Source organism: Pinus tabuliformis, chromosome 9 (assembly GCF_031772625.1).
Source record: "Pinus tabuliformis cultivar Carrire ecotype Pingquan chromosome 9, CPIR1, whole genome shotgun sequence".
NCBI lineage: Eukaryota > Viridiplantae > Streptophyta > Pinopsida > Pinales > Pinaceae > Pinus > Pinus tabuliformis.
In genome coordinates, this window is record NC_142307.1 from 290,967,191 (window position 1) to 291,039,279 (window position 72,089).

Genomic DNA, 72,089 nt, shown 5'->3' on the forward strand with positions numbered 1-72,089 from the left:
AAGAAGTTGATCTAGGAACACCCCCTTCAGTACTTTGAAGCTTGCATGCCTCAATGGCAAGTTTCTCACTTCCGGCGACAGGTATACGTCAATGACCTTCGACCGAAAGATTTTGCGTGGTGTTCGACGCCAAGTCCTCTATTCACACCACGTGAATTGTACTGCAGTACCTTGAGGGTCATCATCATTATCGGTGATTCCGCTCGCGCTTGTTAACAGTTTACATCATTGACTGGTAATCAAGCGATGTCTTTCCATGTTCGACTTCAGAGCAATTCTCACATGGATCGACTTGTACTTAGAGTGAAGATCGGACGAGATTGAAGACCCCGGATCTAGTTTCATCCATCCGGGCTGCGATATATATTCAAAAAATAAAGACATGGAAATGTACAGCTTTGCAGCACAGATAATCATCCTACCAAAAGGATGATGGCTCTATCAGAATCATCAGTCTATCATCAGACGATTGTCTGTCCTATGTACATGAAAATGAATTTATAAAGCTGAGCATGGGAATGCCCGCCTCAGCTAGATCATGAAAACAGTATGAAAATAATGTATTGTATTGTATTGTATTACAGGTCTCCTCCCAGCATTGAAAGAACTTCGGATCCTCCTAGATAAAGAATTTCACCCGATAAACGGCCTCATACTTTAGGGGGCAACTGTTATAGACATTTTTGTGCCTTACAGCTCTAAGCATGAAATGTCCATAATCCAAGGGATCCAAAGTCCCTAAACATGTTGTTCCTACCCCTAGAGGAACAAGGCCAGCAAACCACAGCAATTCACAGAAGTTCTCCACCAGAAACTGCTCAAAAACAAGTCAAATCAGGATCATTTCAGTGGCTCCGCTGGCCACCTGCGTTGCAAAGCGCCCCAGTACACTAGCTAGGTGCGTTGCAACGCACCCAAATGCACTACCAGGGTGCGTTGAGTGGGAAATGACAAATGGCAGGGTCCTTTGTGCGAGGTGTAAAGACTGTGGAAGCTTCCATAATCTTCCTCCATGACACTTGCCTTGCTGAGTTCGACTAAGTGATGAGTAAGAGGCTCTTAGTCTCCAAGTGGAAGCAAGAACTGACAGAGAGAGAGGACACTAGTCAGATCTCAAGCTGACTCATCCTCTCTCCAAACATCTATATATGGATCTCTCCTCCATGAGATCTGGAGGCTGGAATTTGGATATTGCAAAGAATTGTTGTTGGTTTGAGATTGGAATCATTGGGTGCTTTATGCTTTGAAGGGAGGTGAAGAAAGGATTTCATTCGCTGGGAGGTAGATGCTGGATTGGAACTCTCTTGGTTGTATCTCCTCCTGAACCTTGTTATTTCATCAATAAAGCTATTTTGGTTTCTCCTACATGCTGATGTGTCTTTGATGTATGATTGCATTAGTATGTTTAGTTTATTTCTAATCCTGAACTAGTTATGAATATGAATCTATGTCTTTGTGTAGTGTTCCCTTTTTGTGATCTTGCAGGAACTTGGTGAAGCTGGGCGAGCGAGAAGGCAAGTAGCTGGGAGCTCTCAAAGAGAAGAGAAACCGGATCGAGGGAGAAACGGAAGACACCGGTTAGTCCATCCATCTCTCTTCATTCTTAATTCATAAAGGAAGAATACTAGAATAGTTGTTTTTGTTTGTTGCTAAGGCACTGTCACACCTTAGGTGGATAGGATCGTCCTGCATAGGCATTTTTCCCCACAACACACACCAAGGTCTCCCTTGGATTTTGTCTTTGGTAAAGACATAGCAGTTGATGGACATAGTGATGTGGACAAGGCAACCAAGTTCATTGAACAAATCCAAGAGATTCACCAAGCAGTACAGGAACAGTTGGAAAAGAGCCAAGCCAAGTACAAGGCAAGGCATGATAAGCATCGGATGGAGCATAGTTTCCAAGTTGGTGATCAAGTCTAGCTGTATAACAGCAAAGACAAAATTCAAGGTGAAGGTAAGAGTTGAAGCCAATAAGGTATGGACCTTTCAAGATACTTGAGAAAATTGGTGAGAATGCTTTTCGCTTTAATCTACCAACTTACATGCACATCTACTTAGTTGTTAATGCAGACAACTTGAGACTATTTGAACCTTCATTAATTGAAGATCCCGAAGAGCAGAGTCAATTGCCTTCTATTGATGATCTGTTACTTGAATATCTTAATGAGTTGCAAGAAGTTACAGTTCTGGAAAAGAAGGTAAGAACTACACGCAGAGGGAATGTTGAGTACCTCAGGATCAGACTCAAAGGTTCAAAGCCAAGCAGTGCAAAATGGATAGAAATTGAGCAAGCGAGGAAGCAATACCCTCACTTGATTGATGCTTGAAAGAAAACCAACTTTTGGTGGTCCAAAAGCTTTTTCAGTGGGAAGGCCATGATTCGAATTGGATTCTAAAAACTCTCTAAGTTTTCATGACTATTTCAAATTATGCTAAAAGATTCAAGTCTTAGAAAAGTCAAAGCTATCAGAAGGAATCCATGTAACAGTGCAGTTGTGGCCAGAGCGGAGCAACGAGGACCCTCGATCAAGCGCGCAGACCGTTGGCCCATGGTAAAGCGCAATGGCACAAAATTGGCAAAACCGAAGGCTAATTTGGGAAATAGAGGTGGATTCTGATACGTGAGTGTCCCCCTCAGTGAAGGAAAGCCTCGAAGCGCCCGAACCTAAAATCGCTATAAAATTCGGAAAAAGTAACTGTTTCGGTTCCGTAGCGCGGGATTCCCCAAATCGATAGGATATCAGAAGGCTTCAAGGCGGTAAGCAGTTTTGATTGAGTCCCGCCTAATGCCACACATCGAGCGACACGCGTTCGGTGGATGAGAGAGAAAACCGCTCACATCGGACGGGTAAACACCGTGCGACTTGTCCGCCCGATATGAAGGACGACCGTAGGATCTGGGGGGCCCAGATCAACGACAGAGATGTGTCCCGATGACTGACCAGATTTGATAGGTCAAAAAGCAAGATGACAAGGGATTTGAAGTCTGACGTGGATGATGAGTTGGAAAACGATTCATGATTCGCGGGTGATCTTGAAGCAAAAGTAATTAACGACCATTCAAAAATGATTCAAGGAAATTGACACCTAGTTCGTTGGGAAACAAGTGGCGACCTCCCTGCGAGGCGTTAACCAATGATGATGACGCAGAGCAGAGGAATTCAAACGAACAAAGGTAAGGAGACCAGAAGGCTGGGAAGCGGAAACCAATGATGATGACGCAGAGCAGAGGAATTCAAACGAACAAAGGTAAGGAGACCAGAAGGCTGGGAAGCGGAAACGAGCAGTCAAAGAACAGACTGGATTTAAAGCCAAGAACTGACAGAAGCAGAGGACAGACAACACAGAGGGGCACATACAGAGACGCAAGAAGCTAATAACAGAGAACAGAGAGTAGAAGTTGAGCTGACCTGAAGGCAGCATCGAGCCAGACAGAGCCAGAGAGAGTCAGAGAGTCTGTTTACTCCATTGAAGGCTTGAGAGGTTCAAGCAAACTCCTCGGCATAGGCCTGTCATACTGCTGTGACCCTCAAAGGTCGAGTTTCAGTAAGGAGAGTCTGTGCACTCCATTCCTACTGACTTCATTCTATTTAAGTGAGTCTCGATTCGAGCTCACTGTTGTAAAAAATCTGCTTGAAAACATAATAGAGAGGCCACCACTAAAAGGCTGGACCAGGAGACATAGCCCAAGAGCATTGGGTGAACTACTTATTAAACTTTTTTTGTTTACATGTTTGACTGTTATGTTTTCTCTGATTGCCTTAGTGTCTATGTATTCTAGCAATCTTATCGATCCATTGCATAAGTAACATAGGCACATCCATGCACATGAGTCTATAATACCTTTAATTCTTTTTCTTGGATAAATTCCAGATCATCCTCACTTCTTTCTGTATTCTGCCCGAACTCGACCTGCATACATATACTGTGTAGAACCTCTAATTCACACATAATTTATCATTCAATACTCAAACCACACACTTACACAGTTTAGGAATCTCTCTCTCTCTCTCTCTCTCTCTCTCTCTCTCTCTCTCTCTATATATATATATATATATATATATATATATATATATATATATATATATGATTACATAATGAGACTCTCCGTCTCTCTGGTTTGATTTTCTAATCAGTGACCTCTGTTTTCCTACTTGCCGTAGGCTTACAATCAAATCTATCTAACTCTCGACCTGACCGACTAACTAGCTAACCCCTGACTATGCCTTTTAGGCTTACATTTATACAAAATGATTCTACAACCAATCCTTGGTTTAGATCCATAGTCTTCTCACCAAAATCCTAAAGTCTCTTCCTTATCTCTAAGGATCCTTTTTAATCCAAAAAACCATGAACTAACTCCTAATCTAAGTTTTACAATTAATTCTCAAATCTCTCAATCTCTCAACTATCCTGATTCTGTCATGTTCTCCTACATTCGAGAATATTTACTAATATGCCTCACTATACTTAATTAAATCCCTATTCTAGCTTCTCTCATTAAAAACACTCAAAACCTTAATAATTACATTAATTCAAAACATAGGAAACCAACTTCCTTGAAAACACAAGACCCCCTAAGTCTACTAAGATACAATGATATTATTGAGTTGAATGCTCCTGCATCAAACTCTCAAGGTTGAAAATAATCATGATCTCCTGATCATGTGCTTCTGATCTGTGTCCTCCTGGATCCCATACTTTGTTCTGTAGTGTGTCCTTGGTTGTTGTTGTTGTTTTTTGTTGCTCTCCAGGTCTCCACACTTTATGCTGCATTGCCCCACTAGCTATGCTTTCACAATCTGTTGTTGTCTTTTTCTTGTTGCCGCTTTGCTTTCTTTCTGTTGTCTCCTCCCTTTAAGACTCTTTTCTCATCAAATCCATCATCAATTCGATTTCTATGTCCAACTCACTTCCTTGTTGGACTCTTTCCTCTTCCTCTCTTGCATATCCTTTGCAATATTTATCAGGTTCTTTCTTCCCTACTCGCGCTTTCAGCAATTTCTCTAGTAGCTCCAATTCTTTCTCCCATTCACTGATCCTTTGATGAGAGTTTAGTCCTTCTTCTTTATTGACTGCCTCAATAGCTTCCCTAGTTATCTCCACTGTGCCTATCATCATGACGGAATGATGATCCTTTACTATGTTTTCAGCTAACATAGTCTCTTCTTTAAATTTGCCTTTAATCTTCTACTGGTTATCTTCACTTTGTAGTTGCTGGTTCCTTACGATCACCCTTACATCCTTACCCTCTTGTTGCTTCCAAACTTCCATTTCATCCTCAAATAACTTCTGTTCAATTTCTTCGATCACAACATCACACGGATTCATTCTATGCATTGTTCTTGCAAACAAACTATTGGTTTGTGAACCAAAACACTCTTCTGTCTCCATGTCTTTTAAAGACCCTCTGCTACTGTTAAGTACTGTTGTAACCACTTCTTTTCTATTTCCATTTCCTCCTAGAAACCTCTCCAACAATTCAATTTCCTCCTTACATTTAGCAAGTGTCTTATCACAATGCTCTTCATTTCCAGCTTCATCCTTTACATGGTCACTATTGCCCAACGATTCAATCGGACTGCCTTCCATAGACAATTCTGTCTCATTCATCTCCACAGAAATAAGTTCATGTTCAACACTTATAATCCCTGTATTCACACAACAAATGTCAGTTTGAAAATTGTATGGCTCAACAGCCTCATCTAACGTTTCACATATCAACTTTTTAGGTTGATCTTCATCTCCTTTTTCCACAAGGAATTGTCCTTGTTTTATAACAGTCCCAAATATCAATTCATCAATAATTCCTTTCTGCTGCAACAATTCAATATTTTCCTCATTCAAGAGGCATTCTTCATCATACTCTGCTCTATAATACTTATCCTTTGAAAAGGTACTCTTCATCCTCTATCAGTACATCAGTATGCTGATCCAAGTTCTCCCGTGAACTCTGGTAATTTTTATCAAGTTTTATGACAACTTCATATGGCTGCCAATCCTCTGCAAAACCCGCACTCACAAAATAATCATTATAATTAAAAACATAAGACCTCAGTGTCTCTTCTTCCTTTGGCAACATTTCAGTATGTTGCTCTGAACTATCCCAATAGTTCACTGATCTCCATTCTTCATCTTCACCCAGAATTTCACCCTGTTCTAGTTTACAAATGGAAACTTCCATTTCCAACTCAACTTCTCTGAGTTTTTCCATCAACCACTTTACTTGCTTTTGTTGTAGCCTTCTCTGTAGCTTATGCAACTTTAGTGCTTTTTTCCTCAAGACCCAACCCTGTCTTTGGTTTTCCTCTAGTATACTCCTTAATGCATCGAGTTGTTCTTTTATCTCTGCAATTTCCTTGTCAAGCTCCTCTTGACTCATTCTCTTGTCATTTGCCTTGGCATCCTCCTATTTCACTTTTCTTCTGCTGTGGTCTTCCTCAGAACCTATGTTATGACTATCAGTAGTCATTTTCTTCTCCATCTCTATGAGTTCCTCACTCACTCACTATGAGTTGCATTAATGCCTCTGCAACAACAAGTCCTCCCTGCTGCCACTTACCTCACCAAGCTTTCTTCTATACTTGGTATTTTTGGCAAGCCTTTACTTCTCTACCTTTGGAGCCTCTTTTGAGCACTTCTCTCTGCTCCTTTAGGCTTCAACTCATATGCATCTTCTAAGAACACAACTGTCCTCTTGTATTTCAATCACAATGAAATACTTGGTTTTGACCACCTCTTCTTTCACTTAGAAAGTCTTATAAGCTTCCTTCATTACTTAGAAATTCTACCCACATCCTCTGTGGAATTGCCCTTATGATCTTCTTGTGAGTTGCAACAATACCTTTGCAGTAACAAGTCTCCTTATTGCTACATATGCCTCACTAAGCTTCTCTCCCTTGAGCTCAGTGTTTTAGCGTCTTCTCTGGTTCTTTCCTCTGGAACCAATTGAGCACTCCTTGCTCTAGGTTGTTGCAATCTTCTCACCTTCTTTTGTTGTTACCTGTGCATCAATATAAAGACCACACACTCCAATCTTCAAATCAAATTAAAATAAAAACATACCATCTCACCTTCAAGATCTCTGCATGATCTTGTTCTACCATTCACCTGTATACACACTTTCAAAACATAACTCTGTTTTATATTCTTTTGAAAGAAATTTTCACACATAATTTCTTTTTGCTGCTTTAATATCAAATGTTTCAGCCACAATTCTGCTCTGATACCAAAATGACGTAGGAAAAAACTGCAATACCCACAGTGTGCATATAAAATGTAGAATCTCATCTATCCCAGGAATTTCAATGACCTGCCTAGTCAAGCCTTCATAAGTTAAGGTTTAAGGCCCCTTAATTAAATCTCATGTGGAATGATTTAACAACTAACCCAGTCTGATCCTTAGTTAATCCTTTTTGCGGAACCTTATAACTCAACCCTTCATCCTTTATAATAACTTTGGTTAATTCTATAACCGTGCATATTAACCAAACCCCACTCTACGTGCCAACTCATCATATATTACAATCGCAGAGTTTCAAAGGAATAAAAAGAATATGCATTCAGAACTCCTGATTTGTGATATGCGATTGCCCTTTTCCACCGTTGATTTTGTCCATCAGATCAACGACTGTCGCAATATCGCATCACATCAACATGTGACTCCATCGCATTCCTAAGACTTCTCCTCTCGCATGCGATATGCGATAACACAACCAGACTCCAAATAAAATAAAATCGCGCCTATAACCTTCTCGGGTCCACTTTGGCCCAAGCCTTATCGGCTTCAATCTCCACCGTCGATCTTGCCTTTAATCCGACGGTTGATGTCTTTCCAGATCAACAGAGCTGCTTGGTGATCCTACACCGTAGAACAAAACCCATTTGATCCGACGGTCCACAATGATATCGCACAACCACTTGCACGACGTTTAACCAGCCTTACGGAGTCGATAAGGATTATAAAACCTTAATCTATAAATGTTCGGGTCCGCCCTTGAAGTTAAAGTTCGATCTCTATATGGCTCGATATCCATTGGATGACAAAGGCAATTAAATCCTATGGTTTGCGGCGCTTCAACTAGCATGTGGGTTATCAACCAACTTAACCCCGCAGTTGACTGTGACGTAAGCATTGACTGTGAGATCGACGACTAGGATTTGGTACAGGACTTTAGCCACGATCAAGGGAATTTGTTCTCTCCTACCCTCGTTGTGGTTGCTGATCACCGCCGATTTGATGATCTAGATCAATTCCCGTGATTCACCTTCCGCAAGTACTTGGATTTAATCTTCGTCGTTCATTTCTTTCTCTTATGTTGTATGACTTAATCTTGGTCGCCCATCGCCTTCAACCTTGTTCATCGATCTTTAGATCCAACGACTCATGTGCATCGTTACCTCACTTCTTCTTCCTTCTCTTTACTTTGTTTTTATGCCGTTCCTTCAATGTTCTTCTGTGATTTTGGCTTTCTTCAGGGTTATGGTCCTTTGTTGTTCTGCCACATAACTCTCTCTTGAGCTTAACTCCATGTATTCCTTAACCACTGTCACTCCCAAACTTTACTTTGATCCTTCAATCAGATTCAATGACATGATCCTTCATCCTCACTTCTTTCTGTATTCTACTCGAACTCCACTTGCATACATATGCTGTGAAAAACCTCTAATTCACACACAATTTATCATTCAATACTCAAACCACACACTTACACAGTTTAGGAATTGAATCTATATATATATATATATATATATATAAACAAATTATTACATAATGAGACTCTCCGTCTCTCTGGCTTGATTTTCTAATCAGTGGCCTCTGTTTTCCTACTTGCCGTAGGCTTACAATCAAATCTATCTAACTCTTGACCTGACCAACTAATTAGCTAACCCCTAACTATGCCTTTTAGGCTTACATTTATACAAAAGGATTCTACAACCAATCCCTGGTTTAGATCCATAATCTTCTCAACAAAATCCTAAAGTCTCTTTCTTATCTCTAAGGATCCTCTCTAATCCACAAAATCATGAACTAACTCCTAATCTAAGTTTTACAATTAATTCTCAAATCTCTCAATCTCTCAACTATCTTGATTCTCTCATGTTCTCCTACATTCGAGAATATTTACTAATATGCCTCACTATACTCAATTAAATCCCTATTCTAGCTTCTCTCATTAAAATCACTCAAAAGATTACTAATTGCATTAATTCAAAACATAGTAAACCAACTTCCTTGGAAACACAAGACCCCTTATGTCTACTAAGATACAATGATTCTCTCATGTTCTCCTACATTCGAGAATATTTACTAATATGCCTCACTATACTTAATTAAATCCCTATTCTAGCTTCTCTCATTAAAATCACTCAAAAGCTTACTAATTGCATTAATTCAAAACATAGTAAACCAACTTCCTTGGAAACACAAGACCCCCTATGTCTACTAAGATACAATGATATTATTGCGCTGAATGCTCCTGCATCATTAAAATTTATTTGATAAGTAGTTATATCTTTTTCTCCGTTTTAATTGAATTGATTAATTAAAAAAATATCATATAAATATGAATTATGGTTTGTAGAGCATGTGGTATTAGTAAGCCATGGTATTGGCACATAGTATTATAGCATAATCTATTTATAAGTTAAAAATATCCGTGATTAAGAATCTTGTTACATGGTTATACATATGTTTTTTTCTTTTATTATTATTATTATTTAGTAATAATGAAAATAATTTAAAACAAAATTATAATTTAGTTATTTTTATGGTTTTTCTTTTTTTAGTAATTTAAAATGTATGATAAAATAAGTATTTTAATTTCCATAAAATAAGTGTTTTGATGTTTATTAATGTTTAGCAAATATTTAATTTATATAATTATTTGAATATATTATATTATAAAAAATTATAATAAATAATTAAATAAAATTTGGTAAAGAGTCATAATAAGATTTATGTAAATTCCATTTCTTATAGATTACTTTAAACAAGGAGTTTTGAGATTTATGTAAATTCAATGAATAATCCGTCTCCATTACTCTGCCCTTACACGGTAGCATTAAATAATTTAGGAGAGGCCTTGAAATTCTGAAGTCTATGATTCTTTATTTGTTTATTGTGGTGATAGATGCAAGATTAGAACCCTAGAGCTATTTGGCCCTTGAGTTCTTCACGATAAGACAATTATTTAAAGTCCATCATGATGTAAACTATCAAACACCTATCACAAACGATTTTAATTTAATGCGGGGAACGACGATTCCATTGAATGTGATGCGTGACTATTATTGGGATGCGCGTGCACTGCATGTGGAAGCCTTTTTTGCCATTTTTCACAGTTTCTCTATCCATAGCTATGACACTAATGCATCTACCAATTCCAATGTGTATCACTGTTACACTTAATGTATATATTGTCAAATTTTAATGCATATATGTGCAGTGTGTAGTGTTTATTGATATATGATGCATATGCCAATTTGTCCAATCTTAGAGATCAACAACGAATGCCCTCGGATTTTATTCGATTAAATGATTATAATTTTATTATTTGGTTTAACCGGGTCACATTCAAAATATGACAAATAATTAATAAAATATAATTAATAGCGAAGTACATCTGTCATTATTACACGATAAGAGGTGCCATTATTACATAATAAAAAGTGAAAAAATTGAACCAATAATATTTTAGATTTTTTTTTATAATATTAAATTTTGAAATTTTTTTATAAATTTTTGAATAATTTAAATTTAATATCAATATCAATTTTTTTAATACCTACTACGACAAGAATAATAATACCACCCAAAATATAAATCACAAAAATCTCAATCAATAATTTCTATATACATATTTTTAATTTGATTTCATTTAAACCATCCCAAATTTTCAGGGTCCATGAAGCCAAACCAACCGATTGCCAAACTCCGCGATTAGTACGGGACTAATAATCACTCTGGGAAGATTAAAAATGGGGCATAATTACGGAACATTGCGGAATTCCAAAACTTTTTATCGATGTTATACCGTGAAAGACACAAAATATATAATGAATTGTGTTGCAATAACATCTGGCGGGAAGCAGGGGTTTTGCCTTAAATATCCTCAGTTTTAACACGACAGAATACAGAAAAGGGTTTACATCTGTCGGGGCTGAGGGAGGACAATTCCGAAGCCTGTCTTGTGCAATAATCTTCCATTTTCCAAATGCGATTGGCTTTCGCTGCTTTTACAGGTGCGGTCTCCATCCATTTATTCGTAGGTATTTTATTCATACACCCCAATGCTGTCATTGTATTCGTAGGTCTGTTATTCATAGACCTGATCGTTTTTTATTATTCTGTACATTTTGCCTGTTACCCTTTGTTTTTCTCATTCATTATTTTCATAATCTTGGGTGCAATTGTGCTCTATTTTAGCTCGCTCATAAGCCACATTCGGGTTTAGTGGATCCCCGAGTTTGTCACGCGAGAAAATATTTGAATGACCTGTATGCCTTATCATGTGCTTTAAGGCACGGCTAATGAGGTCGAAAGTGAGCCAGAATGACAGGCAGTTTCAGAGGTGGATTCATACATAAAAAAATCCCCGAAAATGGATTGCGATATGTTAACCTAATTCCCGTTTCTATTTGTTAAAAACTAAATTTGTTTGAAATAAGAAAGGAAGAAAGAAATTGAATCAATGCCCACAAATGACGAAATTAGCCCAACTCGACTCAAATTATAAAGCGACAACGGCGAATGCAGAGTGCGGAAGTATCTCTTGAAAGATTATAATCCGACCGGCATATGGGACGTGTTGATAAGACAACCAATCATTATTGGAAGTCTCATATAACTGATCCAAAACGAAACAAAATAAATTAGCATAATGAATTATACCAGAAGGGTGAGACCCGGGGAAGGTGTGGTCCAAGATCATGGTGCAAATAAATAATGAACTCATCAAGGCATTGCGCCCCTAGCAGCTATCTATCTTTTTGTTGCTGATTTCTGGATTCTGTCTCTAGTCCAGATCATTCATGGAATTAATAATCGAGACTATGAAATGGACAATTCACAAATCAATAAGACCAAGGAGTAAACTTGAAAAGGTAAAGCAAACCTGAGTAGGTAAATCTAGACACTGAACTAGATAAGACAAGATAATTTTATTTATGTCCAAATAAATGACCACAGAAGTAGATCAATGGAACTGCTGGATACATAAATGTCATTACAAAGTGGGAGCATCAAAATGGCTATTACAAAAAGCATGGAGCAGAAAAACCCTTGAATTTGAAAGCACGTTGTCGCTTTGGGAGAAAAACAATGGGGATGGATCTAGGAATTGGACTACAAATAACAATGCAAGTGTGTCATGGTTTGTGAGATCCGTCTTTTCTAACATCCAAGGCTGAATGGCAAAAACTCAATTTAGAAGGATGTTTGGAGGAGGATGCCTGTCGCTGAGGTCTAGATGATCTTGTCTACTTGCTGGTATTAGATTTGGAGTGGCAATGCTACCAAGGTCTCTAAAATGTAGGGATGACCCCTTGTGTGCACACTGATCTTTGTGCTCCTAGTTGAAAAGAGCATTGTAAAGAAGGAAGTAATACTTTGTGTTGGAGCTGGTCTAGGAGGAGGTTGTAGCCTATAGGGCATGGGAGTGGAGCTTGAGGGCGTTTTGCATATACAAGACTAGGCATCTCTAGTCATGATACCTGAAGAAGCTGGAGAGGGCCTATGGTCCTTGGAAGGACAATGGAATTTCCTTTGGATCTTGTAGTATATGGGGTAATGGAAGATAAAGTGCTCCTTTGCCTTGATCTCTCAAAGATGGCAAAATTGAGAAATTTTATCTACCAAATCAATTTGATGATCTGCCTCCACTCAAAGTCTATGAAAACCCATTTGAAACTAGCCAAGGGGAATATGAAAAGTGTGTGCCCAACAACGGAGAGTGTACAGGCCCCAGGGGTTGGGTAACGAATCCATCCTACACGTCCATGAAGATCTCAACATAGAAAATAATTTTTGGATGTAGTCCACCCTATGGAATGGTCTAAGTGACTTGCATGAACTGAATGTAAAGGTCATCTTGGATCAAAGGAGGAAGATGGTCAATTGAAATGCCCATTGTTGATGTTTGTAGTTGGGCAGGTACTTCTACACAGGCCTAAGTGGCTCGGTGTGTAAAAATCGCCCAAAGTCCCCTTAGGACACTTGCTCAAGCATGAGTAAGAAGCTATTGTAACTAGCCCATTAAGCTAGGCTGAATGATGGATGTCTCACATTGGAGGGCGTTTGCCAACTAATAGAAGGGCCCCACCTAGGTTTGAAATTCAGTTTACCTATCTAATGAGGCTTGTGGGCGATTGTGCTAAGCTAAAGAGTGTAATGGCAATCCCATGAACTAGATCCCAAGTCTTCTCAATGACATGCGACAAGTCTATCGATTCTCCTGATTAAGAAAAAAAGAGAGATGGTATTGTAACTTAGCGTGAGCCTAACTTAGGAAAATCACATAATTAATTATGTTGGCTATTGAGCTAAAGAAACTTAGGAAAAGTAAAATATCTACTTTAGCGATTTTGTTTTAACCTCAATTGTTGGTCTCAAGTGAGGCGAGATCTAATTTCGATCGTCAATCACTTTTGAGATTAGGGTTAGAGATTTAACTCAATGTAAAGTTATAAAAGCAAGGCTAAGGAGAGGAGAAAAACACACCATAAAACAATAAAAGACATTGAGAGAGGCATCTCAGTGGTGAGTGGAGGACTTGTGGTTTGAGGAAAGTGCAGAAGTGCAACATTAAAGATCTAGGTCAACCAAGGAATCTAGGACAGATTCGAGGCTTGATCAGGTTGATCATATCCAGGGTATGTTGTAACTATAATTTTATTAGTTGGACCATTATCCTAGGATGGGAGCCCAAGTAGGTTTTGATTGAGGTATTAATGAAGAATTGTTGGTTGGGCAAAATTTGTGTCACATGTGGTTGAAATTGGTGTAATTTTGCTTTCGCTACTTGTGTTAAGAACCTAGTTGTGCATTTATTCAGTAGATTTGTAATATGCTAGGTTGATAATGTGTTCAGTGCTAGGTTCACAAAAAATGAACATGCTATTAGAGCTAAAGTACTAAGAATCGATCTTTGAATCATGTAGGAAGCCAAGTTCATACAAGCGTCGTTTGGGCTCGTGATTGTACGAGGCACTGATTTTTTTTTTAAGATGAGAACTAGAAGGTCGAAGTTCATACATTATACATCGGTCAAATAAACAAAAATGCGCATGGGCTAAAGAGAATTGTACGACAACTGAGTTTAAAGCTTTAAATTAATAAATTTAAAATAGGAAGAAGAAAAAGTTGGTGGCTAGTTGTCGAGAGTGGGCTGTGAAACTCACCTAGCTATTAGCTATAAAAATCACCAACTAGGAAAGACTATGCGGGGTAGAAAGAAACAGGCCGATAGCTAAGGGGCTATCAAACTTGACCAACATGGGGCTGGTGGAGGTGCAAGGGATTGTAGGTCGTAGGTGAGGAGATTTGTAGTCGTGAGTTGCATGGAAAACACTAGGAGTTGACAAGTGTGGTTCTGGTTTCGAGTATGCGACAAAGGGATGCTTAGAGAAGGGCCCCATGTAGGGAGCAGTCGCGAGTTGGGTTGTGGCTGGGACATTGTTCGAGTTTCGTGAAAAGTGTCAGTAACGAGACTAGGCGTGAAGACTAGTGGATGTAGGTTGGAAACGAGGAAGTCACAATTAACCAGGTGGAGGATGCAACACACATTGCAGAAGTTGTTGAGTAATACAACTATCGGCAGCTAGGGCCGACCCCTAGCGAGGAGATTAACTTGGTGATGTGAACCAATAGGTGGTTGCAAGAACTGGTTGTTGGAGCGCGGGCCGGGTTGAGTGTCAAAGCCACTAGGTGTGGCATTAGGGGATTGTAGAGAGCATCAACCATTGGAGTATGTGGTGGGCAATGGGTACAAGGGACAATACCGATAGCTAGCTTAGTTTTGCCAACAAAGTCAACATGATTAGCGAAGGTTAGCCCTTAAGGCTTAGAGGGAGAGAAGGAGATTGTAACAATTAGGGGGATTGGTAGTAGATTAATTTTAGTAGGTGTCTCAAAGGACCAAGAGAGATCCACAAGGAAGATCTTTGCAAATCTATAAACCAACAATTTTCTTGTGGGTGCTAGAAGAACTTACCACATGGGACATAAGGAGAGGGTCACAAGAGCTATTTAATAGCCTAACTGAGTGGGACTTAGAATTGCATGTGGCATTTGGTGTTGATACCAAACGTGTAGTGAATGGGGTTGGAATAGTCATATTCCAGTTTGATTCAGGGGGTAGGTTGGAAATAAAGTATGTGTTATGGGTGCCAGAACTCAAGTGGAGTTCAATTGCAATTTCTATTATAGGGAAGGGGCTTTGTGTAGTGTTCTAGGATGGACATGCACTGATCAGATCAATGGGATCTAATTCTGACAAGGGTCATGTCATTAGAGCTAGAGAGAGCAACTTGTATAGGCTAAAGTGCTAGCCTATTCGAGCAATGGCAAGAAGTTGAGTAGTGAAAAAGAACAAATAGGAAACTTTGAAGGTTGAATAGTTTAGAGGGAGTCGACCTTTAAGTTTGCCTTCAAGTTTAGGTGGGGAGGAGCAGTTAGCGGATCCATCCAAGATTGTCAAGAAGTTCTCTTAGGAAGAGATGACCTTATATGATTTTCAGGAGCAAGAGGCTTCTAGGAACAAGTCCAAGGGGAGCAGGTCTTCGAGGATAATTTCAAATTAGGTGGACGGGAAGACTTCCAGTTCAGAGGGAGTAGTGATGGGAACAAATGCAGTTCTAGGTGGCAGAAGTGCCTCCATTGCTAAGAGGGAGTGTTGATGTTTGAAGTGCCTCCTTCCACAGGAAAGATCTTTTTAGAATATAAACCAATAGTTTTCTTATGGGTGCTAGAAGGACTTATAATAGGCAACATAAGGAGAGGGGCACGAGAGCTGTTTGTTAGATTGATTGAGTGGGGCTCATGATTGCATGTGGAGTTTGATGTTGATACCAAACATAGTGAAGGGGGGTGGGACAATGATATTTCGGCTTGATTCAGGAGCTAAGTTGGAAGTGAAGGATGTGCTATGGATGCTAGAACTCAGGTGGAGTTTCCTCTCAATATCTATGATAGAGAAGGGGCTTTGTGTAGTGTTCTAGGATGGATAGGCACTAATTGGACCCATGGGATCTAACTCAGATGAGGGCAATGTTGTTGGAGTTAGAGAGGGCAATCTATATAGGCTAAAGTGCCAACCTATTCGAGCAATGGCAAGAAGTGGAGTAATGACAAAGAACAAGGAGAAGGAAGCTCTGAAGGTTGAGTAGTTCAGAGGAAGTCAACCTTCAGGTTTAGGTGGGGAGGAGCGACCAACATATCCTTCCAAGTCTGTTAAGAAGGTCTTTTGCTTTGAGATGAGCTTACAGGATGTTCAGGAGTAGGAAGCTTCTAGGAACAAGTCCAAGGGGAGCAGGTCTTCGAGGATAATTTCAAAACAGGTGGTAGGGAAGGCTTCTAGTTTAGAGGTAGTAGCCATGGTAGCTGATGTAGTTCTAAGATCAAAGCAAGTTTTAGGTGGCAGAAGTACTTCATTCCCTAAGAGAGAGTGTTGATGTTTGTAGCTTGGGCATGTACTTTTGCACATGCCTAAGTGTCTAGGTGTGTAGAAGTTGCCCAGAGTCTCTTTAGGACACTTGCTTAAGTATGAGTAAGTTGCTATTGTAACTTAGACTTAGTCTAAGTTAGAATAAGCACATAATTAATTATGTTAGCCATTGAGCTACACAAACTTAGGAGAAGTAAAGTATTTACTTTAATGATTATCGTTTAATATCAATTGTTGATCTCAAGTGAGGCGAGATCTAATCTTGGTCATCAATCACCTTGGAGATTAGGGTTAGGGATTTAGCTCAATGTAAATTTATAAAAGCAAGGCTAAAGAGAGGAGCAAGACATAGCGTACAACAACATAAGACATTTAGAGAAACATCTTAGTGGTGAGTAGAAAAGGACTTTCATTCTAGTGTGTTGGGTTTGAGGAAATTGCAAAAGTGCAACATTAGAGATCTAGATCAGCCAAGGAGATTTAGGACAGATCTAGCACGTAATCGGCTGGATCAAATCCAGGGTATGTTGTAACTATAATTTTCTCAGTTGGGTCATTATCCTAGGATGGGAGTCCAAGTAAGTTTTGATTGAGTTATTGATGAAGAACTATTGATTGGGCAAAATTTGTATGTGTCACATGTGATTGAGATTGGTGTAATTTTGCTTCCACTAATTGTGTTAAGTGCCTAGTTGTGCATTTATTTAATAGGTCTGTTATTTGCTAGGTTAATAAAGTTAGGTGCTAGGTTCACGGAAATTTAACACCCATAGAATTCGAGAGATTTGATACCCCTACGAACCAACATCAAGCTTGGCTAGAGTGACTAGCTAAGTTAATGGTCTTCGATGAACGATAGGCCAAGTGGAGAATTTGAGAACTCATGCACCTGACATAGGATTTTGTGGAAGAAATTCGATATAGTTAAAAATGAATTTTATATAAATCACATTTTTTCAAGAAAAAAATCAGGTAGTTTTTTGTACCTAACAAAATTACAAAAGTAGATGTTGATGAGCATTCGAGGTGGCATGATTAGCCAACTCATACAAGACTGATCCAATAGTCACCAGCTAGGTACAAAAAAGATGACTACAAAATTTCATAAAAGTAGACGTCTGAATTTTGTCCATAATTAATTGTATGCAAGTAGAAAAATTTTTCCAAGGAGAAAATCCGTAATTTCCATTAATTTCAGAAAATTACATGTTGTAGATGCTAAACGCATATGCAGAAGTGTGGGCAAAGCCACTTACAAATACTATACTTCAAGAGAAGTATACAGAAAAGCCCTCAGACAGGGAAGCAAGTAAATGGGTATGTAAACCCCATACCAGTCTGCAGAGAGCAGACCTGTGGGGGATACCCATACCCATCACAAACAAACAGCAGAAAAAAAACAGCTCCCAAGGAAAGTGTAGAAAATTCTAAATCTGGCCGCTTAGACAAGGAGGAGAGGCACGAAAAGAGGTAGAGAGCAGCCAAGGTAGCCACTCCTCCCCCGCCCCCTCAAACTCTCCTCCAGAAACCGAAGAAACCAGAGGTAGAAACCACCCATACATCCTCAGCAGCCTGCAGAAACCAACCAGAAACAGCCATGATGAAGCGGCATGAAACAATGCAGAGACAGTCTCCACACCCTAGTTCCCTCAACGCTCCAAAAAACTGCAGAGGTATCCTAGCAAGCGACCAAAAATAGGACCAACAGCCTCAGCAAAGGAACCCATCAGGTCCCAACCAGAGCAGAGGCGAGTCCGGGGGTAGAGGCGGCTAGGGCAGCCACCTCGCCCCCATGAAGAGTAAAACTAAAGACCAAAAATACCCCGCACCCATTCCGCGGCTCAGATCAATAACGCCAAAGGCCAACTCCTTGGCTTGTCCGCCAAAGTAGAGCGGCACAGAAGGTCGAGCAGTAGACCGCCGAAACCAGCAAGACACTAACACTCGCCGCCGCCTCCCGACTCAATGCACGAAGCAAGTCCCCCGGAACTCTTCCGTTGAACTCAGAGCCCAAGACGAGCGGACCTCCAACCCGGGATCGTCAGAGCCGAAGACGAGGAAATGGACTAAGAGCCGCGCTATGGAAAATGAATATATTGCACGTCGCGAGGGTTCGGATCTGCAGGAATGGGGGTAGCGGAGGCCGAAGTTGTATCTCCGCCACAGGCAGAGCAGGAACCGTAAGAACTTCAAACCCCAACTGAATCTTCGAACCCCGACACTGATATTTCAAAAAGCAGACTTCGGCAGCACGACAAAGCGTCGAAGCTCCAAACGATGGCGTCAAGAAGGGCAGCCAGAAACCACACCAGAGGCGGCCCTGCCGCCGCAAGCGCAACGACGACAGCAAGAGCAAAGGAAAAACCCTATCTCCTCCGCAGCCTCTCGCCTTCCAACTCTCTCATATGCAAGTAGAAAAATATAACTATGATCAATACATTTATATTGAGCAGATCAAAAATTACATTCTTTGAGAGAAGTGAACAAAGAGAGAAATATTTCAGTTAAATCAGCTTAAGACCAATGTTTATGAATATATTTTGTGGAGTGATCTTGAAGGCTTCCTGTGATTTTCTGGATTTCTTTTTCCAACGTTAGTCCAACTTTGGATAATTGGTTAGTTACTATGTTCTTGCTCTTGTACACATGCTAAAAAATGATGTGAGAGAAAATTGTAATGGGCCTGTAGTAGCTGCTACAACATTCTCCAAATTTTGGAGCCTCCCATTGATTGTGTGAACTATTGTCTCAAGTTATAAAAGTTGTTTTATGCCTGTTCTCTAAATTTTTCTAAGTGTTCAAGTTCCTTTCTAAAGAAGCCCAAAGCATTGTCTTTGTTAAATGAAGCCCTGGTGCACTTTTAAGGGGTAGCTCCAATGCATTCTCTTGCATTAGTTGATCCTATTTATCATTAGAACATGTGCTAGACTCATTCCCATGGCATAACACACCTTTTAGTTGCAGTCAACACTTGTATTGTAAATATATACACACTCAGTGTCTCACTTCGAGATAAGTGTTGCTTTATTGTCGTGTCACTGTATGCATGTTGGTTTTGGGTACTGTGCATCTTCTTGTCATGTGCTTGATTGTATATGTGTGTGTGTGTGATCATGTTTAGGACCTGTGGTATGCTCTTACTCCAACTCTCTTGCCTCACTGATCTCACACTTAGTCAATTTTGGAGTTCTTCCTTGTCCCCATATCTTGCATAAGTTATTAGCACCTTCAACTTTCTAGCCAGGTGATGAGCGCTTTGCACATTCCTAAGCTTTAGTGACGAGACCCTCACTATACCCATCTTGAAGACATCCTCCTTCATTGAGCAGTGAACAAACTTAGAGCATAGTCACTCAAACCTTGTTGCTTACACTTGCCCACTGCGCAAACTGTGATCAACCCTGCCTTGTGTTGCACAATGCGCACTCCCAGAGGATAGTAGGGCCATCTCGTGACCCCTGTAGTGGTAACTTGCGCAATGCTTAGAGTCCCCTCAATCACTGTGCATTGCACAATCACAGTGCCCAAGCTTGTCACCCTTGTCTCTTGACTTGCCCACTGCGACCAAGACTTGCCCCTCTCTCTTGTCATTGTGCACTGCACAGTCAGAGTGCCTAGACCTTCACTCCCTGCCTTTTGACTCTGCGCTTTGTGCCCAGGAAGGCCTCTCTCTTAGTCCTTGCGCACTGTCCCATCGCAGTCAACATCTTGCATGAGAAAACAATGGTAGACTAGGTGATTTTGTGACTGATAATGTCTTGCCATGAGTGAACTTCACTTGCAGGTACTACCATCTTAACATGGCTGTTAATGTTCAGGGAGGTCATCAAGGAAAGATTGCAAGAAGACGCTTATGGAGGTAAGACACAAAGAGACCATCATACAAGGAGACAAAAGGAACTCTAAACTATGACAGATAGATGGAAACCAAGATGATCCGAGAAACTCTATTACTATAACTAGACCCTTTGGATGGTGAACATGAAGTGCAAGCAAGATCTATCATGAAGGTTTGAAGGCATAGTAGTAAAGAGAAGAACTTGGCATTGATACACTATTTTGAAGTCTCATGTCACATTAGCCAAATTATAGCTCTTCAAAGTGTCAACACAAGAGTGTTGTTTTGTCTCATGTATTTTTGCCACATCATTGGTGGAATGTAATTATGTAATTTCAAAAATTGGAAAATGTAAAATGTGTGGAAGTCCAAGGGTCATACATGGAATGTGAAGAGTCACTAGGAAGTCCAAGAGTCATGTAAGAGCTCAAAATTCATATGGGAGCTCAAGAGTCATGAGGGAGGTCAAGAGTCACATGCGAGGTGAAAGGTCACCTCATTTGTTATAAATAAAACCTCATAACTCAAGCAAAGGACTTTTCACCTTGGCTTCTCAAGCTAGGCATAGGAGATAAGATCATTCTTTTGAGGAGCAAGTGGTGGCTTAACATTCCACTATTGGAGCTAGTGATGCAACATTGTAATTGTGTATCTTGGAACTTTCACTTAATGATTTGAAGCTCTCAGAGTCGACACACTTTCATGCATGTATCGTGAATGTTGTAAGACTATTCTTTCATGTTTGCAATGTATGTTTGTGTTTTATATGTGCTAAAGAAAATGAACTATTTCGTTGGCTTTGGTACACATATTTGAATTGTGCATGCTACATCCTTATTTGCTTTCATGATCGTTGTTACTTTGTGAACTATTTTGTAAATTAATTAATGATTCTTTCTACATATGTGTGTCTTTATTAGGATAATACTATTACTTTTCTTCTAAAGGCTCACTCTTTCTTTTCCCCTTCGTGAAAGTACCTTGAGCGCACTGCAACAGTTTATATCACAAACCTTACTTGCTTATCTCAAAATTGTATGCATGCTCTCTTATGTTATAAATTGCAGCCAAGGAAAATATTTAAGAACATAATAATGGCAACCGGTTCTATTTCCAGGATGGGGCTCCTATCCCAAACGTTGTGAGGTCTAGTTGGGACTTCATATCGGGGAGACCCCCTCTATGTTGGTGGTTTTCTAGCACCGTCAATAGGGCCAATAAAGTGGGCCATGTTACCCATGTATATACTGGGGTAACCATAGGAGAAATTTTCTCCCGTTGATGTAGAATTCTAGCTAGCAACTTCACATGATTCCCAGATAGTAGCCTCTCAAATGCCTCTCACCCACCCATGGGTTAACACATCCACTTGATTATCATGCTTTTTTTATAAAGATAGATCAATAACCTTGAGGTACATTAATCATTGTTTCGTACAAAGTGCTTATATTTAATGTTGTAGGCATCTAGGTAAAGATCATGGGTTGAAATCAAATAATGGATCATGATTCTTGGATTTTATACTTGTTGCCTTATATCACTTTGGTGGTCATCTCTTCTTTCTAGTAAAGTGCAAGTACCTAGGGGCTTTTCTTTCACTGTCTGGGAGGGGCATGAACAAAAGGCCTTGATAAAGGTGGTGTGTCCACATCCTTTCATATTTAACATTTGTCATCAATCTCTTTTATTCGTTCTCCTTTATGTTATTTGGTTGTTGCAAGTGGCTCGTACTGGTTCCTTGTTTGTCTCATCGTATGAGAAAAGAGGCTTGGAAATGCCCAAAGGTTAATGTAATTGCAAAAGAAGGACATTAAAAGCATGTGCCAAATGTTAAAATGATAATGACGACAAGGGATAGATAACGATTAAAGCCAAATAAAAAGTCCCATGCATATCATGCCTATCAAAGTAAAAGGTATTTAAAGAAAGCATCCCAACCCCTATGAACAATGACCTACCCATCTTAAAAGGGGATTTAAATGAAATTAATGAAAACTTGCCAACCAAGGCAATTAAAGCAAAGAAAAATGTTAAGAAAAAACAATGTCGAGGGAAGGGTAACTCAATTGACGCAAACATTCTCTCCACAAATGTCCTCATGAATGATGGTCTTGCAAAACCCATGTATAAGACTATTACACCTCTCATGAAGTACCCCTGAGACCATATCACTTATCACTCACACCTGTTGATTGAAGGGTCAACCTAGGAATTGTTCATCCCACTAGGGTTGGGAGCACCTAATAGGGGCATTTGATGATCCTCCCAAACCTAAATCTTGCAACTTGTATATAGTTTTTAGCTAGTGTGAAGTTTGAAAAATATACCCTTGTGTGATATACTTACATGGCTTTAACATTGAATATGGTCCACTTTTTATGGGCCAATGACTCTTGCATCCATGTTAATTGATCTTACTTGATTCCTTGAGCTTGTACTTGATGATGATTCGGACATTGTCATAGTCCTTTAGAGGACATTGATGATGCTTCTCCTACACTTCATGGATGATAATTGCATGCCCTTTGGAAGACATTCCACTTTATGATTGATGTTGCATAGTTGATGGAAGGTGTTGCGTTTGATGTTGACTTGGCACATCTCAGGAGACCCTTCTCCACCCTTGACACTGTGGATGTTGCCCATTGGAGCTAGGATGTTATTCCTACAAGATGACGTGGTACTTTGTTGCATGACATGGGGCTTGAGGAGGATGACGTTGGGTTTGAGAGGGCACTTTTTGGTGATGAGACATGATATTTGATGAAGAGACAAGCCCCTTGGACTGTTTGTTGCACCTTTTTGATGGAGAGACATTTTTTTGAGGATGATGTCATCTTTTCTAGGCCTGTAGAATCATATGCGTGGCCTTTTTAAGAGATTTTTCATGTTTATCATTGTGTTTTCATATTTTAGGCTATTTTGAGGGTCGATTTGATGACCTATCCACCTAGTATCATGGATTTATTATTTTTAGGGACTTTTAGCCTAATTTGAGCTAAATCGCTTGGTTCCCCTAATATATAAAGGGAAGTGCTTAGTTCATTTGGATCATTGCACAATTGGAAAGACATGTCTCTTGGATCAACACTCTTTTGTCGAGTTCGCTATGGAGCACTAGTTGAGTAACTTTCTTGGGGACTTCTTTGATGTGCATTTGATCTTTTTTCACAGATGATTGTGGTGAAGCTTGGATGAATGCAAGGTAAATCTAGTAGGTTATCTTCTTTTATCTTGGTCATTGTTTTATTGGATGAATGCATGGTAAGTCTAGTAGGTTATTTTCTTTTATATTGGTTATTGTTTTATTGGATGAATGCATGGTAAATATAGTAGTTTATCTTCTTTTATTTTAGTTATTGTTTTATTGGATGAATGTAATAAAGTATTGTTGATTTGGGGTAGCATCGGATGTGCTCTAGCCACGAAAATTGGTGGCGAGGCTAAATCACATGAGATCTCCAATATCTAGAAATGGTTTGGGCAGAATCTAACCAGTTTGGGAGATATTAAAATAATTAATATTTTTAAACTTAGGGAAAATAAAATATTAATGTGAATTAATATAAAACTGAGTTAGAATGGTCCAAAAGTCATGGATCAAGCTAGAGCTAATCTTAGCCATTGATTAGGGACTTAATCGCAGCCGTTGAATTGTCAACGAGAAAAGTATAAGAGGAGGCTTGAGGGTCACTTGGAGAACACACCGAGTTGATCAAGAATCCGATTTTCTGGGGCAGGGCTTGCTGAGGAAATCAAAGGATTGATCAGAGTTGCAGCTGAGGGGCAGTGAATGCAGTAGCAGTGAATGCACCCAGATCGTATTCTGAAACTGCTTAATAATAAAACGCTCAGATAGTTGCACCGATTTTCTCGCATTGGGTTTTTCCAGGGACATTAGTCCAAAAATAACGGTGTCACTTGTGTGCTTGTTTTTCCTTTAGTTGATGATCTGTATGTGTTGAGATTGTACTTGTATTTATTTTTAGTATTTACATGGTAAATAACTTGTTAATTAACACAACAAGTAGGAAGAAATAAATTAGAAAGTACATGAAGGATTTCTAATAGATAGACTTAGAAATTCCAACATGGTATCAGAGGGTGGTTACAGATCACAGGATAACTGAGGGCATTAGGCGAGCAGAGCAACATCAACAGAAATAACTATCCCGAGTGACAAAAGCTGTTCCTAGCGGAAAAGCAGCAAGGAAGGGGTGACGTAGTGCTTGTGTCATCAGTTCGAGCCGGGAAGAGGATCGGCGCAGTGGTAGAGAGGAGCAGACTTGACCTACGCAATGCCCGATCATCTTTCTCATCAGGAAAGATTGATGCCCATGGCCAGGAGGTGCGGATTTTGCTAGGGCTGGGATTGCGCAGAGCTTAGAGGCTCTAACCTTCAGTTTGCCGGGGCATAGGAGGTTGTGGGTAAGTTGCGGAGTGAAGTTGGTGGGGTATTGTGGTCAGAACAATACCTAACAGGGAAAGACCAAGGATGAGGGAGTTGCTGCTGAGGATTTCTAGCCAAGAAATCCGGATCAGTGGTGCAGCTGCACTAACAATTGGAGCGGGGGCATCTCGACATTGGCAGAGGGGTTTCCAGGAGGGAAATCGAGGCTCAGAGGGAGTCACACCGAGAACTTTCAGGAGGGAAGTAGAGAGACTCGGAAGAGTCAAAAGAGGAGCAGCGAAATGGCAGTGAATGGGGTAAGAGATCAAGACAGATTGGACGAAGCCTCAAACTTCATAGTCTAGAAGGCCAAGATCTTGTCCGTTCTAGACAGGAATCATCTCAAGCACTTCGCCTTGAACATGATAGCGATCCCAGTTGACTCGACTGAGAATGAAAAGTACAAGGAGGCAATGGTGAGGGCCAAGAGCATCATCCTTGATGGGGTCAAGGACCATGTAGTACCACATATTGCTGAAAAGGACACGACAAATGCGATGTGGGAGGCCCTGATGAAATTGTATCAGCATACTTCTGTGTAGAGGAAGATGCTACTAGAAAATCAGCTGCGGTCATACCAAATGCAGAAGGGAGAATAGATAGACACCTTCCTCGGTCGATTGAAGGAGATCCGGGATCAGCTGACTTCCATAGGGGCCACGCCGGATGAGGAGATGTTGGTGAGGACCGCATTGAACACAGTCTCAGAGGATTGGGAGGTATTTGTCCAGAGCATACTGGGCAGGCCGACCCTTCCAGATTGGGAGGAACGGTGGGTTGCTCTTCGTCAAGAAGAGATTAGAAGGCTAACCAAGGCGGGAAGCAACGACAAGGGGGTCAGAATCAAGAAGGAGGAAGAGGAGGATGTTGCCCTAGCATTTGAGGGAAAACAGGAGAAACGAAAGAAGAAGGACCTCTCTAAGGTCAAATGCTTCCACTGTGGGGAACTGGGTCACTATGCGAGCCAGTGTTCGAGGAAGAAGAGCAACAGAGAGGCTTCTGAGACCAAGGCTGCGCCGATAAGGGTGCAGAAAGAAGTGGAGACAGATGATGACTATGCCATGAGTGCTCATGCGCCACTTGAGAGGAAGTGGGGAGACATCAAGCTGTAATCAAATGGACTACAGGCGATGAGGGGTAGGATCCTCGAGGTACCCAACCTCTTCGATTATACCTTGCTACGAGAGCCCCGAAGAGGAGTAACAGGACTGGCGGATGTCAGTAGAGATGGATGCAGATGGAGCAACAGAGGGAGCTACTGTGCAGGAGTCCCAGGGCAGTGTGAGGCAGCAATGCGAGATGCATAAAGTTGTTGCAGCAGAGCAGAGGTAAGAGAGGGAGCACTTGTCAGTGACAGAGGGAGCTTCAACATCGAGAGTGTTTCTAGCATGACAGAGATGTCAGAGTTGGGAGATCAGTTACTTACTTCTCAGTGACTGAGTTGCAGTGCAACAGTTAGCAGTGGCAATGCTATGGGCAATATGATGCAGCATGATGAGAGGGGTTGCAGTACAGATTGGCAGTGGCAAGGCCATGGGCAGCAACATAGATACAGAGGAAGCTGCTGTACAGATGCGGTAGTGGGAGTGGCAGGGCCATGGGTAGCAGTAAATGGTGCAGAAGTGCAGAGGATGTTGGGCAACAAGCATAGCATCAACACAGGGACCGATGCCGGAGGATCAGGGTGATGCTTAGTGAGGAGTATTATTAGAGCACAGTGCTTGCTAAGAGGGAGTGTCGACTTGGGGTAGCATCAAATGTGCTCTAGCCACGAAAATTGGTGGGAAGGCTAAAGCACATGAGATCTCCAATACCCAGAAATGGTTGGGCATAATCTAACCAGTTTGGGAGATATTAAAATAATTAATATTTTTAATGAAGTCCCTAAGTCTAAACTTAGGGAAAATAAAATATTAATGTGAATTAATATAAAACTAAGTGAGAATGGTCCAAAAGTCATGGATCAAGCCAAATCTAATCTTAGCCGTTGATTAGGGACTTAATCTCGGCCGTTGAATTGTCAACGAGAAAAGTATAAGAGGAGGCTTGAGGGTCACTTGGAGAACACACTGAGTTGATCAAGAATTTGATTTTTTGCGGTAGGGCTTGCTGAGGAAATCAAAAGAGTGATCAAGGTTGCAGCTGAGGGGCAGTGAATGTAGTAGCAGAGAGGCAGAGATAGTACTAGGAGCATTAGCGCAGAAGCCGGGAGAGGGTTGATGCAGAGCTAATTAGAGGCCATGCTGAGGCAGCCAGGAGCTGTTCAGAGCCTAAGGAGGGCCAGCGTGGGAGACACAGAGGCTCCAGAGGTTGATGCAGAGCCCTAAGAGGCTGACACTGGGCCAAATAGGTTGACATTGGGTTGATGCTGGGCCAGAGAGGCTGACGCTGGGAGATTTCGTGGGGCAGATTGGGGCTGAGATCTGTCTCTGACTGAGAGGTACTATTGCCAAGGGCATTCTTTGTTGGGTGAGCCATTTCTGGCACCCAGATTGTATTCTGAAACTGCTTAATAATAATAAAACCCTCAGATAGCTGCACCGGTTTTCCTGCAGTGTGTTTTTCTGGGGACATTAGTCCAAAAATAACGGTGTCACTTGTGTGCTTGTTTTTCCTTCAGTTGATGATCTGTATGTTTTGATACTATAGTTGTATTTATTTTCAGCGTTTACATGGTAAATATCTTGTTAATTAACAGAACAAGTAGGAAGAAATAAATCAGAAAGTATAGAAGGATTTCTAACAGATAGACTTAGAAATTACAACAAGTATTAGGTATGTTAGCATAATATTTGTTTTAAGATCCTTGTTAAACAAACCCTTCTTCCAAGTCTTTGGGGAAGTAACATGTTAGCTCCTTCTCTTGAAATCTTTGGAAATTGAGAGCCTTGATTCAAAACTCTAGAGTAAGTAGGTTAACTTGCCATAGACTTTTTGAGTCTTGTATCTACTCAAATTTTCCAAGTATGTTCTTAGACTCCATTAGCCCTAGATTGAGAAGGCACTAGTCCTCTCTCTCTTATGACATTCAATTATACTCTTAAAATCATTTTTTTTTAGGGTAAATTAATATTTTATTACTCAAAATCATACATTCTCAACATTTATTGGCTTGGATGTTAATGTCCTAGGGTTAAGAATTAGCTGGAATACATTAGATAAGTAAAAGTTACATTTTATGTGCTTTTTAAACCATTAAATAGTGTTGATGTCTAGGGTTTAATTGCTATTATATGGCTTTCTAACCATATAAATTTGCTATAATTAATTTTCTTGTTTACTCATAATTTTAGTCCTCATTCTACACTTTCTTATCATAGTTTTTGAGGCTAAATTTGTTGCTGCGATAAACTGTTACATAATTATATTGCTGCAATTTCTAATTTCTCAAGCTGGTTTATGATAGCCAAGTGTAATATCTTGATTATGTGTGTTTGGGAACCTATCTTGAGCCTCTATTGGTTGACCTATGCCTCTAGAAAATCCATGGGAACCTTTGAACTCAATTATGGAGATTACTCTTAAATACACCTTAAACTCTAAATTCCCATCTTTATTCTATGGTGGAAATCATTGTAGAATCCCTAGGGGGCACTTAGTTTAAGTTGATTGGGTTATTTGATCTCTAAGATCTAATAGGAAAACCTCCCTTATGTTGGATTGTGTCCATCACTAAAATGAGGGGAGTAGTTGTTGAGGTGATAGTGGTGACGCTTCCATTCGTGCACTTAGTTAAGGTTATCTAGTGAGGCTTTGCACTAAGGTGTTATGAAACCAGCTCACAAAAAGATAGAAAAGAGAGATCCACGCCTTAGAATTCAGCCTCTTCGAGGGGGCAACCTCCTTTACATTACATAAATGAACAATTCTTGGATGATACAAATGATAAAACCTCCTTTCTATATATAGGAGTCTAGGGAGTCACAATATAATCCAGCCGACCTAACAATAATAATATAAAGCCACAAAAATAACAATAGAGGGATTCTATGGGGCACAGAAATAACAATATGGGGGTAATAGGGGCACAACAATATAAATAAGGGGTATAACTACAATAGTAATGGGGTAATCACTAGTATTATAGGGACCCAACATGCCCCTCTCCTTCAAAAAAGTGTTGTCCTCAACGCTTGAGTAGTTCTGGATACTTCTGCATAAAATTCTCATCCTCCCATGTGGAATCTTCAGCGGATAAGTTCTTCCACTTGATAAGATACTCTGAAATTGATCGATTTCGTAGCTGTCGAGTTCTTGTTTCTGTGACTGCTTCCGGTTCCAATATAATTTTTCCTTCCTCGTCAAGTTCTGGCAATATTGTTTGAATTGGGAGCTTGTCACCTATAACCTTCTTTAAACATGAAACATGGAAAACTGGGTGCAATCGAGAAGCTGCAGGAAGCTCCAATTTGTATGCCATAGTACCAATCTTTTGCAACACCTTGTACGGACCATAATACTTTGGTGATAATTTATTATCCTTCTTAGCTTGCTTTAGGGACATTTGCTTATATGGTTGTAGCCGTAGGAATACCCAATCACCTACATCAAAACTTCTTTCACTGCGATGTTGATCTGCCTGTTGTTTCATTCTATTTTGTGCCAACACGAGGTTATCCTTTAAGAGTTGGAGGACTTGTTGTTGATGTTCGATGTGATGTTCCACTGCCTGAACCTTAGAATTTTCTCTTAAATATGATGTGATGGATGGTGGTTGATACCCATAAAGTGCCATAAATGGGGTCATTTTTGTTGCTGTATGGAAGGAAGTGTTATACCACCATTCAGCCAGAGGCAACCATTTGACCCATTGTGTCTGTTTATCAGATACAAAGCAACGAAGATATCCTTCCAAACATTTGTTTACTATCTCAGTTTGCCCATCAGATTGAGGATGATAAGATGAGCTATGAGCTAACTGAGTACCAAGACAAGAAAATAATTCTGTCCAAAAATTTCCAGTGAAAATGGGATCTCTGTCACTTACAATAATCTTTGGGTTTCCATGTAGCTTTTGAACTGTTTCCATAAATGCAGTAGAAACTGTACTGGCTTTAAATGGATGTGATAATGCACAAAAGTGTGCATACTTGGTAAGTCTGTCAACTACCACCATGATGACACTCTTTCCCTCAGACTTGGGTAAACCTGTGATAAAATCCATTGAAACCTCCTCCCAACGTTGGCTTGGAATGGATAAAGGTTGTAATAGACCCGGTGTCTTAATTGTTTCAACTTTATTTTGCTGGCAAACCAAACATTCCGCCACAAACTTTTGAATATCTGATTTAAGGCCATCCCAAAAAAATTCCTTCTTAACCCTGTGGTAAGTTTTTAAAAATCCTGAGTGCCCTCCTAAGGGAGAAGTGTGCAATTCCATAAGAATCTTTTGTTTTAGCTGGGAATTCTTACAGAGGTATAAGCGATCTTTGTACCATAACGAATCATTTTTCCAGCTAAATGTATCAGAAGTACTGGAATCTTGTTGTAGCTTTCGAATAAGTGCCCACACTTCTTCGTCATTCTTCCATTCCTCCCTTGCTTCGTTTATCCAATCTGGTTGGATAATAGAAATGGCACACAACAATGCTTCCACATCCTCATCCTTTCTTGAGAGTGCATCTGCCACCACATTTTGCTTCCCTTTTTTGTAGATGATTTCAAAGTCATAACCCAACATCTTTGTGACCCACTTTTGTTGCTCTTCAGAGGATAATCTTTGTTCTAAAAAGTATTTAAGGCTATCATGATCCGTTTTTACCTTGAAGTGTCTTCCCATTAGGTAGGGTCGCCATTTCTTAAGTGCATGGAGTATTGCCAACATTTCCTTCTCATAAATAGCTTTGCTTAAAAACTTTCCCTTGATTGGACGACTTTCAAAAGCAATGGGTCTTTCATCTTGCATTAGAACAGCACCAATTCCATTTCCTGAAGCATCACATTCCACAATAAAGGTTTTTGTGAAGTCCGGTGTAGCTAAGACCGGTGCTTGGCACATTGCCTCTTTAAGATGTTCAAAGGCCTTTGTTGCTTCCGGAGTCCATGAAAATGAATCTTTCTTCAATAATGTTGTTAGAGGTGCTGCTATTCTCCCATAATTCTTAACAAACTTGCGATAATACCCTGTCAACCCAAGAAATCCTCGCAGATGCTTTATGGATGTGGGGATTTTCCATTCCTTAATGGCTTTAATTTTGCTAGGGTCTACCTTAACTCCTTCATGAGATACAATATGACCCAAATATTCCACCTCCTGGACTCCAAAGAAACATTTGGATCTTTTTGCATATAATTGTTTCTCCTCCAATAGTTGTAGCACCCTGTCAACATGTTCAACATGATCCTTCCAAGACTTGCTGTAGATTAGTATATCATCAAAAAATACTAACACAAATTTTCTAAGGAATGGTTTGAAAATTGAATTCATCAAACCTTGAAATGTTGAAGGTGCATTGGTAAGGCCAAAAGGCATGACCAAAAATTCATAATGACCCTCATGAGTTCTAAATGCTGTTTTCGGAATGTCTTCAATCTTCATTCTGATTTGATGATATCCCGAACGAAGATCCAACTTGGTGAAGTAAATTGATCCATGCAATTCATCCAGTAATTCATCAATAACAGGAATGGGGAACTTATCTTTAATAGTGAGCTTGTTGAGCTCCCTATAATCCGGACACATGCGCCATGATCCATCCTTCTTGTGCACCAATACTACTGGAGCTGAGAAAGAACTTTGACTCGGTTGAATTATACCAGCCTCTAGCATTTCTGCAACCATACGTTCAATTTCACTTTTTTGGACATAGGGATATCTGTACGGCCTGATGTTTGGAGGAACACTTCCTGGAATCAGATGAATAGCATGATCATGATCACGCATAGGTGGGAGACCTTTGGGAGTCTCAAATACCTTGGAATGATTGTCCAGGACTTTTTGGAGATCTGGAGAAATAGATGATTCCAATGTGGAAACATCTAGCGAACATAATTGTGCAATTACACCTCTTTGCTCCTTTTTTAGAAGCTTTGTCATACCATTAGAGCTGATTATCTTTCCTGGTTTCCCTGCAATACCCCTTAATTCAACTTCCTTTCCTTCCGTAGAAAATTTGATGAAAAGTTCTTGAAAATTAAAAGCTATTGTACCCAAGGATTGTAGCCATTGGACTCCTAGTACAACATCAGCACCTCCCATTGGAATGGAAAGCATTGGGCTAGTCAATACATATTCTCCCATGGATAGCTTGATATTATGGCACTTTCCAGAGCAATTTATTGTTCCTCCATTTGCAATCATCACTTGACACTCTGGTGCTGGATATAGGAAGCAATTCAATTCTTTTGCTACCCTACAATGAATAAAATTGTGGGTGCTTCCTGAATCAATCAACACTATTACCTTTTTCTTCTTGATTTGTCCTTCTATCTTGATGGTTTGAGGAGTGGTAATTCCCGCCAATGCATTACAAGATATGGTCGGATTTATTTGTTCTTCATCTAGGCTTTGTTCCTGGAATATATCCTCTTCTTTTGACCTTTCTTGCTCCTTTTCTTCTTCCTCTTCACAATCTATGTAGAATAATTTCTTCTCAGCACACTTATGACCTTTTGTGTATTTGCTATCACAATTGTAACAAAGCCCTTTTGCTCTTTTTTCTTCCAATTGTTGTGGTGTCAACCTTGTAGGTTGTGGAAGACTATGGGCAACAACACTTCCGTCTTTATAGTTGTGAATGGTATGCTTCCTAGTTGCCATAATTTTGCTTTCCATTTTTCTTGCTAACCTGAATGCCTTCTCTAATGAATCAGGTTCCCAAAGGCGAACATCATGTTGGATATTATCCTTTAAAGACCCTATGAACACATCAATCCTATGCTCCTCTGGAATATCTTTTACCCTTATGTTCAATTTTTGGAACTCCTCAATGTGCTCCATTATTGAACCCTTTTGTTTGAGACTTATCAATTGGCTAAAAAAAGTGTTGCTTTTTGTATCCTCATAATGTGCTATCAATTCTTCCGTAAAAATTGCCCAAGTGATAAATTGTTTACGAGAACAAAGCCATTGATACCATACAAACTGATTTGGTTCCAAATATAAAGTTGCCATACGTACCTTTTGTGTGTTTTGCACATTATTGAGATCGAAGAATTGCTCCATCTGTAATATCCATGTGGCGGGATCCTTGCCATCAAACTTCCTCATATCGATTTTTGGAACATGGTGAGTCTTCGATCCAACATTAGAGTCTATGGAATCATGATTAACATTTCTTTTGTTCTCATCATGAGTTTCCTTTACTACCTTTCACCATTAGTGACCATTTCTTGTAGCAACTTATTCATATTTATCTTCAATTCGTCCATGTCTGTCTTCAAATCTATCTTCAAATCATCCATCTTAGCTTCTACTCCTTTCTTTAAACCATCCATCTTAGCTTCTACATCTTTCTTTAAACCATCCATCTTAGATTCTGTTCCTTTTTGTGCAAGGGACATTTTTGCACTTGGTCTTGTAATTTTGATATATCATGTAGCATTTCTTCCTCTTCTTCATGAGTCATGCTAGAGCTTTCAGGTTCCTTACTAGGTGTTTGCATTTTCTTTCCTCGGGGCATCAGTTACCGATAATAATGCTTTACTATGCCCTTTGAATTCCGTTAAACCAAGCTTACACAAAAATTTAAAAAAAAACTACACACCTTTTTTCACTTTATAGAAGCCTGATATTGAATCTGATGTATCTCTGTAATTTCGGATCATCCAGTTCTGAAATTGCGACCTGTAGTAGCCTTCTGCGTCCTCTTTCCAATGCCACAAGTCTGACCCAAATTGGATTCTCCAAGGAAGAGTTATGTGAAATCTCCCACAGTGACTTGCTTTTAGACTAGTTCAGTAGAGCGAACTTGTACGACGTGCCACGAGTCACTGTTTCAACCTTTGGATCTGAAACTCGCATACAAGAAACTACAGTCCGTCCTCTTTCTGTACCTTCTTACGAAATTTCAATCCGATCCCCAGAGAGAAAGTTATGACGATTTTCCCCAGGTCACCTGTTTTGAATGTAATTCAGGAGTCTGCAAAAAGACCAACTTCCTCAGATCATATCTCCGGAAATATCGCGCAAAAAGCTCTGAAATTCGGACCCAAGGTTCAGCGCGATTTCTTCTCAAATGGGTTTTTTTTGCGACTTCTGAAACGTCACAGAAAAAAAGTTATAGCGAAAATTCCACGATGACCTGTTTGGAGCAGCGAAACCCTAGAATCCAAAGCTCTGATACCAAATGTTATGAAACCAGCTCACAAAAAGATAGAAAAGAGAGATCCACGCCTTAGAATTCAGCCTCTTCGAGGGGGCAACCTCCTTTACATTACATAAATGAACAATTCTTGGATGATACAAATGACAAAACCTCCTTTCTATATATAGGAGTCTAGGGAGTCACAATATAATCCAGCCGACCTAACAATAATAATATAAAGCCACAAAAATAACAATAGAGGGATTCTATGGGGCACATAAATAACAATATGGGGGTAATAGGGGCACAACAATATAAATAAGGGGTATAACTACAATAGTAATGGGGTAATCACTAGTATTATAGGTACCCAACATATGGTGTCAATTTTTGGTGTAATAGGGCATGAAGAGATACTTTCATGGCATATTTTTTTTGCAAAAGCTAGTTAAAATTATTTAACTTTAAGCTTGATGGTGTAGTTTGGTAGGTTGTGTGAAAAATGATAAAGGAAAAGTTTTTTATTTATTTTTTAATATGCTAACTTAAATGACCTACATAGAAGTGGCCATACAATGTTATTGAACACATCGATATTGTTGGCCTTGTAATATTCCTAATAGGAAATTAACAGTGAATAACATAAAATATGTAATATGAACAACACCCAAAAATTACCTACACACACAAAAACTAGATAAACAGATGATGGCACCAAAAATTGGGTCTTTTATTAAATTTTATGAGCTAATAAGTACAATAAAATCAAGGGAAGAGGAACCTGGGCTTGCTACAACGAGTGAAGCCAAACCCAGGTTGTGAAATTATTGCCCACAAGATGGAAACTCTGCCCACTAAATCTCTGCATTGACCCATAAATTGTTACTGCTGTTGTTGGTAGGAAATTGAGGAATCTCTCTTTGCAATGCTCAGAAACTCCTGAAAATGTAGATGGTGCTCCTTCTCAAGCAACTCCACAAAACCTAGAAGGGATTTGACCTCAATCCAACCCCTCAAAAAACCCACAAAATGAGGTTTGTGAGCTCGTTTCTTTACCCGTACACACTACCCAAATTTGCTATAGAATGCCCTAGAAATTGAGCTCCAACCTCCCACAAATTCTCCTATAAATTTCTCCACCAAATTCCTTGTGTCTCTAGTCCTCAAGCCCCAAATTCTGCTTCTCCTTAACCTTTGCGTGATTTTTCTAGTGAGGGCTTGTGTAGGCCCTAGAAGACAAAATTTCGGCCTGCCTTGCTCACTCAATTTCCTCCCTTCAAATCACACCAAAATTCTAGCAAATGTCTAGCCCAACTACCTCTGAATTTCCCGGAATTTATCTTGCACCACAACTGCCTTCTCACTAGTGCAAATTTCTCCAGCGTCCTGGCCACACACACACTTGGGAATTAGACTCCCGTTACAGCGTCGAAATGGCTCCCCAAATGCCCAAAAGACTCCTCTAGAGTGGTACTCGTGGTCTCCTAAGATATGCACCCATATCAAAGCATTATCATAAAGAAGTAAAAGGCGCACCAGAGGGGTGGACAAAGTAGGCTGACGAAAGGGGTAACCCACGCCTCTACATTTACTACCTCCTTACATCTATACACCCAGGATGTTGGACCACCGTTAGCTGGTCACTTGGCTATGATACCTGGCCTTAAAGTCTTGCCCTCTTCATTGCCACCATCTACTCTTGCACCTATGGATTGGTGGGTTGATCTATGACCTGTCACTTCCCCTTGGGGGTTGTAAACACCTAATAGGGTTATCCATCTAGCCATCCCAAGCATAAGAGAGTGAACACCTATACGAGACTTGGTCTAGTTAGATACTTGAAGGTGATCTTTGTGTGAAATATTGGTTGTGCCCCTGATGTTAAGTATGGTCCATTATGATGCATCTATGGTTTAAGACCTAAGTCACCTAATGATTTTTGGTTTACTCTTGATCTCGAGATTTTGTCAAATGATCCACATCATAGCAGCACAAGCTTTTGGAGGTGATTGCCCCACCTCCTCAGCATAGCAATAAAAGCTGTACTATCCAGTGTAGAGAGAGAGTGACTTTGATTGTGCAATGTTGCCTACCTAGAGTAGAGCGTTGGGCTATTTGAGGAATACACATGATGCTTGACACCCAGAGGGACCCTTAGATGTTGAAACGTTGAGGCCATGATGCATAGTGTTGGGGATATTTATGATGTGTCAAGTGGATCCAAGATGCCCCTAGGTTGTCCTTGACACTATTTTATGGGCATCAGTGGATCTAGAGCCTAGATGATGATTGTCATTATTGAGATGTTAAGGGAAGGCTTGTACATCACCTTGGAGCCTCAATGCTTGAGCTATTTGATGCCACATCACCCCTTTTTCTCTTGTGAGGGTGATGTAGGGCACTTTTACAACATGGCATGGAGGCTTTTGATGGATTGCACATGATCCTTGAGGCACTTCTTTGACTATGGTGCACTCCTTAACCTTTACCTCACATTTTGAGGGCTTATTGAGCTCATATAGAGGGTTATGTCACACTATTGGAGCATTTATTCCAACATTTGTGGGCTTTTATAGCATATTTGTCTTATTCTTGAGCTATGAGGTTGGCCTGTAACCACTTTCTTACAGAGAACTGAAAAGTGAACTTTTTTTTAGGGCTTTTAGATCATTTTACTTGTAAAGTGAGTGGAGGAAGGCTCATATAAATAGAGCCTCGTCTTCATTTCTATTTTCATCATCACAGATGTGAATTCAACCTCTCTAAAAAGAGTGCGACGTACGTCCTTATTCGCTACTTGGGAACACTGTGATCTTTTGTGCATGTGACTTGTTCTTGGATGTGATTTTTGCTTGGAGATACTATTTTGGGATTGAAAGAAGAGCTATTGTGGAGGATTTTGTAAATTTATTGCTGATTATTAATATTTTGCATGCTTTAAATGTTTTAAGTAGGGTTTCTATTGTTCCATGTCTAAATGCTTGTCATTGGTGAAACTTTGCTTCATTGTTGCATGTATAATTGTTTCCTTAATAGCCTTTAAAGAAACTCCTAAAGTGCAAACCTTATAATTAATTTCTCCCCTCACAAGAATAGCAACCGAGGTTTTGCAAGTGGATGCCCTAGAGCATCCCCTCTTACTTCATCAAGGTCCTTCTTTGGCTTTTAACTTCATTAAGGTTCCATTTGTCCTTGTAGGTTTAGGCACTAGTCTAGAAGTGTGTTGATCAACTTTAAAATTAAATTAAATTTCCTTAAAAGTTAAACCCTCTCTCTCCTAGACAACTAGGGCAGCTGCTAGGGTTTTAGGTGTAGATTTGCGTTTGAAGTGTTTGTTTAATGCATGGGAGTGACTCCAAATTGTAGGATAATTTGCATAAACCATCCAAAAGCAAAATCTAGCTCCATAAGTTGTTTTGCATGCCCTAGAAGGGTTGATGTCATCTCTATCTATTGCTGTTTACATATATCTAACAACCCTAAAACCCTTTGCTTGGGTCAACCCAAGTCGCTATTAGAAACCCTTGTTCCTTTCTAGTTGGACATCGTTTGTAGCATTTTTCTAAGGCTGCTATATGCCATTGCATACCCTAATTTTGAAAGCCATTCAAACCCTAACTTATAACAACCAAGTCATTGGTCAAACACTAGCTTTTGATATCTTGGTCATCTTTGGCCCTGCAAGCACTCTACCTATCCTTAGACCTCCAAAATAAGTCTCCTTGAGCCATATTATTAGAATACCTTGTAGGTGGCACAAGGAAGTCTCCCTTGTGTTTGAAATTCCACTAAATAGAAAGGAGGTTGTTGAGGTGATAGTGGCAACTCTTCCTCATTGTTGCCATAGGGTCTGGCCCTTCCCTGGGGAGTCCTCTCACTAGACCTTCTAGATTTTGTAGCAACAAGTATCATGTTTTAATCTATATTTTGTTGAAATAAAAAACTATGGCAATGAAGAATGGCTATAGCATACAAGAAATAGCAGTGAAATTTTAACGACAAAAGTTAAAACACCTCTAGGCTCTAAGGGATTACAAGATAAGGTAGATGAAGTTGTAGTTTGAGTAGTAGCTTCTTTAAAAAGAGAGAAAAAAACATAAGTAATATGTTGTAAGGAGTTGTGAATAAGCAAGGGAAGCATGTGGCTGGACATGCATATGTCAAGTGGCAAATGTTCGTGGAATTGTAAAAGAAATCAATAGAAGTCTTAAAGAAGCTAGTTCAAGTTTTGTTTCCATCACCTTTGGTTTCTTAGTGTTTGGACTAGTGAAGGAACTTGTAAGCTAAGATGTTATCATAAATGATTGATAGTCTAGCGGCTACTTGGGTTAGATGATCAAGAGTAGAGGCAGGTGTAGATGTTGGCTTCGATTAAGTCACTATAATGCATCTTTTGGTAGCATATTTTATATTTTTGTGATTTATACATGCGGTTGATTAAGTAGTTACTTTGCAATTAGATTTTTTACTATATGATTATGCTGCGAGTTAAGCTCTGTGGCCATTAGTACATTAATACGCTGATGTTAGTATAGGATTTGAGATCCTTATTTGGAATGACCTAAATTTTGATCAGTGGTTGTGCCCCCAACTGTTGTATACATGGACCTCAATATGTAACAAGAGGTGTTTCATTTTAAAATAAGCCATCATCAAGTGTGGAAGCAATATCATTGTGCACCATGTCATACCTCTATCTTTGTTGATAACATGTATATAAAATAATTATTTTGTGAGTTATTATAGATTAATTGTATTCATTATGTTGTCATTATGCTAAATGAAGTTAGAGGAAGAAGGATTCTGCCACGTTTAGTAGGGGCACTAAATTTGGCGGAGGGACTCAAAAGTGGGGCCAAGGTGTGGTTTACATTTTTCTATTTATTATTTACTTGGGAAATTTAAATTTTCCTATAGTCAAAAGTTAGATCGATCTCAATCATCCAAGGAGATCTAATCTCAACCATTCGTGGAAGTGGTGGGCCCAATTCGAATTCAAAGAGGGAAAAACGGCGCAAAACTTGGTCATTATGCACAAAACATCTCGTTGTTCAACTTAATGAGAGAGAGAAGGGTTCAACTGAGGGCTAGGGTTTCAGATAAGTGTGAAAGAGGCAGAGAAAGGAGGTCGATTAAGCTAGAATAACTTCCAGCCATTCGTAGACCTCTCCAGGGGCCGAAATAAGTGTGTAGAGGAGTCCGTACAGGTGGTGCGAGTCCATACTAGTGGGCGGAAAAGAGGTGCAACATGTTTTTTGTGAGTTAAGCTCTGTGGTCATCAGTACATTACTACACTGATGTCAATATAGGGTTTGAGATCCTTATTTGGAATGACCTGAATTTGGATGAATCATTGTGTTCCCAACTGTTGTATACATGGACCTCAATATGTAGCAAGAGTTGTCCCATTTTAAAATGAGCCATCATCAAGTGTGGAAGCAATATCATTGTGCACCTATGTTGCAGGAAACGTTGCCCCCAAGTTCGTTTCAGCTAGGAAATGAAATGGAAATGCGTAACGTACGGCTTGGAAATGAGTTTCCGGCTGTACTGGCACGTTTCACGTTGGGGAAACATGGCCAATACGGCTGGAAACGAGTTTCCAGGTTATACGACAGAGTTTCCACTTCTTATTGCGATTTTTTGTTTTGTTTTTTCGGTTCTAATTTTTGATTGGGTGAATAAAATATCTTGTGGATGCTTTTAGATGCCTCTCTCAAGTTATAAAAAGACTCTCACCTCATTCCCTCATCACACAATTGAGCAAGTCGTTTCTCTTGGAGACAAACGATTTTAACAATGGAGAAAAGAGGAAGAGAGCAATGGTCTTTTGTGTTTATATTTCTTGCAGCCTCATAGTCTTTATTGTACTTGCAACCTCATATATATAATCAAGGTTGATTTTGAGATTTGGATATATAATAAAGGTTGATTTTGGATATTCTGATATTGCTATTTTCATTATGTGATTATTCATGAGTAAATGTGATGTAAATTTAATCATAATGTTTAAAATTTAAATGTAATAAATTATAATGTATCTTGTATGCTTTATGATTGCACATAACATTTTTTAAATGTCCTAAATTCTAATATATATATATATATATATATATATATATATTGCGTTTCCCCGTTTCCAAAATTTGGGGGGGGGGGGTCACGTTTCGTACCTGTGCCCGTTTCGGAAACTCGTACTCATTTACCCGTTTCGTGCAACTTAGTTGTTCCCCATGTCATACCTCTATCTTTGTTGATCACATGTATATAATGTAATTATTTTGTGAGTTATTATAGATTAATTGTATTCATTGTGTTCTTATAATGTTAAATGAAATTAGAGGAGGAAGGATTCTGCCATATTCATCAAGTGCACTAAATTTGGCGGAGGGATCCACAAGTGGGGCCAAGGTGCAGTTTACATTTTTCTATTTATTTTTGACTTAGGAAAATTTATGTTTTCCTATAGTCAAAAGTTAGATCGATCTCAGCTATCCAAGGAGATCTATTCTCAGCCATTCGTGGCGGTGGTGGGCCCAAGTCGGATTCTAAGAGGGAAAAGGGTGCAAAACTTGGTCATTATGCACAAAACATCTTGGGGTTCAACTCAATGAGAGAGAGAAGAGTTCAACTCAGGGCTAGGGTTTCAAATAAGTGTGAAAGAGGCAAAGAAAGGAGGTCGATTTAGCTAGAATCACTTCTAGCCATTCGCATGCCTCTCCAGGGGTCGAAATAAGTGCATAGAGGAGGTCGTATAGGTGGTGTCAGTCCATACCAATGCGCAAAAAAGAGGCAAAGCGTGCTTTTTTACTATATGATTGTGCTGCGAGTTAAGCTTGTGGCCATTAGTACATTAGTACATTGATGTTGGTATATGGTCTGAGATCCTTATTTGGAATAATCTGAATTGGATGAATCGTTGTGTCCCCAATTGTTATATACATGGACCTCAATATGTAATAAGAGGTGTCCCATTTTAAAATGAGCCATCATCAAGTGTGGAAGCAATATCATTGTGCACCATGTCATACCTCTATCTTTGTTGATTACATGTATATAATTTAACTATTTTGTGAGTTATTATAAATTAATTGTATTCTAATCACTGTTTTATAAAACGCTACGCGGGCTCGGATTCGGCCAAGCTGATCGAGCCATACCCTTGGCCGGTCTGGATCGGCAGAAAAATTGTTATGGTGGCCAGTTTTTTTACCTAATTGGCTGAGCCGGTCACCTACTCTGCCGGTTTGGTAACAAACCGGCTGGCTCGGTCGAGTCCGTGTTAAACTGGCTGAACCATTCAATGACGCCCAAAGATGCCCAACGACTTGTTTGGAGGGAAAATCGGGCCCCAAGCAGAATTATAATTTGGTTTTAGGTTTTATTTAAGGCCATCTACCTCTCCCAAGCCTATTAAAGCTACCCAACCCCCTCACATTTCCTCACAGCTATCTCATTGCATTTGTGTGAGAATTTGTGAGGAGTTTGTGAAGAGTTGTGGAGTTTGTTTTTGGAGCAGCAATGAGGAGTCTTGGGCAATCATTGGAGCAACAGTGAGGAGCTTCTTGGGTAGCCATTGGAGCAACATTGAGGAGGCGGTTTGTGCCTAGAGGTATTTTTTTTTCACTTCTAAAATATGTTTTTGCTTGTTTTTTTTGGTGCAAATCTGGAAATTGAAAAGAGTACTACCTCTCCCAAGCCTAGTAAAGCTACCCAACCCCCTCACATTTCCTCAGAGCTATCTCATTGCATTTGTGTGAGAATTTGTGAGGAGTTTACGAAGAGTTGTGAAGTTTGTTTTTGGAGCAGCAGTGAGGAGTCTTGGGCAATCATTGGAGCAACAGTGAGGAGCTTCTTGGGCAGCCATTGGAGCAACATTGAGGAGTTGGTTTGTTGGAGCAACATTGAGGAGGCGGTTTGTGCCTAGAGGTATTTTTTTTTCACTTCTAAAATCTTTTTTTGCTTGTTTTTTTTGGTGCAAATCTGGAAATTGAAAAGAGTAATTTTTGTAAAAGAAATGAACATTGAAGCATTGTTTTTTTTGTTTTCATTTTCAGATTTTTTCCTTTCATTTCCAAGTCCAAATATCAGAAAATGGCTCCTAGAATGAAAGATGTTGTTTGGGCATATGCTGAAATGATTGATAATCAAATGCATTACAATTTTTTTCATAGAAAAATTAAGGGAGGTGGAGGGGACATTCATAGGCTGAAACAACACTTGGCTGGTGTTAGAGGCCAAATTACTCCATGTGAAGCACCATCAGAACAAATTGGGGAGATTAGGAAGGAGTTGTTAGATAAATTTGAGAAGTTTGAGGAAGAAAAAGCTAGGCAAAAAGAAATAGAGGCTGAAATTGGGAGGAAGAGGAGTCTAAAAAACATGATGGCTGCCAACCCCAATTTTGATTATGAGGGCTCTTCATCTATCCCTTGCACTGATGCTTCCAACCCCTTTTGCCTATGTTCGTCCCTCTTTGGAGTCTATTCAAGAAAAGGGTAAGGGGAAAATGAAAAAGAAGGGTGATGTCAAAAGTTATTTCACACCCTCCTCTCCCTCTGATAGTACACATCGTCCTCAAGCTAATAGAGGTCAAATGCAACCCATTTTAGATGACCATTGGAAGAAAGAATTGAGAGAGACTGCCTGTGATTACATAGCTAGATGGTGGTATGATGCTGATATCCCCTTCAATGCTTCTCGTTCACCATATTATGAACCTATGTTTGATGCCATATTTTCTGTTGGAAAGGGCTTCAAAGGCCCTACTATGCATTAGTTAAGGGGATCTCTTTTGCAAAAAGAAGATTCCTCCATTGATGAATATTTGAAAGATTTCAAATGCTCATGGGCAAAAATAGGATTTACCATCATGTCATGCATTGACTGATCAAAGGAACCGTACCATCATAAACTTTCTTATCTTTTGCCCACAGGGAACCATGTTTCTAAAATCAGTTGATGCATCTGATAGGGTGAAAGATGCACACTTGTTGTTTCAGCTTTTGGATGAGGTTGTTGAAAAGGTGGGGGTGACTAATGTTGTTCAAATAATCACAAATAATTCCTCTAACTATGTTCTTGCTGGTAAAATGTTAGAGGAAAAACACAAAACCATCTTTTGGACCCCATGCGCTGCACATTGCATAGACCTCATGCTCGAGGATATTGGCAAAATAGATTGAGTTAAGAACACTGTAGAGCATGCCAAAAGCATAACAAAATATATCTACAATCACTCATGTGGTGACTAATGTTGTTCAAATAATCCCAGATAATGCCTCTAACTATTTTCTTGCTGGTAAAATGTTAGAGGAAAAACACAAAACCATCTTTTGGACCCCATGTGCTGCACATTGCATAGACCTCATGCTTGAGGATATTGGCAAAATAGATTGGGTCAAGAACACTGTAGAGCATGCCAAAAGCATAACAAAATATATCTACAATCACTCATGGATTTTGAGCTTGATGAGGAAACACACAGGGGGCAGGGATATTATTAGGCCTGCCATCACTAGATTTGCAACTCATTTTTTGACATTGCAATCTATGCTTTCCCAACATAGAAACTTGCAAAGGGTGTTTTCCAGTGATGAATGGAATGAATGTCAATGGTCTCGCAAACAGGATGGCAAAGATGTGAGAAAGAAAGTTAATGAAGAAATATTTTGGAAAAAGGCAACAAAGATTGTGAAGGTTGCTGAGCCACTGGTTAAGGTGTTGTGGTTGGTGGATGGGGAAAGATTGGCTATGGGCTTCATTTATGAGGCTATGGATCAAGCAAAGGAGCAAATAAAGGTAGTATACATGGATAGAGTGGCTAAGTATGGGCCCATTTGGGAAATCATTGATCAAAGATGGAACAATCAACTCCATCGCATACATGCAGCTAGGTTTTTTTTGAACCCTAGGTATCATTATAAAGCTCTGGAGTTAGAAGCTTTGACTTGGGAGGTTAGAGATGGATTGATTGACTGCATTGACCGCATGGTCCCTAAGGAGAGTGATTAGTTGTAGATACACCGACATACCACTTGTTTCAACAGAGCCACAAGTACCTTTGGCAAGAACCTAGCAAGGATTGCAAGGGAAGCAGCTGAGCCAGCTAAACAAAAATTTCAGTTTTCAAATTCTTATTTTGTTAAGTTGTTTATAATTTGGAAGTTGGATATAATTTGTTGAGCTAACTCATTACACAACTATGTTGTTTGCAGCACAATGGTGGGAGGCTTTTGGTAGCCATTGTCCTCAATCGCAGAAGTTTGCAATGCGTATTTTGAGTCAAACTTGCAGTGCTACTGGGTGTGAGAACAATTGGTTTGTGTTTGAGAGGATTCGCACGAAGAAGAGAAACTGCTTGGAACAAAAACGGTAAATGATCTAGTCTATGTCCAATACAACCTCTGATTAAAACGCAACCAATTGATGAACAAAAGACTCGATACAGATCCCATTGTGTTGGAGTCACCCAACAAAGTTTGATTATGATGAGGATATTGGTCTTGATTTGGATTTACAGATGGAGGCATTAGTTGAACATAATGTTCAGTTGAATGCAGATCCACTTGTACCAGGCCCAACCCCAAGTCCTCTAGTTGTAGGCACTTCCTCTACTCAACCACGACGAAAGCGCATATCTCGTCTATCTTAGCGTGCAGCTGCTGCGCTTGCTAGTGCTACTACTTCTACAATTGTAGTTGGAGATGGTGATGAGGAGGAGGAGCCATGGGTTTCCCTGTCTGACTTTGATTTAGAGTCTGAGCCAGATGATGTTGGCTTCTCTAGCAGTAGCCAATAGTACTGGTGACTAGTGATGTTTTACAGTTTACTTTTGTTGTAGAGGCTATTTAGAGCCTCCTTGGTTATGTGTTTTTGTTTTGATCTCTATATCATGTATGTATTGGACCGTGCACTGGGTGCCATTTTGATATAATGGATATATTCATGAGCCTACTTTGATCATATGTTGTCTTCTCTCTATATTCTAATGCTTTGTGTTTGGAAAGATGAATGAAAATCTTTAAAATTATGTTTTTTCATAAAAAAATAAATATTTAATGTATATTTTGCAACGACCGAGTCATTGAAATCAAACAGACCGAGTCGATATCGAGTTGGAGTTTTAAAACATCGGTTCTCATAACGTTAAATGAAGTTAGAGGAGGAAGGATTCTGCTGCATTTAGCAGGTGCACTAAATTTGGTGGGGGGACCCACAAGTGGGGCCAAGGTGCAGTTTACATTTTTCTATTTATTTTTGACTTGGGAAAATTTAATGTTTTCTATAGTCAAAAGTTAGATTGATCTCGGCTGTCCAAGGAGATCTAATCTCAGCCATTCGTGGCAGTAGTGGGCCCAAGTCGAATTCTAAGAGGGAAAAAGGGCGCAGAACTTGGTCATTATGCACAAAACATCTTGGTGTACAGCTCAATGAGAGAGAAGGGTTCAGCTCAGGGCTAGGGTTTCAGATCAGTGTGAAAGAGGCAGAGAAAGGAGGTCAATTAAGCTAGAATCACTTCCAGCCATTCACATACCTCTCCGGGGGCCAAAATAAGTGCACAGAGGAGGCCGTACATGTGGTGCGAGTCTGTACCAGTGCATGGAAGAGAGTCAGAGCGTGTTTGCAGTGCACAGACAACAAAGTAGAGGGTTTGCAGAGAGAGACAGGGAAGTTTTCCCTCCTGAATGTAATCTTTTCCTTAAGTATATTTGCTGAGCTGAACAATGAAACACCAAGATTGGGGTTTCCTAGGTAAATTTATTGTGTTCTGTTTTATGGTGTGCTTGTCTTTATCTATTCCTTTTGTTTTTCCGTTGCATGCAAGTTAGAAAAGAGGCAGAGTGTGTTTGCAGTGTGCAGACAACAGAGTAGAGGGTTTGCAGAGAGAGAAAGGGAAGTTTCCCCACCTAAATGTAATCTTTTCCTTAAGTAGATTTGTTGAGCTGAACAATAAAACACCAAGCTTGTAGGTTTTCGTTAGATTGGGGTTTCCTGGGTAAATTTATTGTGTACTTATTTATGATGTGTTTGTCTTCATCTATTCCTTTTGTTTTTCCCTGCGTGCAAGTTAGAAAACTCTACATATTTGTGGGTTAGAAGTTAAAGTTGAGATTTTTTCTCTTTGCTTAGTTAAAATTCTCAGATTAGTTAGCAACTTAGCTGGGTTTTAGAAATCTAACGCATAAATGTTGAAGTGATTTTTTATTTGTTCTTATTTATTCAAGTCATGTGTAGACATTTTTTTCTCTTATTTCGTTGTCATCACTCCAAACTTGCAATGCTGGTGAAATCTACACTCAACATTTTCCTTATCTAGTGGATTTTTTCTATGTTAACAGAAATATGACCCAAAGGTCAGTTTCTTTTTCTGTTCTTCTTGACACAACAATAGCACATTGCTAATGAATTCTATGCTATTTATATGTGCAGGAAGGAGGCAGTTCATGTTTGTTATCTCACAAAACCATCTATTCTTGTTTCCTGTGCTGTTTCCTTTTCTTGTTTGCCATTTCTGGTAACACAAGAGATTTTTCTTTATGTATTGATGTAAATATTCCAGTTAATTTTCTTATTCAACTTGTTTGTTTGCATTGCTATGCACAAAGATAATTAGGCAGTTATGAAACATCTTTCATTTATCTTCCACCTTTTAATTTGACATATTTCTTTGTTGATTAGTGTACAACAGTTTAGAATAGACTATGCATTTATGTTTTTGGTTGTAGTGCAGGCTTTCTGACCTTCTCCATGAACTCCAAATCTGTATTGGCTGATATACTGGCATTATTACAATTTCATCTTCAGGAGAGACATAAAAAGTCATCTCAGATAAATGACAGTCTGCAGAAAACTGTTGGATCTGATGACTCCTCGAAAGGAGGAGGTCTCTTGAACTCCCAAAAAATTGAGAGCGTATCTGATTTGAATCGTACTCCCAAATTGAATGAAAGAAGCCCACTTCTAGATGCAGCTCTTTCTATAATGGGTTATCATGTACCTCAGGTAGAGGACAGTTCCCTATATTCTGTTATTAAGGCTACATATATGATTGTTTAATTTATTTGTATTTATAAATTGAAAATATTGTTTACAGATCTGCGATGCAACTACCAGCTTTCTGATTGACACACTGACATCCATTCTTCAATCAACAATTACCTATAAGATGCTTTCAAAATCTTCATGTAATGCAGTCCAGAAAAGTCAAAATGAAGCAAACACAAGTCATTGTATATTTGACATGATGGGGCCAAACAAGGAGAAAAATTGGCTAGCTGATGTGGTGGTTTATCGACAACAACTATCCTCCAAGCAACAGTTCTTGTAGATTGGGACTGTTATATCTGCCAATGATTTTTCCAAAATTGTGAAAGCTTGTAAGGCTATTTTTGGAAATCTGCAAGCATATGGTAGGTATGAAATTTAAGACATTTTATAGATAACTATGGAATTAAAGTCCTTATCTAACATTGGTCACAATACTAAATGCTCCTTGCCTGAATTGATAGGTAACATTGAGAAAGGTGAGTAGTCATGCAATGCACTTTGTTAAGAGTCAGATGTCAGGAACATATAAACTAGTGAGTAGAAATACTTTTGCATTGGTTTGATTTATAAAAAAATGATACTATCTTCAACTTTTTTCGGTAAATGCGTGAAAATATGGAGGCATTGTTTAGTTTATTCCTTAGGTTTTCAAGGAAACAAACAAAAAAAAAGGTGATGTAGCATGTTGCCGCAAAATCTAGCAGGCCTTGGAGAGGGAAACCCTACAAGGCATGAACTAGACCAAGGGACAACAATGGGGTAGTGGTCCACTGTTACCACAGCCAAAAGCCTTTTCTCTTTATGGATTTTCACTGATGTGAGGAGTCCCAATATTTGATAAAGGTCACCGATGTATGATATTCTAGCTAGAAGGTGTTAGGTGATCTAAATAGGATCTCAAAAGAAAGGCACAATTTTGGGTTCAAGGCTGTACTAGGAGGCAATTCGCTTTCTATTGAGAGATCTATAATGCAAGCCACAAAACCTAGGGTTTGATAGGTTCGATGAGTGTCGGAGTAACTCAAGGTCAAGGTCAAGAGAAAAGGTTTCCAATGATGTATGTCAACAAGACCAAGGCTCATGAAACCTCTAAGAAAACCTCCAAGTTGAAGGATGATAAAACTAGGGTTTCCCTATTAGGGAAAACAACTAGGGCAAGAGAATTTATGGGTGAAATTGAAGTGGATGCCCACCAAAGGGATATATTTTGTAGCAAATGATATCCTCTTGATATTTGGGCTCTTTAATCCCAATAATTCTACTTTCCTAGGGATTCATGTCAAGCCCTAGTCTCACTACCTTAGCCTTAAAGAGGCTGAAATTTAAGGAGAGAGAATAATGGATAAGAAAGATAAATGATCACCAACCAATTGGACTAGTCCCTTATCCCTTGGGACTATGGAGTCAATGATGTTTCAAATCAGCCAAATAGCTTCTAAGGAGGCTGAAATTTTGATGCCCTAGCCTACCAAAATTCTAACAATTACCTATCCAATGGAAGAAGGGTTTATGAGAGAGCTACCAAGAGTTCACCGCTAAGGACACTCATTGACATGTTATGTATGAGTAATGCTTGCAACAATTCATCTAGATTAACATTCCATAGATATTCAAAAAATTAGGGCACAATTTCAATTACTAGAATCAACAAAATTCCATACATTAGACATGTAAGAGATAGATATTAAAAATGTGGATACACTTACAAGTAACATGCAAAGAATCCATTCCATGCATCTAAAAGAATAGCTCCAAAGTGCAACAATTTAGCTCCAAATATCAAAATATACCAAAGATCTAAATATCACCTCAATATCAAGAGGCCGGAAATGCACAAGAACGCCGAATAATCGAAGTGTGATGTGATGACATACAACAATGAAGGCCTCCTCTATTTATATGAGGAGGCTGAGCTAAAATCTGAAACTTGTAACAATCTATCTCAATACTCTTAGAGCCCCATGATGCAAGTGGGCCATCCTCCCGTGCCACAATTTGCATAAATCACTGCTATTGGTGGTAGAAACCAATGCTCTAGCTGGCTGAAACATGAGCTTATATAACTTCCCATGACAAACTAATCACTTTGGCCGAAGAGATACTGGATCCCTTGGGTTACATGAGAACCTACCCATCTCGGAACACAACGTCATACCACTTTCAATAGTGGAAACTGATATCAAGTTCTTTTTCAACTCCGAAACATATAAGACTTGTATCACTATCATGTGAAGTTGTGACCCCCTCTAAAAGGATACAGTCCCAATCAAGGTTACTTCGGAGCGGGAGTGAGAGCAACATTTTCAGAAGCTCTCGGTTTGGGAGCGTTTCCGAGAGTATTTTTTATATTTTGATGCATATATGTCAACAAAAACATGTAGAATGATGAATTAGATATAAAAAACATAGATTGAACCATATAACAACAATCATCTAGAAGTTATAATCTTCATCAACCACGTCCACAAGTTAGTAACATACAACATATTAAGTCTCATGATTCTTCAATCTTAAAGTTTCAAGCTTTCAAAATTCAATATATAACATTTATTATAATTGATCACCAAAGTTGTACTTGTAAGCTAAGTGTAACCATTACAACAAAGAATATCTAACATGAAATGAAATGAAATGAAACAACTTTCAACTTTCACGAAGCATCATATTCATAATTCATTACCAATGAGTTATAATTGCCAACTTCAAACTTAAATTGTCATATATTGTTTACAAAAATATCATAATAAATATGAAAGAGTCAACAATTATAAAAACTACTAGACACTAGAAAAGACAAGTAAATCTATCATCTACAATTTCCTCTTGCCGCCACGAATATTGTCTAATTTCTGAACAGGTCGTGGTGGTCTTCTAGGAGTTTCCTCCCCCACAGTCCCATGACCAGAACCAGAAGGCAAATTCCCTCCATGTGTGGATGTACATGGAGGTGGCGACATCAAAGGAACAAGACTTGGAACTCGAGCACTGTTGCTGGATGGTGGGGGTGGCATGGTTGTTGCTTCATCTTCATCTCTCATAAGTTATGCTTCTAGTTCTTCAAGATGTATAGTGCCATCCTCCAAATTATCGTCCTCTGAGTGGTTGTCCCAAATTTTATATGTTGGATCCTCATAAGCCTGATCACAGTAATGACTCAACAACCTCAAGTTGTAGTGCACATAAACCAAGCTTTCTGCCCAATTTTCGTTGAGTCTGTTTCTTCTCACATTATGTATGAAGCTATAGGTGTTCCAACACTTCTCTGCAGAAGAAGTATTTACAACCTGTGAGAGAACTTTTTTTGCCAATTTTGGCAAAAGTCCCATGCCACCATATGCTTCCCACCATGTGAGAGAACCAAATTTGTCTCTATCTTCCATTGCATGCAAAGAGCCAAACAAACCAGTGCAACTGAAGTATCTGCCCAGTGCCTAATTCAAGATGTAGATTAGCACACTCCTCCCTGTCAAGTACCAACTTGTGTAATGCTTCTAGATATCCTGTAGATACCTCTGGATCTGTATGGGGTTTGAACATAACCCCACCTTCAGGTGTAGGTTGGCCCAGCGAAGATGGAGAGTAGTATTTTGGCATAAGGATATATGCCAAGGCATGTAGTGGAACATTAGGTTTATTCCACCGTGTACACACAAAATTATGAATCAGTGTATACAAGTTGGGATCATCTTTCTGAACAATATCTTTTATTTGCCCCAACATGGTATCCATCTGCTCATACACCTCCCCAATCACTGGTTTATCTGTATCTCCAAAACAAATCATGTGATAAATGGGCTTGGTGAATTCCAATACTTGCCTCACATGTGCCCAAAATTGACCATCAAGAGTGGTCTCCTCCACTTGTTCAAAACCTTTCTTGTCAGCTGCATTTGTAGCCCTTTCCTTTAATACCTGCTAGTGTGGACTTGATACCATGCTAGCCAATGACTCTCTTACCTTCAAAAGGCTCCTGAAGGTGAGGTAATAGGTAGCAAATCTAGTCTTTGCAATCTTCAACAACTCCAATCTTGAGTGACTGTGGAAAAGCCCATGGTTATTGCTATGATTTGTAATAAATTTTATCATTTGTTTGCCTCTCTTGTACAAATCACCAATCCATTTGTATTGTTGGTTTTTGTTCTTAATAATATCATGCATCAAAAGGTTCATTGTGTGAACCAAACACCCAGACCAAAATATGTTGGGGTATTTATCCTCAATAATTGCTCTAGCGGCCTTACAATTAGCAACATTATCAGTGATGACTTGGATGACATTATATGGCCCAATACGTTCAGTTGTTTCAAGTAATGGTTTTGCAATGTTGATGCGGTCTTGAACTTCTCTGAGTAATCATATGCTGAAAGAAAGATGGCACCACTAACAGACACAACAAGAACACTTATCAATGACTTGCCTTTTACAGTTGTCCATCCATCAGATACAATGGACACCCCATGTTCAGTCCAAGAATTTGTCATTCTACTCAAAGAATGTGATATTTTTGCTTTTCATGATCAAGTCCAATGGTTCTAGCCTTGTCATACCCAGGGCTCTTGTATCCTTTAGGGGCATCATTTATGGCAGAAACCATTTCATGCCAATAAGGTGAGCGAAGAACATTGAAGCTATCCCACATGGATAGAGAAACTGGTAAACATTTGAATCCACATCATTCCTACACCCTTCATCAAGGAAATCTGATATGGTTCTACGCCTTAAAGAGATGTTTGGTGACCCTGTGCCTCCATATCCATTGCCATGGGAGGATGTTGAAGGAGTTCTTTGTGCATGTTGATGTTATTGTGAGCTTGGTTCAAGGAAACCCTTTGATCTTTTAGATTTGTATTGGGCTTCCCCCTCTTCCCTTTATGTATTTGGCTCTATATGTTGTTGACACACTTGTACACGTTTTGATTCCTATGGCTTTATCTTCATCCCATGCCCTTTTCCCATAGAGGTGCCTTCTGGCACGGGTGTATGAACCTGTGTGAGTTTTGCTGCAATGGGGGCAGTCAAATTTAGTGGTTCTGCCCCCTTTCCCTTCTTTAGGCCTAGAAACATATTTCCACAATGTGGTTTGGTCTTGTTTAGTTTTTTGGGCTAAATCATGTTCACTCTCTACCTCCTCACCAAGTTACTCCTCTCTGGGGTTTTCATCAAATCCACTATAACCCACTTCTTCATCCTCTTCTTCATGCTCAACCCTCCTTTTACTCTCTAACACCATAATAACCAAAAAAGGAACCAAGAAGAAGAAAATGCCAAGCCATATAACCATTTGAAATTTTAAGTTTTGAATCTGAAAAAAAATGGAGGAAAGGGAATGGGAAATAGAGACAGTTTTTATTTATTTATTTAGCAATGAACATAAAAAAAAAATGCTAGATTAGAGTGTAGATCCTACCACTTTGGCCTTCAATCCCAAGCTCCAATCTCCCCTTGCAAGCTCCTTAAGCTCCTCCCTCACCAAGCTCTCTTTCCAAGCTTCAAACTCTCTGTTGCTCCAAACTCTCTTGCTCAAGCTCTCACTCTCAATGGATGAAGTGAACAATGGGAGGGGAGAGGGTCTATTTATTTCGCGCCCCCCCTTTCCATTCCTTTCCTCTCTCCTCTCCCCTTTCCCTCCCTTTCCCTCTCTCCTCTTTGCTTTCGGCGTCGCCCTCCCTCTCGTTCGTGACCTTTTTTCCCACCGGTCGGGAGAGTTTTTTCAGAGCGGGAACACTCGGGAGCGATCGCTCCCGCTCTGAAAAACGCTCCTTGAGCGGTCAAGGAGTGAACACTCTTGACTGCTTCTGAAAACACTTCGGAAAAGGCAAGGATAGTTTTTGTTTTTCAGGGAGCGCACTCACAAGCCGCTCTCGCTCGAACTGCGAATTGGGAGCAGGAGCGTGGGGGGGGTGGTGCTCCCCGCAACCCTGGTCCCAATACTAACTGCTCTATGGAGTCATCCCCAAGTGCTACCTCAAGATCTACAACGTTGCCAATAAGATCTGTAAAATGTTCACTAACACGTCATATAGCGAGAAGCCCTAGTATCAATATACCATATATTAGAGGATGCAAAACTATTGGAAAGGCTAACCACCAAGGAAAACTCCTCGAACTTTGTGGAAAACTCATCCACCTCACATGAAGCTGTAACACTCTTCTTCCCTTTCTTGTTAGGACACCTAACTGAATAGTGTCCCATCTTTTGATAAGCAAAGCGTCTGACTTTGCTCATGTCCTTCTCCTTCTCCTTTTGTTTACCCTTCTGCATGGTCCCACTTGTGGCACCCTTCTTGGACTTCTTTTTTCCCTTTCCCGCAATAGGAAGATTCTCCTCATCATCCCGACCATGCTGGGCTCCACTCTTGGCATTTCGTCTTATCTCCTCTTGATTGAAATCATCCCACAATCTCCTTCGCTCTGGAAGATTTGCACGGGTTACAATCCCATCAATAAAGGTATCACACTTCTTGGGAAAGCCACTCAAGGCTATCCTAGTCAACTGCTCCTCCAGAATGGCCTCTACCACTTCTACCAACTTATCTCTCACTTGAGTGATTTTAGTGGGGTAGGATAAAACTATGTCAATCTTGGTCATCTTGGTACTCCTCTGGTTTTCCCACAATACCATTTTCTTGTTCTCATTGGTACTTTGATAAAGCTTTGTTAATCACTCCCACATCTCATAAGCAAACTTCTTCCTTGAAACATGGGGAATGAGGTGATCTTTGTTGGCATCTAGGAGAAGTTTCTTTGCCTTGACATTCTTTTTGTTGAATTTGGCCAACTATATTGGATCAGTGGGAGGTGACATTGTCTTCTCAACAATGTCCCACAACTGAAATTATTGAAGCACCAAGACCATCCTCTCCTTCAGTGGACTAAAATTATCAACCTCATTCAACCTGTCCTCAATCCTCAAAACCTATAGCAATTTGACTTACTCAACCTAAGACAATGTTCAAATCTGAACAAAGGTAAACAATTGTTGATCTCTCTCACAAATCCCTGTGTATGCTTGTTGATTTTGCTTATGGCACAGGAGGATGTCCCACTTGCATCATGGGGCTCTGAGGGTATTGAGAGAGATTGTTACAAATTTACCGAATTCTAGTACTGAGCACGAGGATGTGTGCAGGGGGCTTGCATTGGGAAAGTAAACCAAGACTGCTTTTCCAAGTAGTGACAGTCGGATAGCAGGTATCCTTGATTTGATTCATTCTGATGTTTGTGGTCCTATGTCTTCTATATCGTCTAGTGGATATGAGCATTATGTTGCTTTCATTGATGACTTCTCTAGAAAAACTTTGACTTTTCTTCACAAAACCGAGGGTGAGGTCCTTAAGAGGTTCCAAGAGTTTAAAGCTCTTGTGGAGAAGCAAATAGGTAAGAATATCAAGGTCTTAAGGTCCAACAATGGGGGCTAATATACCTCCAATGAGCTTAAAGACTTCTGTGCTAGAGCAGGCATGATTTATTCTGATGTTTGTGGTCCTATGTCTTCTATATCGTCTAGTGGATATGAGCATTATGTTGCTTTCATTGATGACTTCTCTAGAAAAACTTTGACTTTTGTTCACAAAGACCGAGGGTGAGGTCCTTAAGAGGTTCCAAGAGTTTAAAGCTCTTGTGGAGAAGCAAATAGGTAAGAATATCAAGGTCTTAAGGTCCAACAGTGGGGGCTAATATACCTCCAATGAGCTTAAAGACTTCTGTGCTAGAGCAGACATCGGGAAGGAGTTCACTATTCCTTACAACCCATAGCAAAATGGGGTTGCAAAAAGGAAGAACAGGGCCATAGTTGCGGCAACTAGATCCATGCTTCATGATTAGAGGCTACCTTTCTTTCTATGGGCTGAGGCTATTAACACTCTAGTATATTTGCAGAACAAGAGTCCACATAGAGTATTGGGGAGCAAGACTCCTGGGGAGACTTTTTCTGGGAAGAAGCCTGAGGTTGGGCACTTCAGGATTTTTGGGTGTTTAACATATTCTCATGTCCCTGAGGAGAAGAGGACAAAGCTAGAACCCATGGCTGAGAAGGGTTTCTTTGTGAGGTATAATAAGACCTCAAAGGCTTACCACACATATATTCCTTCCTTGAGGGAGGTTGTTGTGAGGCGGGATATGAGATTTGAGGAGAGAGCCTTGAGGAGGTCATGGGAGTTGGATTAGGTAGAGCAACAGACTCCTCATCATGGGAGCTCACCATAGGGTACTAAACCATAGGGTATAGGAGCACAGGGGTTTAGAGGATCACAGGTTTTAGGAGTGATAGACCCATAGGTGATAGGGTCACGGGGCACAAGTTCCAAGGGTATAGGATCACCATTGACCACAATTGCATCGTCTTCAGGGAAACAATTTTCAGAGGAGGATATACCCACTCCAGTATAGAAGGCCACTTCAGGGAAGAGGAAGCTAAGATGGCTTCGTGAGACTATGAAGAAGCCTAGGATGTTGGAAAATGTAACTAGGTTCGGTCTTCATAATTTTCATTGTACTTATGTCATTTATATATTTCTTACAAAAATAAAAGAAGAAAAATAAATTTATTTTTCAAGCATGGGTTTCATGCCCAAGTCAAATTGTTTTCTAGGTCAAGCATGTTCTTCATGCTTCTAGGGTTTATTAAGTCAAAAGAATATTTGTCATGAGTCAAATTATTGTACTAGAGTCAAGTTCCATTTGGACTTTTGAAAGAAGCAAGAAAAATAATTTTATTTGAGTCAAAATTGTCAATTTTGTCCCCACAAGACCAAGTCAGCCTTGGAAGTGACCCATTTGACCTCTTGGATGTGTATAAATACAATGCAACTCGTCCTCATTTGGCGCATCTCAAGCAAGTTCGATTTCTGTGCCAAGAAGAGAAAACCAACGAAAAAGTCAAGAAGAAGAGAAAAAGTCAAAGGAGAGAGAGTGAGGGTCAAAGAAGGAAAAATCTGCCACATGTGCAAAGTTTTGCCATAGTTTCTATCACACGTGTGAAGGTACAGGTCTACTGTAGAGGTTGAAATATTTTAGAAGTACTGCAGGTCCGAAAATCTGTTGCAGGGGTTGAAAATCTGAAGTTTGACTAATTTTGGAAAGCATTGACTTGAGTTGACTTTGACTTGTTGAAAGAGCTTGGAAGGAGGGCTGACTTGGGTCTTGTGGGAAGTCTTGGTCTTGGATTTCTCACTTTGATTTGATTCTATAAGAAGAGAAGATTTGATTGGGTTTTCCCCCTTGTGGGGTTTTGCCCTTAGCTTGGAGCCTATATGTTGTGTTCATTGTCCTTTTTGTGATCTTCATGGTTTATGGTTTTGATAATTGTTTGATGACAAAAGCATAATAAAAGTAATAAGAAGCCAACATATACTCACAAGCAATTATCAAGTAAAGAGAAATCAACTCTAATTGCTGACCTTGTGATTTCTCAACATGGTATCAGAGCTAAGGTGAGGAGAAGGTAGCTTGAAGATGTTGGCATAACTAGAAGACTTTCTTCAGAGCTACTTTAGAGGACATAAGGAAGGGCTTGAGGTAGAAGATTCATTATTCATCTTGGAGGAAGACTTATACATTAACTATCCATCTCTCTCGCCATCATTGAAGTCTCTTGGTTACTCTTCATCTTTTGAAGAAGATCATCATCTTGTTAATCTCTCTCTTGGAAAGCTCTTCTATCATCACTCATTTTGGAAGACATCGGTATAGAAGCCATCACTTAAGAAGCATCAAGATTCTTGGGAACATCATCTACACTCTTGGAAGCATCATCACTCATCTTTGGAGCAATTTGAAGCTACTATTGTACCAACCATCCTAGAAGTCATCATTCTAGAACATCTTTGAAGTCTCTTGGAAGGTCTTAGGAGCATCAAGATATTTGAAGACATCATCATCAAGGACACTCTCTTGACAAGTAAGTACTATATTATTCTCTATGTCTCAATCTTCAAATCAAATGACTTCATTTTGTAAGGAAGGAAACAAGCTCGATGGATCATCAAACTTTCAAGCATGGAAGAAGAGAATAGATTTGGTGCTTATAGAAAATGAAGTCATGGTCTATGTTCTTGGCAAAGTTACAAAACTAGAGAAGGATAAGACTCAAGAATGGGCCAAGTACACTAAAGGAGAAGTTAGGGCTCAAAGGATTCTCATTGAATCCATCAAAGATCATCTTATTCCATTTGTTGTAGATTTGGGCACATCAAAAGCAATCTATGACAAGTTGGTAAAACTATATTTGGTCAGTACCACAGGTCAAAAAATATCTTTGAGGAATTGACTTTACAAGACAAGGTTAACAAAGGATGAAGACTTGGTTTCATATCTTATAAAGATTTCACAATTGAAGGACCGATTACAAGGGCTTGGAGAAGTTGTTTTTGATTCAGAGTTAACTACTTGTGTACTTAATGCTTTACCTTCAAAATGGAGCAGTTTTGTGACAAGTATCTATTCAAGAAAGGACACTCCAACTTTGATGAGCTGTGGTCTTTGTGTGTTCTAGAAGAAACAACATTGAAGGCCAAAGATGACACCAACCCAATGAAAATTCTCAAGCTTTTATTGCTAGATTGAAGAAGAAGAATGGAAGATTTGGAAGGTTTGAGCCTTGTCAAAAGCATAATAGAAACAACAACAATCAACCACGTGGAAGACAAGATATGTCCAAAGTACAATGCTTTGGATGCAATGAATATGGACACTCTAAAAGAGATTGTCCTAAGGATCCTCACATGAAAAACAATAAGAGGAAGGAAAGGAGTCAAGCTCACATTATTGAAGAAAATGAAGAACCAGAAAAGAAGCCGAAGAATGAATATCATAAAGATCTCTACTATTAAAGATCTCCACTCTACTAGGTTTATTAGCAGTCTGTTTTCCCTTTTTATTAGAAGATGACAGTTAGAGTAGCTTGTACAATTACTTTTGCAGAAGAATCTTGGATTTTACATCATGGAAGGAAGCATATAGCATTGGACGGATTAAAGTCTACATAGACAATTGCATCTTATTGGAAGCAATCATCTAGCAAAACAAGGATAAAAGGATTTGGAATAAAATTAAAGCCATTAAAGAATGGAAAATCCCCACAACCATCAAATATCTTCGACGATTTCTCGTGTTGGCAGGGTATTATCACAAGTTTGTTAAGAGTTATGGGAGAATAGTAACACCTTTAACAACATTACTAAAGAAAGATGCATTTTCTTGGACTCTAGAAGCAAGTAAGGCCTTTGAACATCTTAAAGAGGCAATGTGCCAAGCACCAGTCTTAGCTACTCTAGACTTCGCAAAAACCTTTATTGTGGAATGTGATTCCTCAGGAAATGGATTTGGTGTTGTTTTAATGCAAGAAGGAAGACCATTACTTTTGAAAGTCGTCCAATGAAGGGAAAGTATTTACAAAAGCCTATTTATGAGAATGAAATGTTGGCATTACTACATGCACTAAAGCAATGGCAACCTTACCTAATGGGAAGACACTTCAAGGTAAAAATATATCATGATAGTCTTAAATACTTTTTGGAACAAAGATTATCTTTAGAAGAGCAACAAAAATGGGTCACAAAGATGTTGGGATATGACTTTGAAATCATCTACAAAAAAGAGAAGCAAAATGTTGTTGTAGATGCACTCTCAAGAAGAAAAATGTTGTTGCAGATGCACTCTCAGGAAAGGATGAGGATGTGGAAGCATTGCTTTGTGCCATTTCTGTAATCCAACCTGATTGGATAATGATGCAAGGGATGAATGAAAGAATGACGAAGAGGTGTGGACTCTCATTCAAAAGTTGTAGTGAGATCCCAATGTTAGTTTTTGTAGCATCGGATGTGTTCTAGCCAAGAAATTTGGCGGAGAGGCTAGAATACATGAGATCTCCAAAACCCAGAAATCGTTTCTGGAAATTCCGCTTAGAAATGACTTAATTAGATTATTAACCAATTTTTAAATATTTCCTAAGTCTAAAGTTAGGGAATATGGTTAATTAATCAATATTAATTAAGTTAAGGCGACACTCATTTAGAAACTCACACGGATCGATCCAAAGATGATCCTAGCCATCGATTATGTTTTAAACTTGGTCGTTGGTGCTCCAAGAAAGGATTATAAGAGGAGGCCGATGTGGTGATGGAGAAATCACTTGAGACATTTCAGTAGTTCGATTTCTTGGAAGATCGATTTTCTGAGAGGGAGAGACGTCTTCAGTTCCAGAGGCCGAGAAGAAGTCTCAGAGTGTCGGAGAAATATCTTTCCAGTCAGCAGAAGGAAAAATGACTTCGTCAGAAACCAATCTAAGGCTAAATGTCAAGCAGGGTGCGCGGAGTAGCGTAAAGGTTGAGGCAGAGGGTCAGAGGGCCAAATTTTTGAAGGCAAGTTGTGTCGGGAGATTGCCCGTGGGGTGAGGAAAATTCCTCACTAGATATTTGCCAATGTTTTTCTCTGTAGGATTGCTAGATTTTGGCATCTAGTTGTACTTGGGATTTCTCACTGCTGCATAATAATAAAAACCCTCACAGCTACACCAATTTTCCCAAGTTGGGTTTTTCCGGGGACTTTTGTCCAAAAATAATTGTCTCATATTTTATGTGTGTGTGCTAGCATTTCTCAGTTTCCAGCGCATTATTTTTCGGCAATATTTTATTTGTGAATGTTGCAGTTTTTTTTTTTTCGATATTTGCCATTGGAGATAAATTGTTAAATTAATTAACAATTAGGAGAAATAATACCAGTTGCTGCAATAGGGTTCCAGTTTGGAATTTTCACACCCAATACATCTGATACATGTAGCTGGAAAAATGATTCATTATGGTACAAAGATTGCTTATATCTTTGTAAAAATTCCCAACTCAAGCGAAAGATTCTTTTGGAATTGCACACCTCCCCCTTAGGAGGGCACTCGGGATTTTTAAAAACTTACCACAGTGTTAAGAAGGAATTTTTTGGGATAACCTTAAATCAGATATTCACATGTTTGTGGCAGAATGTTTGGTTTGCCAGCAAAATAAAGTTGAGGCAATTAAGACCCTTGGGTGTGTTACAACCTTTAGCCATTCCAAGTCAGCATTGGGAGGAGGTCCCAATGGATTTTATCATAGGCTTACCCAAGTCTGAAGGAAAAAGTGTCATCATGGTGGTAGTTGATAGACTTACCAAGTATGCACACTTTTGTGCATTATCTCATCCTTTTAAAGCCAGTATAGTCGCTACTGCATTTATGTAAACAATTCAAAAGCTACATGGAAACCCAAAGATTATTGCAAGTGACAAAGATCCCATTTTCACTGGAAATTTTTGGACGGAATTATTTTCTTTTCTTGGTACTCAATTAGCTCATAGCTCATCTTATCATCCTCAATCTGACGGGCAAACTGAGATAATGAACAAATGTTTGGAAGGATATCTTCGTTGCTTTGTATCTGATAAACAAACATAATGGGTTAAGTTGTTACCTCTAGCTGAATGGTGATATAACACGTCCTTCCATATTGCAACAAAAGTGACCCCATTTGTGGCACTTAATGGATATCATCCACCATCCATCACATCATCTTGAAGAGAAAATTCTAAGGTTCAACTAGTGGAAGATCACATCGAGCATCAACAAGTTCTCCAACTCTTAAAGGATATGCTCACTCTGGCACATAATCGAATGAAACAACAGACAAATCAACATTACAGGGATATAAGTTTTCATGTAGGTGATTGGGTATTTTTACAGCTACAACCATTCAAACAAATGTCCCTCAAGCAAGCTTATCACCCAAGTTCTATGGTCCTTACAAGGTGTTGCAAAAGATTAGTACTATGGCATACAAATTGGAGCTACCTACATCTTGTTGAGTGCACCCGGTTTTCAATGTTTCATACTTAAAGAAGGTTATCGGTGACAAGTTCCCAGTTCAAACAGTGTTGCCAGGACTTGACGAAGAAAGAAAAAACATATTGGAGCCTGAAGAAGTCACGAAAACAAGAACCCGATAGCGACGAAATTGATTAATTTCAGAGTATCTCATTAAGTGGGAGAACTTATCCGCTGAAGATTCCACATGGGAGGATGAGAATTTTATACAAAAGCATCCAGAACTACTTAAGCATTGAGGACAAACATTGTTTTGAAGGAGAGAGGCATGTTAGGTCTCTTTAATACTAGTGCATCCCCCTTATTGTTATTGTTAGTGTAGCCCCCTATTGCTATTATTGTGCCCTTACATTATTATTGTTATGTAGGCTCTGATTATATTGTGACCCCTTAGACTCCTATATATACCAAGGAGGTCTTATCATTTGTATCATCCAAGAATTGTTCATTTATGTAATGTAAAGGAGGTTCCCCGCTCGAAGAGGATACTTCTTAAGTCGTTTATCTATCTTTTCTTCTACTTTGTGAGCTGGCTACATAACATAGCACTTCACAGTTCGTGCAACTACTACTTGGTATTATGTTGTTATGGAAACAGTCATTTACCAGGAAGGGTTTGTTGGAAACACTGAGACGGGGGTGAATCAATATTTTCCTTAATTTTCACAATTGGTTAGATTCTCCTTTAGATTATTCAGAGCATTGAGATAAACACATGAAACATAATCACATCAATGAATAATACACAAAAATTTCGTCCCAACAAGTGCTTTGTTATGTATGATGTACATACAAATTTACCAGATGACTCTGGAAGGAAGTACAAGATTCCCCAAGGGTTTTACCAGCAATGCTGGAAGGAAGCAAATGCTCCTTGAATGGGTTTGGGATCCCGTCCCAGGGAAAATGACCTAACTACGATTTGCTTTGCGTCACAAGCTTCTTGCTGCTACTATTCACTTCTACCATTGCTGCTACTACCACCACTGCTACCACCGCTGCTACTACCACCACTGCTACCACTGTTGCCACAATTCAAACTGATGCCATACACACTGTCAGAACTGTATTACTGTCACTATCATGGTCATTGCCACATCCAGCTCACTGTCATCTATCTCAATCATCATGCAGTATGTTACTAGCTTGCATCAAGGTCACTTTAGGTCAATGTCAAATGGATCAAGGTCATGTCACATATATTACTTTCTCACTGCCACACTGTCACAACAACATCAATGTCATATCATCAACATCCCCATGCACCATTGTTATATCACAATATTACTATCACCAAGATCTGTAAAGGTTACCGTCCAGTGTCATGTTGATCACTGTCTCACAGTCACTGACTCATTGTCAACTAGGTCACTGTCTTATAAGAATTACTGCTCAAATATTATTCACTGTCATTGTGTATCTTACTGATGTTAATCACATGTATCATAGAGTAATGTCATATGTCGCATCATAGATCACACATCAAGTAACATTACTGCCAAGGAGGGATCATCACTGTCATAATCACTGTTAAGGATACACTGTCATATAAAGATTAAGGACATTGCCACACATCAAAAGTTCACTGCCATAATAGTCTGCCAGTGTTACTTCCATACAAGAGTGCCTCACTGTTATATATGTCAAGATCACTGTATATCATGTTATCGCCATAAAAACATGCAACAAGTTTCCTGCCATAATATATCATGTTATCACCATACAATCATGCAACAAGTTTCCTGCCATAGTATATCAATCACTATCATGCAACAACTTCGTTTACTATTTGCTCTTACTGTTCAACAAACATCAATATGGTTCCTTTTTGGTCAAGTCAATACAATCAGACCCTCCAACAATTTGATCTCACTAATATATATATATATATGTCAACACATGAAATCAAAAACCCTAATCATTCCCTCTATGCCACTTGCATTTCCTCTATCATCAATGTAAGAATGTCATCACGGTTTTACTACTATTATAGAACAAGAAGATTGCCAAATTATGGTCTTACAATCACAAGGATCACTTACTCATGGTCTCTCTCCCTCCCAGTCTCACTGTTGAAGAAAATGTATGCTACTATATACTGTATCTCTTTATTGACTGTGACTGTGGATATTAATACACTATCTCTATGCTGGAAGTTGCAATAAGTTCTGAAGCCCATAGACTGTATGTTTGAGGAACAATGATCACAAACTTTGACTATTGTTGAGAGCACTTGATTGACCCGTTTCTGTATGAAGTTCTTGTTAAATTTAGGTATGTTCTATGCTAGAGCAATTTATTTTAATTTTCTAATATCTTTTGCAGATTAGCAATCACATCAACATTAAAGTAAACCGCAGATAGAACATAAATATAAATCGCAGAAGACGAGCCAAGACAAGAGGACACAAGATGTGGCGCCAGCTAGGGACAAACCCCACAATGTGGGGAAACCCTTGATCAATTCTTCTTTTATGTTCTTCAAAGTTCAGCAGAGAAAGTGAGAGAGAGTACATTTACAATAGAAGTCAACACTTTGACTTTTGATATCTGTAGAGATCAGTTGAAGACATATTGCTTCAACTGATTCTCTAAGGTGACTCCTTTACCTATCATAGTGCTGCCTCTCGTTCATTTGTTGCACATTACCGTGTGACACCTTGCTGTACTGTCACACGTGTTGAACCTTGATGACTGAGCTGGTCTCCTCTTCATGCTGCTCATCATGCTGCATCTTCCATGGTCTCATTCATCATCAAGCTGCCCATGCTCATGATCTCATTCATCATGATGCTGCCCATGTCCATGATCTTCATGATCTCATTCATCATCATGCTGCCCATGCTCATGATCTCATTCATCATGATGTTGCCCATTACTAACATGCCGATCATGCAGCTGTTATAACTTCTTGTTGCTTCATCATACAATCATATGCACATCAGCCTTAGCTGCTTGCTATGGCTTGCAGCCTAGCAAAGCAGCTAGGCTATAGTTCTAGAATCTACACAGTCCTTCTTTAGTCATGCTGTCACCTACAAAAATCCAAATTCATACATTGTGTAGTGTATCTCCTCAACGCTGTCTTGAGAAAATGTCTTCTTCTTCCTTGTTGTGCTGGGAGCTATCCAATGACTGAGTTCTTTAGGCCTAGAACCAGCCCTATTCCAGATCTGCACCTTTATACGTGAGAAGGGTTTAGGACTCTTCTAGCCCTCCTAAACCCTCGATACATGGTTAACCTTCTTTGCATGAGTCTGCCTTTTAACCGAACTCAAGACTAGGCATTTTCTGTGATAATGAGGACAAACAAAGTATGCTCTAACATAATGCGGATCTGCTTCTTATACACATGAAATTCCAGAGAGACAAAGTGAGATTTGTCCCTTCTTGATTGTGGATCCCTGCGCCCATCTTCATACATAAAACCCGAGTTCTATTCCTCCCTTTATGCGAGTTTTGTCCTTCCAGTATAGCGTATACTTGTACAAGATTCATGTGGAAATCTCAGAGAGGAATGCGAAGTTCTATTTCTTCTGTAACTGCGAGAATAGGCCTCCTTTGACTGCGTGTTAGGTGTCTCCTTTTGACTGTGTTTTAGGTGTCTCCATTGCATCCATGGTAGACCGAATGATGAACCTTCTTCTTGCTGCGTATAGGCTTCTCCTCCATAGCTGTGTTTAGATTTAGGGCAAGCGTATCAGACTTTTGGACAATGTATATCATCCTTATATGCCTGCATATATGTCTCCATTTACAGCGGATAGGGTTAGGGCATCATCTGCAGCTAGGGCTCCTTCTAGGTCAGCATATTCTTTTGTTCTCTCCTTCCCCAAAAGCCCAAGACGTGGAGAGGAGATCACCTCAAGAATACATACCTTAAAATGACTTTAAGTCCTCACCAATTTATACTAAAACGTGGATGATGAATAGACACGTCTATTGGGCTTCTGAGCCTACTCAAGTTGCTGGTCGGCTTGATAATACTTCCATAATCAAAATAAATTCATATCTCCATAAATACTTATCGGAATTGGATGATCTTTAGATCAATCCTACACCTCTCGATGAGAGGGATCCAATAAAAATATTAGCTGCCATAACTAAGCTGACCCACATGGAGTTTGGCCCTAGTTGTCAATTTTAACACTCCCTCTCAACTAGGGAGAACTCCATCTGCTGATCCATATGTCCGACTGTACTGTCTCTGCCATCAGTGCCCTGCACTGTTTTGCTGAGCTCTACTGGCTATGCTCTGCTCTGCTCTGCTCAGCTCTGTTGGCTCTGCTTTGCTCAGCTCAGCTCAGCTCTGTTGGCTTTGCTCTGCTTTGCTCAGTGCTGCTGAACCATGAAGAAGAAGAATTGATTGAGAATGTCTCATACCATTCTCCACTGACCCGAAGTCAGTCTCATAGTGCGTACCACTGGTCCTAGACCAGTCTCAACCGACCCAAAGTCAACGTCATAGTATGTACCACTCTTACTGGTCCCAGACCAGTCCTCCATTGACTCGAAGTCAGTCTTAGAGTATGTACCACTGATCCTAGACCAGTCTCAACCGACCCGAAGTCAGCGTCATAGTAGGTACAACTCCTACAACTGGTCCCAGACTAGTCCTCCACTGACCCGAGTCAGTCTCATAGTATGTACCACTGGTCCCAGATCAGTCTCAACCGACCCGAAGTCAGCGTCATAGTAGGTACCACTCTTACTGGTCCCAGACCAGTCCTCCACCGACCTGAAGTCAGTCTCAGAGTATGTACCACTGGTCCCAGACTAGTCTCAACCGACTTGAAATCAATGAAGGTCATCCTAGCATAGGGAGTACGGTAGGTACAACGATGCATCCATCGGTACTACTATGGTCCCTATCCTCATTTCCCTGCTCATTGATCAGATGAGAGGTACTTCCCATGAGTCCCAGACTGCATGAGTAGGATTCCTCGATAGGAGAACTAATCAATCCTCTCCTCACAGGAGAACTTATCATCCTGCTACACAATCGCCATGTAGAACACATCATCCAGGCCTCACAAGAGAACTAATCATCCTGCTACATAATCGTCATGGAGAACACATCATCCAGACCTGACAGGAGAACTAATCATCCAACTACTTAATCGTCATGGAGAACACATCATCCAGAGCTCACAGGAGAACTAATCATCCAGCTACATAGTCGTCATGGAGAACACATCATCCAGAGCTCACAGGAGAACTAATCATCCTGCTACATAGTCGTCATGGAGAACATATCATCTAGACCCCACAGGAGAACTAATCATTCTGCTACATAGTCGTATCCAAACAGCTCACTGAAGAGCTTTCATAACCAGACTGCCTCTCAAGTAGCCATGCTAGCAACAATATACTCTGCCTCGGCGGTGCTCAAAGCCACCGACTTCTGCTTCCTGCTCATCCAGGATATCGAAGCAGATCCCAAGGAGAACCAGCACTGAGAAGTGCTCTAGTGATCCTTCACACTGCCTGCCCACTTAGCATTTGAAATATTCCAGGCAGTGTATCTCAATCCATGAGAGATTGTGCCCTGAAGATATCTCAGAAGATTCTAGGCACCAATCCAGTGAAGCTCAACCAAATATGAGCTCACCATGCTAACTGCAACACATATGTCCAGACGGAGGTTCTCCAAGAACATCAATGCGAATGAGTTTATGAAACTCAGAGGCATTTCCCAAATCTGGTCCGACATCACTACCATATAACTTCTTGAAAGTTAAGATCCTCGAGGTAGTCACAGGCTTGCAGTTTATCTTTCCACATTCGGAATCCAACTCCCTCTGTCTCCTATAAATGAGAGGGTCTGCACCTATCAGACATAGGTGCCGGTATGAGAGGTCTATCATCCACAACCTTCGAGTAATGGTTTGGATCGATTTCACTCCTAGTGAATCTCAACTTCATCAGACAGCTGTTGATCCTCTCATACTATGCCCAGGGTGATTTGCTTCAAGCCATAGAGGGCTTTCTACTACCTGCATACATGAGATTCCTAATCATGAATCTCAAACTCCTCGGGTTGTTCCAAACCTGTGGACCTGTGGCATGAGGGGAATGGTCCCCTTATAAGATTTTCCTTTGGTACATCTCAAACATGTACCTTCATGCTCTTTTTGAATTCAGGCATCCCGGTCACCATCTGACTCACAGACCTTCGGTGCTATGTGTTAATGGACATGGTCCCCAGTGGACTTCCTGCAACTTGACACAAATTGCCTACCCTGAATCCATGAGTAAAAGCATCTTTGAAAATTTCATTTTCAAACACGTACCTTTCCATCGATGAATGCCGTCCTGTAACCTTTGACTTCCATTGCTGAAATGGACACCGTGTTCTTCTTGCGATCAGGTACATGAATCGAGTTACCCTTATTCAATTGAGGGATAACATTCCCTACACCCTTTCCGGGATATGTGGCATCGGCTCCAAGTATAATTCCACGATTGTTTCCATCTCTACCAAATTAGAGAGTGCACCCATCTAATCGATGAAGTGCCTTGAGGCACTACAATCAATAAGCCAGATTCTCAAAGAATCTGAAGGAGAGGGCCAATACAAGATAACACTTCTTTATCTTATCAGAAACAACAATTGATTTTTCATACTTGGGGTTCCTTCCTTTCTTTGAAGAGTTGACCATTTCCTTGATGACCTGCATTTCCTTATCATTCCTTTGACCCTGGAATGATTTGTTTATCTTCATCAAGAGAAGTGTCTCTGCCATTCAGACACTCCTTCGCATAATGGCCGAACTTATTGTAACCAAGGCATCTGTCTTTCCTTCCACCCTTAGATCCGAACTTCCCAATGAAGTGATCTTTAGGTAGGCCATCAAAATCTTTCGCTGCGCCATTATGATAATATTCTCTGGTAAGACTTCACCCAGGGTGAATTTGAAGGGGGATGAGGAACCCATTGATCCTTTTATCTTGTCCCAACTGTCTTTGGTGATTTCTCTTTCACTCTTGCTTGGGCATTGTGGTCACCTCAGCTCCAATACCATGTTAAATTTAGGTATGTTCTATGCTAGAGCAATTTATTTTAATTTTCCAATATCTTTTCTAGATTAGCAATCACATCAGCATTAAAGTAAACTGTAGATAGAACATAAATATAAATTGCAGAAGACAAGCCAAGACAAGAGGACACAAGATGTGGCGCCAGCCAGGGACAAACCCCGCAATGTGGGGAAACCCTTGTTCAATTCTTCTTTTATGTTCTTCAAAGTTCAGCAGAGAAAATGAGAGAGATAGTACATTTACAGTAGAAGTCAACACTTTGACTTTTGATATCTACAGAGATCAGTTGAAGACATATTGCTTCAATTGATTCTCTAAGGTGGCTCCTTCACCTATCATAGTGCTGCCTCTCGTTCATTTGTTGCACATTAACGTGTGACACCTTGCTGTAGTGTCACATGTGTTGAACCTTGATGACTGAGTTGCTCATCATGCTGCATCTTCCGTGGTCTTATTCATCATCAAGCTACCCATGCTCATGATCTCATTCATCATGATGCTGCCCATGGCCATGATCTCATTCATCATCATGTTGCCCATGCTCATGATCTCATTCATCATCATGTTGCCCATGCTCATGATCTCATTCATCATGATGCTGCCCATTACTAACATGCCCATCATGCAGCTGTTATAACTTCTTGTTGCTTCATCATACAACGATATGCACATCAGCCTTAGCTGCTTGCTATGGCTTGCAGCCTAGCAAAGCAGCTAGGCTATAGTTCCAGAATCTACATAGTCCTTCTTTAGTCATGTTGTCACCTACAGCAATCCGAATTCATACATTGTCTGGTGTATCTCCTCAACGTTGTCTTGATACAATGAGATTTGCTTCCTAGAATGGACTGCTTAGAAAACCTGAAGATGATACTGATTTTCTCTTCAAGGTCTTCTTCTTCCTTGTTGTGCTGGGAGCTATCCAATGACTGAGCTCTTTAGGCCTAGAACCATCCCTATGCCAGATCTGCACCTTTATACATGAGAAGGGTTTAGGACTCTTCTAGCCCTCCTAAACCCTCGATACAATGGTTAACTTTCTTCGCATGAGTCTGCCTTTTAACCGAACTCAAGACCAGGGATTTTCTATGATAATGAGGACAGACAAAGTGATGTCCTAGCATAATGTGGATCTGCTTCTTATACACGTGAAATTCCAGAGAGACAAAGTGAGATTTGTCCCTTCTTGATTGCGGATCCCTGCACCCATCTTCATACATAGAACCCGAGTTCTATTCCTCCCTTTATGTGAGTTTTGTCCTTCCAGTATAGCGTATACTTGTACAAGATTCACGTGGAAATCTCAGAGAGGAATGCGAAGTTTTGTTTCTTCTATAACTGCGAGAATAAGTCTCCTTTGATTGCGTGTTAGGTGTCTCCTTTTGACTGTGTTTTAGGTGTCTCCATTGCATCCATGGTAGACCGAATGATGAGCCTTCTTCTTGCTGCGTATAGGCTTCTCCTCCATAGCTGTGTTTAGATTTAGGGCAAGAGTATCAGACTTTTGGACAACGTAGATCATCCTTATATGCTTGCGTATATGTCTCCATTTACAGCAGATAGGGTTAGGGCATCATATGCAGCTAGGGCTCCTTCTAGGCGAACGTATTCTTTTGTTCTCTCCTTCTCCAAAAACCCAAGACGTGGAGAGGAGATCACCTCAAGAATACATAGCTTAAATGACTTCATGTCCTCACCAATTTATACTAAAACGTGGATGATGAATGGACACGTCTATTGGGCTTCTGAGCCTACTCAAGTTGCTGGTCGGCTTGATAATAATTCCATAATCAAAATAAATTCATATCTCCGTAAATACTTATCGAAATCAGATGATCTTTAGATCAATCCTACATCTCTTGACGTGAGGGATCCAATAAAAATATCAGCTGCCATAAATAAGCTGACCCACATGGAGTTTGGCCCTGGTTGCCTATTTTAATAGTTCTTGAGCACATCAACAATTCACATCACTTCAATGTCACTGTAGTGAGTTTAGTTTCTTAAAATAAGGTCGGCTTGATTTGGAGTTGTAGGCACAAGTGCACACACTAGGCCGAATACTTCGGTGTACTGATCACGAACAATTGATACCAAAAATAGTGATTGCAACCAAGAGTTATGCCAAGAAGCACTTAAATGATGATTTGCAAGAGATATCCGTCAGGCATAAGGATCACTGAGAATGGATCTTGGATCTAGGTGAGGAGCATTCAAACAACACTACTATAATTTCTTCATAATAGGACGAATGCTTCAGAGGTACAAAATTCATCCACTGCAAGAATGATACGTCTTGGACTGCTTTAGTTTTTTGCTTCAAAGATCCACCGTTTCCCAACCATAATAGTGCAACAAAAGCAACATGATGACCGCAAGTGCCGTGGGATATCTAAACAATTCTGAACCTCTTCCTCTATTTGTGTTAAGTCTATAATGACAAACTAACCCTAACCAGTGCTAAAGCTTTCCCAAAGAGCCGAAACTGGATCAAGTATTCCTTGGGCCGCATAAATATTCTTTAGAATGAGCATAGGTCTCTTAAGAATTTTGCACTAGGTTTACAAATCTTAGATATACAGGCACCCTGAACTATGCCTCCAAAAGAACTATATTAGGTCGAGTTCTATTCTTACATCAAAATAGAACCGTAGGTGCACTGGAAATCCTAACAGGTCAGTGCCTCAAAATTGTCAAGAAAATAGTTCAATCTGTCATAGAATTTCCTCAGAGTGATGCCCTAAGGAGGGCTGAAAACTATAGAAGCTACTTCAGATCAGGGTTTATTGATAATTAAACATGTTCCAGAATAACTCACATCCTTGTCTTTGCGTCCAAGTTTCTTTAAGCTTCAGATTGAATGGAATCATTTGCTTGGTCCGTTAATTATTTAGGCCTCTTATTCATGGTAGAGACAAGCCTTAAGCAAGGTCTCTGTTCTATGTTAAAAAAAGGGTGAAATAGACATAGTTATTTTTTCAGATTTGTCCTTGAATGATGCTAGTCTGAAAAGGTCTCATGTAATAAGGCTGCTGTAGATGGGAATGCACCTACTAAAAATAAACAAGACGAAACCCTTGTCCCAAGATACCAAAGAACCAAAACCCTACTCCTAGCTTCCTTAGGACGGTGCTGGCTCCAAGACGCTGCAGCTAGGCTAGAAATGGACAAAGAAGCTAGTGGCTAGCCAAAGGAAGGTATAGGATTTTAACTTGAGCCACAAGATGTGTCTATGAGCCTGCAAAATCGAAACCCAAGTCAAGATTTAAATGAAAAATCGAGAAATAAGTAGAAAATTATTTACAAAATCTTTAAAATCAAAACCCTTGCCAAAAAATCAAATTCTGAAGTGAAAGGACCTTAAACCCTAGTGGCTCCCTCAATTTTTTTTTGTTGAAGAGATGAAGCCACAAAATGGTGAATCAAACCCTTCGAGAGGCTTAGAAGAGTCCTAAATCCTTGCAGCTTTGAAGAAAGAAGCCAAAAGGTTAGACAACCGTCCAAAAGACAAGTCGTTGAGCTAGAAACCCAAGTCATCTAGTCTAGGTGAAGGCTAGAGCCTTCTAAGAATCGATTTTTCCTTGATCTTTGAGATAGATCTACGTGCAAACAAAATCAAGAGAAAAACCCTCGTGCCTTCCTTTAGATCTACAAGAAAATCAAGCTAAAACCGCAATGAATATATACAAAATAGAAAATGTATACAAGGGTTAGAGAAGATATTTACAAAAATTCGTCTACAAAATTTACAATGGCTAGTTCAAGGAATGAGGGTTCCTTGATTAGCATATAACAAATCTTATTAGTAGATCTATTTAGTTAATGCACAAATAAATAGAGATTGATGAGATAATATTAAATTGATGACCAATAGCCAAGATCTCTGCAAAACAATTGTCAGATAAGTCTTTGAAATTTAACAAAATGGGCTCTTAAACTTTCTTGTATT

At 39.7% G+C, this 72,089-nt stretch overlaps 1 protein-coding gene across 1 annotated transcript; it reads left to right on the forward strand.

Moving 5' to 3' along the window:
* The first annotated feature begins 11,090 nt into the window (after window positions 1-11,090).
* LOC149148323 (uncharacterized) lies at window positions 11,091-47,814 on the forward strand. Its single transcript, XM_089439891.1, has 4 exons — window positions 11,091-11,247; window positions 46,633-46,749; window positions 46,929-47,205; window positions 47,297-47,814. Exons 3-4 carry the CDS (start codon window positions 46,951-46,953, stop codon window positions 47,528-47,530), a joined length of 489 nt encoding a protein of 162 aa, XP_089296017.1. The 5' UTR covers window positions 11,091-11,247; window positions 46,633-46,749; window positions 46,929-46,950; the 3' UTR covers window positions 47,531-47,814.
* Window positions 47,815-72,089: the final 24,275 nt, after the last annotated feature.

Excerpts from the sequence above, each read along its gene's own strand:
- LOC149148323 (XM_089439891.1), top strand. The coding sequence starts at position 46,951 with ATGAACTCCAAATCTGTATTGGCTGATATACTGGCATTATTACAATTT. Across the intron at positions 47,206-47,296 it reads TGGGTTATCATGTACCTCAG|ATCTGCGATGCAACTACCAG; the intron begins GTAGAGGACAGT and ends TATTGTTTACAG.